Raw genomic sequence first — 61,633 nt, forward strand, 5'->3', positions numbered from 1 at the left:
TAAGCCTATCTGAGTCATCTTCATCTAATATGTTAGAGGTAGGAGAAGCCAAGACTGGGTTACCTTCTGTTTTTGCCTGATGAGTCAGTCATATGAGGAGGGACTGCTGTGCTGTTCCTCCAGTACTTGGAGTCCTAGCCAGTCTAGTGCCCTCTTTCCACATTGGGGGTCTTCCGATGGTTGTTACTTGTATGACAGTATAGTTGACCTTAGGAGGAGATGCAGGGGAAGATGAATCTATGCTGTGTGGTCTGGATCAAAGTCACCTGACTAATTTATATTTAATATAACTATTGTTATATGAGGCTCAAGTCTTCCTTTTCTTCCTTTTTTGTTTTGCTTTGTTTGTTGTTAGTGTGCTGGTCCTGGGGCTTGAACTTGGGACTTGACACTGTTCCTGAGCTTCTTTTGTTCAAGGCTAGTACTCTACCACTTGAGCCACAGCTCCGTCTTTGGCTTTTATTTTGGTAGTTTATTGAAGATACGCATTTCATAGACTTTCCTGACTAGGCTGGTTTTAAACCACAGTCCTCAGTTTTCAGCCTCCCGAGCAGCTAAGATTACAAGCATGCCACTATCACCTAGAAGACGTTCTTGTATGTATGTATGTATGTATGTATGTATGTATGTATGTATGTTTGTACATACGTACGTATATACGTATGTATGTATGCATGCGTTTTGTTTTTAATCCTTTGTTTTTTTTCTGGTATTCTTTGGGTTACTTTATTTTGGTTTGTTTTAGAATTCCATTCTGATTCATCTATTCTGTTCTTGCGTTCTCTTCATATAAAACTTTCAGTGGTTGTTAGACATATATAACATAGCATTGAAGACATTTTACCAGTTTGAATGGGAACAAGAGACTTTCCCTCCTATAATTTGAGTTCCTATATTTATTCCCATTTATAGTTTAACACTTCAGAGATCTTATATATACAGCAAGACAGAGACACAAGACAATAGTAGTTCTTTTATTTCAACCATCAAACTCTAGAAGACTAAAGAAAAAGTCAAATTTACTCATTTTTGCTTACTTTCCCTTCTTTTTTAATGTCCCCAAATTTCTTATTGTATTATTTTTATATTTCATGGACTTCCCTTAGCCTTAGAAAAGGAGTCACAATGACAGCTTTTCTTATTTTAGCTTTATCTGAGAACGTCTTGATTTCTACATCATTCCTGTAGGGCATTTTCACTGGATACAGAGATTGGCCTGTCCTTTGCCTCTTTTTTTGTCACTGTGTTGCCTTCATTTGCCTTCAAAGTAAGTCTGATTGCCCTTACAGGGCTGCAGTCGAGCAGACTACTAGATATGTAATTCTCATTGCATTTTGGAACACTTTCAGACTGTCATCTGTGTATATGAGGGTCTTGTGAAGTTGTAGAAGGTGCTGTTCCTCAAGCCACTACCCAAAGTAAGGGAGAAGGGTGGGCTGGAAGATTCCAGTGAAGATTTGAATAGGCACTGACAGCATGGGAGGGGAAACTGATAAGTAAAAAGATGGTTCTGTGGTGCTAAGAAGCCATCTCTTTGTGGTCATCTCAATCTGCATAAGAGAGGTAGTTCTTTGGTAGTTTTTGTTTTTTGGTGTGCTTCCTTCTAAACAGCCTTGAAGAGAAGGTATTGGAGGCAGCCATGAGAGAATAAGTTTAAGGAAAGCTTTTGAAGTTTTGTTCTGTGTTGCTTCCAATTGTCTTTGTAAATTACCTTTCCCATTCACTACAGCAATCAGCAGAAAGATCCAAGCCACAGTTTCCAGTACCTATGGGTCTCTCAGAGTATAACAGGGCCACAAAATTACATGTTTGCTTGGGTAGGAGGTTGATGAACATAATTAAGGACTTTGATGATCAGTTGGCATTCATTCTGCCACCCCTTCCAAATCTTCACGGCTGATTATTGCCACCTGTGGATGATGGGTACGCCCAGTGCTGCTTTGTTCAAAGATATTCAGTATGAAGGATAAGCCTTCCTTATGTACTAGTGGCAAATGTGAATGACTGACAGACCCTTTGGTACATGTGGCTGTCCTTTCCCCACTCAAAGACCTTGTGGTTGACATAGATTAAGAGAGATCAATGATAGGTAGTTACTGTAGCGAAGGCCTGTCATCTCAGTATGTGGGAGGTATGACAAGTTCAAAGTTAGCCTGGGCTCCATAATTAAGTCCCTATCTCAAAAAAATCGCCATCACATATATACACACACACACTCCCATATACACACACTATGAGATATTCTAGAATAGAACTTAATAAAAATCAATACCCCAAACTTATTATTTTAGATAAAAAATCCTTTAGAAAGAAAATAAATTGCTAACAGTCTTATTAGCAACACTGATTATGAAAGGGCAATTGAGTAATATTTTTAATAATTGAACCTATTTTTACTATTAATTTCATCTTATAATTCTATTTCATCCCTTTTTCATTTAAATGTATCAGACTAATAGAAGTGTCATGCCTGTAATCCTAGCTAGTTGGAAAGTTCAGATTGGATGGATCACTGTTTGAAGCCAGGCTGGACCAAAAATTCACGAGACTCCCTATTCCACTAATAGCTGGACATAGCACCTGTCACCTCAGCTATGGTGAGAAGTAGAAGATGAATTAAAAATACGGTTAAGTCAAATGTGATAAGTCTAGGCCAAAGCCGAACTTCACAGGCTTTTTCCTAGTTTTTTGGTAAAGGGACCTGGTTGTGCATGCTACTATGTAAAAAGTTAAGTTACAAAGGATATCTGTACATTTTCAAGTGGTGTATCCCCGAATAAATATGTCTACACTCTAAAAAATATGGTTAAGTACATACTGATGTTAAGAACAACTTGATAGAAATAAGAACTAAAATAGAAAGTAGAACTTGGAAACCAGGAACAGAAAATTTGATCTATCCTGTAGAAAAAGGGAAAGAAAAAAATGAAAGAATATTTATTGCTCTACATGTTGGAAATATCCACTTTGTGGTTTTTGTAGTCAGGATTAGCTGTCTAATTCTGGTTTTGTTCTTTGTAAAAGATGCTTAAACTGCTTGACCACCTGCGTGGTGTTTCCCTGTTGAACAAGACCACCTGTGTGTGGTGCTCTCCTTTTAAAGCTCAGCCCCAAGGAAGGTCAGGGCTGCTCTCTATCAGCCCGAAGGTGGAGAGTAGCCACTGTGCTGCTGTTAAACTGACTCCTAGCTCCGTTCACTGAGTGCTGGTGACTCTAATGCTGGGGGGTTCAGGGACCTCAAAATGGCTGGGATAGTACAGTTATGGGTACCACTGGCTGAAGTGAATGAGCATGGAGACATTCAACTAACATAGAAGCTTAGGTTCTGGTGACATGTCTGCAGTTTCAGAAACTTTGAGACTTCTTTCTCTAGCTTTTCCTACTCTTTTTGACAAACCCATTAATTTATGGGCAATGAGCAGGCTGCTTAGAAAATAGAATCGTTAATGGAAATGCCAGGGAGGATGTGGCGGGAACATTCTAATAAGAGGGGTAACAAGAATATTTCTCATTGTGTGAGCTTGCTTTTCTATGCAACAGTATTCCAAGAAGAATATGAAAAGGTTTTAAAAGAGAAGACTCAATGATGGAAGAGAATTGGAGAAAGAATTCATGATTATAGAATCTGAGGGTAGAAAGGAAAGGTGATAGTGTAGGAGGTTCGTACCTTTGAGGATCAGATTGTAAAGATGAGAAGCACAGATGGTATTGGCTTTACTGAATCATCCAAGCATTGCTTCATTGTTTTGTGAACATTTCAGAGCTATCTGAATTCATACCAAGCTAATTTGAAGTGAGTAAACAAGACCAATACTAGCACAACCAGCACTACCTCCTTTAGCTAATTTCTATGTTCAAAACAAAAAATCCCCTATATTCTCCATTCTTTCTTCCATCTCTTTACTTCCTCCTCCATGCCATTCTTCTCTCTTGTATCCCTATATCACTACTAATTACCTGTGGACTGGAAGGTGGCCTATCAGATACTTGTAACCATTGGTCAATTTATAGGACTTAAGACAAAGGTTGCCCCCTTGTGGTTGGAGACCAAAATAACCAAAATGATCTTGGGTCAAAAAAAGATTAAGACTTGAATTTAGGATCTCAGACTTATGGGTGCATAGAAACATCTAGAGATCTCTTAAAACAGAGATGGACTCTGATCTCATAGTTTCTGGTTTAGTCCATTGGGAAAAATTAGCATATCTAGCAAGTGCTGGTGGTTCATACCTGTAATCCCAGTGATTTAGGAGGCTGACATCTGAAGATTAGGGTTTAAAGCCAGCCCTGGCAGGAAAGGTTGTCCTACCTTACCTCCAATTAACCACTAAAAAGCCAGAAGTAGAGCTGTGGTTCAAGAGGTAGAGGGCTAGACTTGAGGAAAAAAAAGAGAAAGGAAAAGAAAGCTAATGGACAGTATTCAGGCCCTAAGTTCAAATCCCAGTAACCAGTACCAGAACAAACACAGGAACAAAACAAAAGAAAACAAAAAACTAGCATATCTAGGAAACTAGGAAACTAAGTGATACTGCTACAATTGCTCCAAGGATCGGAATTTGAAAGCCACTACTTTGAGGACAAAGTGACATTAATTGGGCTATGGCTAATTGGTAAAATTAGTGATTGATTCTAGATTTATTTGCATTAAATTTTTACTAGAAAATTCATGTGGTATTGCTTGGGCAACAGTCTCATTTGTTTTCTGTGTCCATAGATTGGCTGGTAAATAAACATTGGCAGAAGGAAAGACATTCATTCTCCTTGCATGGATCCAGTGTATCATGACATATTTAACAATTTTCCTATCATTGATTGTTTCTAAATTTTCACAATTATTATCTATTTTAATATTTAACTCTATTTTTTCATAAAGTGCTCTTTCCATTTACTAATTACCTCTAATAGAAAAATGGATACATTTTTCTTTTCTTTCTTTTTGGTACTTGAACTCAGAGCCTCATGATCTCATTTGGCTTTTTCAATCAAGGGTAATGCATGACCACTTGAGCCACACCTTCACTTCTGGCTTTTTGGTTAATTGGATAGGAGAGATTTGTGGACTTTCCTGCTAAGACTGGCTTTGAATTGTGATCTTTGGATCTCAGGCTTGTAGTAGCTAGGACTACAGGTATGAGCCATCAGCATCCAGGAGATGCATTTTTTTCTAGTCTAGGGCTTGAACTCTGGGTCTGGGCACTGTCCCTGAGCTCCTTTTTGCTCAAGGCAAGCACTCTACCACTTGAGTCACAGCTCCACTTCCAGCTTTTTTCCCCTGTGATTAAGGAGATACAAGTCTCATGCCTGGGCTGGCTTTGAAGGATAATCTGCAAATCTCAGCCCCCTGAGTAGCTAGGATTACAGGTATGAGCCACCAGAACCACGCTGGATACAGTTTTTTTGCCAGTCCTGGGTTTGAGCTCAGGGCCTGAGCACTGTCCTTGGACTTTCTCAAGGCTAGAGCTCTACCACTTGAGCCTCAGCACCACTTCCGGCTTTTTTCTATGTATGTGGTACCGAGGAATCGAACCCGGGTCTTCATGCATGCTAGGCAAGCACTTTAACCACTAGGCTAAATTCCCGGCCCCTGGATACAGTTTTTTTGATGCTAAAACATATCCCTTTCCATGAAAGTTTAGGTTGGTTGAAGCAAAGAAGTTATGGGAGCCAAGAACTCTATTCAACCAAAAGTACTACTATGAACAAAATTGGATTTAGGTGTCAGAGATTTAGTTAGAACAGGAGTCAAAAATGAATCAACAGATCCTTCAAATATATGTAAAATGTAGCTAGTGAAAACTGTGAAAATGTAACGAGTGCAGTTATACTCATTAGATACAATGTTGAACTATACAACATATGGACAGAGACAGAAGGGAAAAAAGGGGTGAAGGAAGGGATGACATTTTCTAAGAAGAAATGTGCTCATTACCTCACTTATGAAACAGTAACCCATCTGTACATCACCTTATGACAACACAAATATTTAATAATAACAAATGCAGTTAGTGAAAAATCAGACTTATAGCAGGCATTATGACAGCATTTAGACATTTTTGTTCCCAGATACTAATGTTACATTTGCAAAAATTGTCCAATGACATCTTAATAATAAATTTTCTATGATTAATATTTTAATGTAATTTCAAATTCATGCCTATATACTAGAATTTCAATATACTAGAATTTGGCTTTAGCTTTAGCTGGACATTGAAATTGAAACCTGCCCAGGCAGCATTTGAACAAACTGTAGATTATCTAAGCCTTGTACCATCATCTTTCTTCATGTGAGAAAACTTTTCTTTTTTGCCAGTCCTAGGCTTGAAGTCAGGCCCTGAGCACTGTCCTTGGGCTTTCTCAAGGCTAGCGCTCTACCACTTGAGCCACAGCACCACTTCTGGCTTTTTCTGTGCATGTGGTAGTGAGGAATCGAACCCTGGGCTTCATGCATGCTAAACAAGCACTCTACCACTAGGCCACGCTACCAGCCCAAGGTAGAAAACTTTTGAAATGACTTTTAGGACCTCCATCACCTGGGTTAAACTTTGTGTAACACCTTCCTTCTGAGTATGAGTGGGACTTATGGCCCATAGAAGATGGCAAAGGTGATAGATATGTAGGACTCCATCTTGCTAGCAGACTTTAGAGCTTCTTGATCTCACTCCACCCACTGCACATACACGTGCGTGCTCGTGTGCATGAGCATGATAACAAACATGCACACACACCATTGCTAACTTTGAAGAAGCAATTGACACAAACCGTAGAGTACAAAGAAAGTAACTTTGCCAACAAATAGATTAGAACTGGACCCTGTTCTAGTTGAGCCTCGAGATGAGAATCCAGCCTTGGCCAAGAACTTGATGACTAGAGTCCTTGTCCACAGAAACTGTGAGATAATAAATGTGTGTAAACCCCTCAAATTGTGGAGCAGATCTTCCCTGAAGCTATCCAATTACTCTCACTTGTATTGAGCATCATCCTTTGATATGCCACACCTTCAACCTGGAATTTTCTTCTCCCTTGTGGGCTCTTCTTTTGCTTAGCCAACCTCATCAGCTTTCAGCTGAATTTTTCTCCTGTCCTCTGGGAAGATTTCCTTCATTGACATTTTTTTCTTCCTCGGGGAGATGACAAAGTTGAAGTTGACATACTGGTTTTAAGCCATTCTCATAAGACACAGCACACACACACACACACACACACACACACACACACACACACTCCAAATAGGATTCTTTCTTTAATAGAAAGAATCATGAAATTATTAACAAAAATATGTATTTAAAGTTCATTTTGCTGAGTTTAGAATATAATAGATAGGCAACACTCATCTCAATAATTAGACTTAGAAATGTTGATTTGCAATAGAACAGAAGTGATCCACATTCAATCTTAAGGAAAAAACTCACCTCTGGAGTTGGCTGAGGATCTGTGGTGTTAATCTATGTGAGGTGCACAAGGCAGTGGCTAGCACAGAGTGAGTCCTCCATGAGTACTTGATGTCACTATAAAGCCCATGGGAATCCAGTGAGGTCCTGACAGAGCCAGTATCTTCAGCAGATGATCATTTCCATCTTCAACCACTCTGCTGTGTGCACCAGGTCAGCATTTCCTTGGACTCATAGATGTAATGTTTCAGAAAATTAGAGTTTCCATACTACTCATTTTCTAGCAGGATTGATACTCCCATGTGACTATAACAATGTAATCTGTTGTCTCTCTGCAAGACAAGTGTCCATACTCCAAAGAAAACACTCCCATTTAGAGCCATAAGAAAGGAACTACTGGCCTAGGATTTGGGCCAGGTGGTAGAGTGCCTGCCTAGCATGCATGAAGACCTGGTTCAGTTCCTCAGTACCACATACATAGAAAAAAAGCCAAAAGTAGTACTGTGGCTCAAGTGGCAAAGTGCTAGCCTTGAGAAAGCCCAAGGATAGTGCTCAGGCCCTGAGCCCAAGCCCAGGACTGGAAAAAATAATTTTAAGAAAGGCACTATTGATAGTGTCTTATTGATGATGTTTTGACTTATATTTTTCAATTTTACAGTGGTGTAAAAGCAATATGCATACAGTAAATACTTTACTCTGAATTGAGTGAGCAATATGCAATACTGTAATACATGGCTGCCCTCAGACTTGAGACTAAAGAAAACTACTGACACTACCATGTATTGTTTTGCTAAGCTAGGATTGAGTGCTAGGTTAGGTATCAAAGATGTATTTTTTACTTATAATAGTTTAAACTTATGAAGAATTTAGGCAGGTGGATCTCTAATATTTAAAGTTTATGATACATCCACTCAAATTTGGCATAACTCTTCCTAAGATTATCTAGTGGATAAAATCTCTCAAAATTTGTATCAATTACATATTTAACTATTTGGAAGATTGTTTTGCCAGTACCAGGGTTGAACTCGGGGCCTTGCACTTGCTCAGCTTGCTTGTTCAACTGGTGCTTTACCATTTGAGTCATGCCTTCAATTGGCTTTCTCTGATTATTTTGAATATGTTGAGGACATTTCTGACCAGCCAGAAACCCAGGTCCTCTGGAGCTCAGCCTCATAAGTAACTAGGATTACATGTGCAAACCACTGGTGCCTGGTTGACTACTTGGTGTTTAAACTTTTTGAAGATAAATGAATGGCTCTTACAATCAGCATTGATTCTTATTTAGTTTAGTCTTTCAAAAAGAGGTGTTTATCTTTCAATTGAAGGCTATAATGAAAACATACTATATATATATATATATATATTCTAACTTAAACCTGGTATGCATATCTACATTTGAAATGGAATGCTAAGATGCGAACTATAAGCTGGGTACCAGTGGGTCATGCCTGTAAGTCTAGCTACTCAGGAAGCTGAGATCTGAAGGTCACAGTTCTAAGCCAGCCTGGGAAGGAAATTCCATGACACTCTTATCTACAATTAACTACTCAAAAAAGAAACCCTACTGAAAGTAGAGCCATGGCTCAAATGATAAAGCACAAACCCCAGGCCCTGAGTTCAAGCCCTAGGATTGGCACACACACACACACACACACACACTCACACACACACACACACACACACACAGATAGTAATGGTAAGTCCAAATGATTTTCATTAGTCATATTTTAGTTTTTATGCTAATGAATATGACAACAGTCCAGATGTTCACATGATCTTTAATTATACATTTAAGAATACCAAAAATAATTGTTTATATATTGTAGTATGTGTTAACAGTTATGATTGCCCCACCCAATAGGACAAGTATTCATCATTACTGTCCAAATGTTGTTAAATCACTTATTTAAGAAGTAGATGGAAGTAGCTGTGATATGTAGAGTCTAGAATAGCTTCTTCGATGGTTCTTTCCTAGTATTCATGGTCTTGAATAATCTCTACAAGCCCTTGAGTGTGGATGAGACTTGTGACCTGCTTCTAACTGATCATTTTTGGCAAAGACGATGAACTATCACCTCCATGATTATATTACACTAAGATCTACTTTTGCTGGCAAATACTCTTTAGGGATTTTCCTTGCTATCCAAAATGGCAACCATGTTATTATATTGTAAGGAACTGTGGGGAGACTGCTAGGAATTATGGGCAGTATCTAAGAATTTGTGCCAATGCTACAAGTAGACAGAGGCCTTCGAGATCTGTAAGAAGTTTTCAGCTAACAGACAGCAAATAGTTAAGTCTCCTCTATTCCATAGACATACACATATGATTTCTGCTAACAACCTGAGTGACACAGGAAGCAGATTTTTCCCCAGTTGAGTCTTCAGATGAAACTGCTACCTGGTTGACACCTCAATTACAGTCTTGTGAAACTTAAGCAGAAGAGCCAGTGAAACCATGCCCAGACTCCTGAAACTATGAAATGATTTGTGTTGTTCTAAGTCACTAAGGTTTTTGTTGTTGTTGTTGTTGTTGTTGTTGTTTGTCAATCCTGGGCTTGAGCTCAGTGCCTGAGCACTGTCCTTGGACTTTCTCAGGGCTGGCGGTCTACCACCTGAACCTCAGCACCACTTCCAGCTTTTTTCTATGTATGTGGTACCAAGGAATTGAACCCGAGTCTTCATGCATGCTAGGCAAGCACTCTACCACTAGGCCAAGCTCCCAGCCCCCAAATCACTGTTTTTAGCCATTTATAATGCAGCGAAATATAAGTAATTAAATGGGCATGGAATGCCCCACACTAGAGCAGAAGTTTTAAATATCCTTTCTTGGATTTGGCTTTGAGTGCTAATAAGAGAAGAGTGTGCCCAGAAGAGTGGCAGTTCTTTCAACTCATGTCCCTGAATAAGATGATTTATGGAGCCACCTGCACTCAGCCAGGTCCTGTGAAGCTATAACAAACCTTTATCCTACATGTGAGGTGAATAGAAAGTAGTTGGTGATATAAATCATTAAAATCTGAGGGTTGGTTTTTCTTTTTTTTTTCCTGCAGAAAAAAATTGACCAAAGCCAAGGCCATAGCTGAAGCTGAAGAGAAGATTTAAACAGATAATGAAGCTGAAGGCTGAAGCTGAAGCTGATGCATCATTAGACTTGTATGAGTACATAGAACCTTAAGGTAAAAAGCCTTTGGAATCTAGTGCAATGACTTAAGCAGAAGGACTGATACAATGCTACTTGGGTACTAGCAAGATCACCCTGGCTATAGCATGAAGAAAAGAGCATAGAAAACAAAAAGTGATACAAGGAGTCTAGTTACCAGAGAAATGATATATTTCAGAAGGTAATAGCTGTGTAAACAGCAGTGAATAGATTTGAGACCTCAGTTAGGGGACAGACTTGACAGGGCTTGATGGCAGATTCTAGGAGGGAGGAATGCAAGCAAAGAGAATATACAGATCACACCAAGATTTGTAGGTTAGCTCATTGGTTGGCTAGGTATGTAATTCATTGAAATATAAAGTGAACCAGGTTTGGAAAAGGAAGACAGAATATTCAATTTTGGACATCTGTATGGATATTAGTCTTCCATCACTGTTAGAAAATTATTTAAAAAATAAATTTACAAGGAGAAAAGGAAAGAGGAAATTGTGCTCATAGTTTCAAAGGTTTCTGTCCATGGCCAGCAGCCTAAGATAGGGTAGAGCTACTTACTTCCTGACCAGGGAAGAAGGGGAGGGAGTGAGGGAGAGAGGGTCATAAGTAGGGAAGAAAGAGAAAAATGGAAGGAGGGAGGGAGGAGATAAATGGGGGAGGGCAAGGGAGGAAAGAAAGGGGAGGAGAGGGGAAGGGGGGAAGGAGAGGGAGAGAGAATGAGTAAGAGGGAGGATGAAGATTGAGGGAGACAGAGCATGAAAGGAAGGTTTACAACTACTCATTAAGACATCAGTATATAATTGTGTAGAAGCAAGTAAATCAGCATAAAATTATTTGTGGAAGTTGATACGCACAACAAAGTCTTTTGATTTTGCCAGTCCTGGGGATTGAACTCAGGGCCTGAGCACTGACCTTGGGCTTTCTCAAGGCTAGAGCTCTACCACTTGAGCCACAGCACCACTCCTGGATTTTTCTGTGTATGTGGTACCCAAGGAATCAAACCCACCTCTTTGTGCATGCTAGGCTGGCACTCTACCACTAGGCCAAACTCCTGCCCTGCCTCCCACAAAAAAGTCCTCATAAAACATTGCTACCCTATATTTATTTTTATTATTAAGATATTTATTATATTTTATGATGACAAGATAAAGCAAAATGTTTCTATTATGGTCAGTGTTCTCAGTCCATGCTGTTTCTTTTCTTTGGAATTATTCATGTTATGAATAAAGTTGAAGTTAGACCAATTTCTAAGGCTGATCTATAGTTAATCTAGCAATAAATAGTTGCTTTCATAAATTTTACACTTAATTTATCAATTAACAATCATCAATTTACATAACTCTAAGAATTATGGGTAATGCAAGCTTTATGGTTCTTTTTTTTTTTTTTGCTAGTGCTGGGCTTGAGCTCAGAGCCTGAGCACTGTCCTTGGACTTTCTCAAGACTATAGCTGGCCCCTTATGGTTCTTTTTTAAATTAAATTTTGTTTTAATGGTGATATACAAAGGGGTTAGAGTTACATAAGGTAATGAGTACATTTCTTATCGAACATTGTCACCTCCTCCCTTAATTCTCTCCCACTATTCCTCCTCCTCAACTTCCCCCCACCAAAGTTGTAAAGTTCATTTCCAACCTAATGTCTTGTGAGTATCACTGTTGCATTGGTTCATCCTTTGCCCTTGTTTCAGCATTTTGTTATTCCCATTCCCTTCCCCAAATCAAATAAACCTACATAAAAGACCCAGGGTACCAGAATCAAAAACAGTGACTACAGGGAATAAACCAAAGCGGGGAAAAGAAAGGACTTCATAGGGTACTTTGAAAACAACAACATTGGCGAGGAGTCTGGTCTAGTGGTACAGTGCTTGTGTAGCATGCACAAAGCCCTGGGTTCGATTCCTTGGTACCACATACACAGAAAAAGCTGGAAAATAGTGCTGTGGCTCAAGTGGCAGAGCGCTAACATTCAGTAAAAGTGCTCAAGGACAGTGCCTAGGCTCTGAGTTCCAGCCCCAGCACTGGCAAAATCAACAACAAGACCTATTTTTTTCCATGTCTTGGAATTCTTTACGATTCGCATCATTTTATATGTTCATATGTACATAGCTTTTGATATATTGTGATCCTCTGCTAGGAAAATCATAAACATATACTAATTATTACAAATGAGGTAAACAATGGTGCCTATGTTTCATTAGGTCACTTAACATGACTTTTTTTCCCCCAAGTCTTGCCATTTCCTTGTAAATGGGGTTGTCATTCTTTCTGAAGGAAGCATAGAATATCATTGTGTATAAATACCACATTTTCTTGATTCATTCATCTACTCTGGGGCATCTGGTTCCATATCTTAGCTATGGTAAATAATGCCGCAAGCTGCAATGAACATGGTTGTGCTGGCTACCCTGTGTTTCTGAAGTGTATAATGTAAGCTAGGAGTACTGTACGATGTGCTAGCAATATAAATTAGTCTCTGCTCAAGAATCTCACAGCTTAAAGAGATAGTATAAATGGCAGATCATGCCAGCATACCATCCACCATTGTTAATGAAAATAAAGGGTTATTTCCAAAGGAGTCAAAATCAGACTTGGCACCATAGGTTATGTTGGAATTTGCTAAACAGGGAAAGGAACCCTAGATCACAGAGAGAGGACACAGCTGGATCCCCATGTGAAGATTCTGAGTGTCATGCCAACAAGGGCTAGAAGAATTATGTGCTCCTCACTTGGAGATTACTTTAATAACAGGTATGATTAAGATTAGTCTTTTTTTGTCAAATCTGCACTTTGTTTATAAAAGGTTTTTTCATTGTCTGATTCTTGTGCCAGGCTCATTTGATATAATAAAGTGGTTACCAAGATGGAGCAGAGTGTGCAAAATTATGTTCTATGTGGATAACGTGATAGAAGGAATCAAATCCTTACTCTTTTCTGCTTCTCATTCTTTCCCCTGCTCACCTTTCTAGGAGTTACATAAAGGCTCATATTTGTAGAAAATGCTTAAAGATACAATCATGTATGAGACTTCTAAGAAATATATCTATGAGTCATTATGCTCAGTGTACATTCTGTAAAAATTAAACTGAATAATTTGAGGGTGGGGATGGCAGGAGGAATAATTGAGAAGAATGAAGGGAAGGGTAACACTAATAAACATGCAATGTACACATAAACTGACCTACAGAATTGTAAACTCTTTGTACAACTAAATACTAATTTTTATTGTAGTGTAAAGAGGGGTTACAGTTACATTCACCAGATAGTAGGTGCATTACTTCTCACACATTGATACGCCTTCTCATGTTTTTGTCCCCATTTCTCTCCCCTCACCCTAAATACTAAAATTTTTAATGTTAAAAATATAAAATGATGCCAAGTGAAATGAACTTCAAGATATGGAGGTCTGAGTGTTTGGCCTAATAGTAGAGTGCTTGCCTAGCATGCACGAAGACCCGAGTTCCATTCCTCGATACCAGATACGTAGAAAAAAGCTGGAAGTGGTGCTGAGGCTCAAGTGGTAGAGTTCCAGCCTTGAGAAAACCCAAGGACAGTGCGCAGGCCCTGAGCTCAAGCCCAGGACTAGCAAAAAAAATATATGGGGTCCGGGAGTTTGGCCTAGTGGTAGCGTGCTTGCCTAGCATGCACGAAGATCCAGGTTCGATTCCTCGGCACCACACACATAGAAAAAAGCCGGAAGTGGTGCCGAGGCTCAAGTGGTAGAGCTCTACTCTTGAGAAAACCCAAAGATAGTGCTCAGGCCCTGAGCTCAAGCCCAGTACTGGAAAAAGAAAAATAAAAATAAAGATATGGAAGCAAGAGGTTTTTCTTTGTGGCTGTTGCTTTCAATGTACTATGTGAAGTCATTTCTTCTTTCCTTTTTTCCCCTATGGTTTATCCCCTGTTATCACTGAATCTGATTTTGGTACCCTGTGTATTGTACATATATTTATTTGAATTAGGGAAGGGTGGAGAAAAGGAACAACAAAATGGCGAGACAAAGGACAAAGCGTGAACCAATGCAACAGCGGTACTCACAAGACATTATTTTGGAAATGAACTTTACAACTTGAGGGAGAGAAATTGGGGGAGGAGTGGTATTAGTGTTTAACAATAAATGAACTCACTACCTTATGTATGTAACTGTAACTCCTCTGTATATAACCCTGATAATAAAATAAAATTAAAAAATAGTACCATTGGGCTGGGACTGATAAAGTGCTTGCCTAGCATGCATGAATCCCTGGGTTTGATTCCTCAGTACCACATACACAAAAAAAGCTGCAAGTAGTGCTGTGGGCCTTGAGCAAAAGAAGCTCAGGGACAGTGCAGAGTTCAAGCCCCAGGATTGGCAAAAAAAATGTACCATGCTAGAAAAAAACCAAGAAAGTAGCCTTATGAACTTGGCTCTAACAAAGATTTCTCTCAATTAGAAGTTATCATTTTCCTTATCTACTGAGTGTGGCCTGTTGTTTTCTTTTCAACCTGAAAAGTTTAGGAGAATTCAAAGAACAAATCATTACATATCTTTGTATTTTTATTTGTTCATCTATAATTTAATGCAATTGCAAATTGGAAAGATCGTTCATTCATGACTTTTTTCCTAAATTATTTCTGCTGTGTGTGTGTGTGTGTGTGTGTGTGTGTGTGTGTGTGTGTGTGTGTAATCAGCACCTTAGGAACTAAGTTCTATTAATTATCCTTTTTTTAGATAGAAAATCAGTAACTTGAAGGAAAATGGAAATTCAGTCATGTTATTTTACTCAGCTGATAGTAGTGAGCAAGCCTAGAACATAGGGCCATAGTTAAGAAACTATTACACTTTACATGTAGAATGTTTGTCTTTTTTTTTTACAGTTCAGTCCATTATGAAAGGATTGTTTGCCAGAACTCTTTAGTCTTTGAACATGTTTAATCTGTGTGCAGAATGGCAAGATCTTTATATGATAGATGTTGGTTTTTGTCACAAAGTTTAACCATTCTAAAACATTAAAATTTGTTTTGTCAATAACAATCTATTATAATCTGTCATCCTTTCAGGTATTTTTGAAAAATCTTGTCATAATTTCTTGTAACTATTTTAAGGGAAGGTTGTGTGTGTGTGTGTGTGTGTGTGTGTGTGTGTTGGTACTGGGGCTTGAATTCAAAGGCTCCCTTAGTTTCTTCAGTCAAGTTTGGTGCTCTATCCTTGAGCCACAGCTCCACTTCTGGCTTTTTTCTGGTTAACTGGAGATAGGAGTCTTGAAGGTATTCTGTGCGGCCTGGATTTCAATATGGCCCCTCAGATCTCAGTTTCCTGAGTCACTAGGATTACAAGCATGAGCCACCGGTACCTAGCATTAAATTCTTACATTTGTTCTGCTTGAACTCAGGGCCTCATGCTCTTGCATAGTTTTTTTTCCTCTCAGAGAGGAGGCTCTGACACTTGAACCTCAGTTCCAGTTTTAGATTTTTCGGTAGTAAATTAAAGATGAATTTCATGGACTTTCCTGTCTGGGCTGGCTTCAAACCACTATCCTGACCTCTGCCTACCGAGTAGTTAGGACTACAGGTGTGAGCCACCAACACTTGGCTTACATTTCTAATTAATAACTTCAAGTGTTTCAAAATATAGTGCTGATGTAAAGACTGAATGAACATTACTGTTTAAAATATGAGCTTAGAATCTTTGAGTCTGGCTTACTTCACTTAATATGATCTTTTCTAAGTCCATTTCCTAACAAATGGGGCAATGTCATTCTTTCTGACAGCAGCATAGAATTCCATTGTGTACAAATACCACATCTTGTTGCCAGACTCAAAGGAACTCAATGGTTTCCAACATTTGTCATAATCAGTAGAAACCTTGGGCTCTCTTAGCAGAGATTCGCAATAGAGCAAAACCTTGATACAAAAGGCCATATAGTAGGACGCTAAATGAAAGGATCTCTAGGATATAGAAACATAAGCCATATAATGAATGATTGTTGTTCTTAAGGTACTATGTTATCTCTCATCTCTTTTGCTGTCCCTTGGTTATCTCATATTGTTACAGTATCTCACTTTGTTACCTGATATATCGGATATATTTGTATTTGGTTATTTGAAATTGGATAGGGAAGGGGGGAAAACAAGATGAGGGGTGGGGTTGGGGCGAGGGAAATGGGGACCAAGACATGGAAAGGGTACCAATGTATGGGAATTAATGTACCATCTATCTGGCAAATATCATGTAACCCTTCTATTAATTACAATAAAAAACAAAAAAAAAACAAAAGAAATAAAGTATATCCAGGATTAATTTATTCTTAAAAAAATAAAATAAAATATGAGCTTAGAAAAATAGTAGAAAGCAAAGAGTTATGGAAATGTCTAATACAGGGTAAGAAACTCAATAACATTCAAAGGACTACAAATCTGCAAAACCTAGATCATCCTCAAATTAGAGTCCAAGAAGTCCAGTTTCAAAGGAAATAGTTCTTCCTTGATGCTATGAATGGAGTGTTTCTTCAGAACACTGGCAGTCATATTGTCCAGGCAGTCAACAGCTGAAGAATCTTGATGATAGCACGCTTGACTAAGTCAGAACATTCTTGTTCTTTTATTTTTTTTGCCAGTCCTGGGGCTTGAACTCAGGGCCTGGACACTGTCCTTGAGTTTTCTCAAGGCTAGAGATCTACCACTTGACCTATAGCACCACTTCCAGCCTTTTCTGTGTATGTGGCATGGAGGAATTGAACCCAGACCTTTGTGCTTGCTAGGCAAGCATTCTACCACTAGGCAACACTCTCAGCCAGAAAATTCTTATCTGAAACATGTCATTTGTGAGTCCAAGGAAATGCTGACCTGGTGCACCCAGCAGGGTGGTTGAAGTTGGAAATGATCATCTGCTGAAGATGCTCATGGCTGGCTCTGTCAGGACCTCACTGGATTCCCATGGGCTTTATAGTAACAGCAAGTACTCATGGAGGACTCACTCTGTGCTAGCCACTGCCTTGTGCACCTCACATAGATTAACACCACAGATCCTCAGCCAACTCCAGAGGTGAGTATTTATGTTAAGACCATAATAGGGCTGGGAGTTTGGCCTAGTGGTAGAATGACTGCCTAGCATGTACAAAGACCCAGGTTTGATTCCTCAGTACCACATACATAGAAAAAAACCAGAAGTGCTGTGGTGACTCAAGTGGTAGAGCTCTAGCCTTGAGAAAGCCCATGGGCAGTGCTCAGTCCCTGAGTTCAATCCCCAGGACTGGCAAAATAAAAGACCATAACAGAGTACGCTCATAAAATTGTAAGGGGCAGAGCCAGTATGTGGTGGAGAAGGGGTCCATTGTCTAGGCTTGGAATTTTCTAAGATAAGGATTATGGTTTTTTTATGTGTCCAGTGGAGCTAAGGCTCAATGAACAAGTTTTTTTCCTTCTCTTCTTCCTAGTCCGGAAGCTTGAACTCAGGGCCTGGGTGCTGTTCCTGAGCCTTCTTTGTTCTTGTTATTCAAGGCTAGCCCTCTACTGTTTGATCACTCCACTTCCAACTTTTTGGTGATTAATTGGAAATAATCAACTAACCATTCTTGGCAGCCATGGATGCCTAGCAATAAACAACTCCTAAGACCATATTAAATAGAGCAGTCCATTCCCAAAGCTGAAGGTATTTGTTTCCTTTATGTCTTTTTGGTTCAACCTTACCTTAAAGAAAAAAAGTTAGCAGCTAACATCATAAAATAGCCAATTATTTTGCGTGCAGCTGGCTCATGCCTATAATCTTAGCTATCAGGAAACTAAAAACCAAAAATCGTGTTTTAAAGCCAGCACAGGCAGAAAAGTTTGTGAAACTCTTATCTCCAATTAATTATACAAACTCTTCCACAAACAAAAAAACAAAAATGAAGAACAACAACAAATAACCCAAAATAGCAGAAGTAGAGCTGTGGCAAAAAAGCTCAGAGACAGCACCCAGGGTCTTATTTCAAGCACCAGGATGGACATAAAATAAAATAAAGCAAAAATATTTAACCAAATGACAGGCATTGTTTGAATAGCGTCATGGGAACTACCCATTTGGGCTTCTGAATAACACTTTCAGTGGTGTTTCTACACATGAAGAAATTAAGGGTGAAAGAGATCACATAACTTGAAAAATTCGTAGCAAGTTGGTTCAGTCAGCATTTAAAGCCTGTTGTATTTACCTAAGGAGCTGATGTTACTACCGACTCTATCCTGTGACAAGCCTAGAACGGTCCAAGACATATTATTACCACTGTCATCGTGACAACAAGCTGACCAGTCTTTTCCCTTGTGTTCATGGGTATGTCAAGTCTGTGGGGGGGAAAAGATGATAAGCCGTTCCCCCAATTAAAATGTTGTGGTATTGTAACATTTGAGTTTGAGAAGAAACTATATGCTCACCATCTCATCAGACCAAGACATGTGAAAGGGTATCAATGTATGTGAATTAATGCACCTTCCATCTGGCAAATATCATGTAACCTTTCTATTAATTACAATAAAAATATATGAAAAAAAAGAATAAGAATGAGATTGAGCCAGACACTAGCGACTCTTGCCTGTAACCCTAGCTACTCAGAAGGCTGAGATCTGAGGATCACAAACCAGGCAGAAAATTTCTTTGTGAGATTCTTATCTCCATTTAACCACTCAAAAAACAGGAAGTGGGGCTGTGGTTCAAAATGGTAGAGGGCTACCTTTCAACTAAAGAGCTCAGGGACAGTGCTCATACCCTCAGTTCAAGCCTCACAACCGACGATATAAAAAAGATTGATGTAAACAGTAAACAGCTTTGTGTGAGTGTGTCTGCAATGAGGTTTGAACTCAGACTAGTGTAGTCTCCCTCAGCGTTTTTTGTTCAAGATTGGCATTGTACTACTTGAGCCATGCCTTCACTTTTGGCTTTTTGCTTAAAGTCTCAGAGATTTTTCTGTGCAGGCTGGTTTTGAGCCTGGATCCTTAGATCTCAAACTCCTGAGTAGCTATGATTACAGATCAGAATTACATATGCTACAGCATACGGCTTGTGTTCCTGAGCACCTTCTAAATAGAGAAATATCATGCTAGGTTGGGTACAGTGGCTCCCGTCTGTAATCCTAGCTACTAAGGAGAATGAGATCTGAGGATCAAGGTTCAAATCCAGCCCAGGCACTAAAGTCCAAGAGACTCTTATCTCCGATTAACCACTAGAAAACGAGAAGTGGGGCTATGGCTCCAGAGCAGAGCAGAAGCCTTGAGTGTAGGCCCAGACTTCAAGTCCCATGACCCACCAAAAAGAGAAAAAAATGTTTCAGTTCTATGGTAATCCAAAGCAGAAGAACCTCTGTGATCCCTACTCACAGTTTACTTGAATAGATGCAAAAGTTATTACCCTTAAAGAGACTATAAATGACCCTATTCTTACTGGGGAAAAATGAGTGGTACAGTTATCAATACTATCCCTAAGGTGTCAGAATAAAGAAATATAGATATGGCTAAGATCATGTATCTCACTATGAAGAATTGTGTATAGGTGACCCAATTCTTATTGTGATGCTTTTGAATAAAATCTTAAGGGTTTTCCATTACCTAAGTCAAAACACATGAGACAATTACTTTTGTCCTTAGCACCTTTTATTGAAGGATGACCCGTGGTGACAATCTGGCAGGCATACATCTATGTCAGCCAAGATGGGCATGGTGGAGGACACAAATTCAGAAACAATAAGATTTAGGGAAAAAAAATACCTTCACATTGGATAAATGCCTCCCCTAATGTTGTACAACACACACTCGTTCTTTATCTATACAAATGGCCCGGTCCCACCCCCCTAAAGTTCAACTAATCTTCAAATAATATAATATACTGTTACAGAAATATTGGCATCAATAACTCCCTTGGCAAAGACAGCAGGAGTTGCCAAGCTATGGATGGGTGGAATGGCTAGAATGTACCCAGATTCCTCCATCTAGGGCCTGCACTTGGCATAGCAGCACCTTTGGGGATGCTGGGATTCAGCATGTGGCTCTCGTGCTCTTGGGTGGCTTTTTTTAGCATGTGAAGTTAAATAGAAAATATAATCTGACATTGCCCTTAGAGAGGCTTTTGACTTTTTACCCTCTCTCCTTTTTTTCCTACATTTAATCTCTCCCTTCTAGCACTTTAATTTCAGTGTCTCTGTCTCATTCTCTTAGAGTATACTTCTATATCCTGGCTTAGTCTCCAGCTATTGCATCTCAAAGTGACTCAGTGATTCAGTTTGGGGAGTAGGGGATAAAAGAAGGAACATACAATAGAAATCTTGTTCTGACTCCTTTCTAGCTACCTATCCCCCTGCTTAACTATTACCCAATGAGGCCTAAATGAGGACTTCCTCTTTGAATAAATCCTTCAGCTTGCCTTCAAACTACTTTGCCCTCAGAGGCCTTAGAGGAAGGCCTGAGCCTAGAAACACAATAGGAAGACATGCGCCAGCTCAAGTAATACCCGCAGCTTGAAGAATATCATGGACTTCTTCTAGCTGGACTTCCAGTGACCTATGATCTTCAGATCTCAGCCTCCTGTGTAGCTAGGATTATAGGCATGATCCACCAATATCTTGCTAGTTTTGAAATTATACTTTAAATGCCTTGGAAACTTAGTGTTTTGTGTTGTAACTCCAACTCCTGAAACAAATTTGAGGTTGGGATAAATGTCAATAATATCAGAGTTAGGGCTGGGGCTGTAGTTCAGTGGTAGAGTGCTTGCTTGGCATGCACAAAACCCTGGGTCCCATCCCCATCAATATATACATACATACATACATAGATACATACATACATAGATACATACACACGATTCATCATCTTTTTAGTATCATAAACTTAAGGTATCATCCATTTAACCACAACTACAAATACTGAACTTATGGCCATGGTGTCCTCGTAAGAATTTTCCCTTTTTACTAGGCCCATATTCCCCCCAAATTTCCATATTATAGTCAAAAGAAATGTTAGGACAATAGCACACATTGGTATCTTCACCCATAGAAGACATTTCATTTTGTTTCTTGTTTGTCCTAGGGCTTGTTTATTTAAAATAAAAGCAACTATGTTCTATGTTCAAAGCACTCTTGCACTTTCTTCATCCTTCCTTTGGGTAAACTTGGCATGTTACCAGCCACTAGGCTTTCTAGCCTTTCTAGACTCTTCCACTTCAGGGGAGAATTGGTACACGGGTATTTTAACAGTGGCTCTAACAGCTAGGGCAGTACTAAAATCATACTCAGAACCCCACACACAGGGTTACCACACCACCTAAATGCCCTGCTGGCCTAGATCTTTCTATTGTTTTCAGACACAATGGAGAGGAAATGGAAGCTGGTGATCAGTATTCGTAGCAGCAGCAAAGTTCCTTGACAAAATCTTTGGTTTGAATAAGGTCCCATTGCAGCTACAGTGAACCTCCAAAGACCCTGAGGAGCTCAGCAGTAACAAGAAGAGATGCTGGAGTGGAGGCTGGCCATGCTGGATATAGGTGGGCTGTATAACCACCAAAAACAGGCCCTAGTTTTCCAAGAAACAAGAAACGAAACTAGCAAACAGAACAGACTTTGGTTACAATTCCCTTCCTGCCACTGCCCACCTGAGTGCTTTTCCAGGGTTGAAGCTGGCTACTAGTGTCAGGGTCTCGGCAATAGCAGCAGCATAAATTCTTTGTACAATAATCCCTGTTCACACACACACACACCTCATCTTTCCATGGTTTCAGTTACCTGTGATGAACCATGACCTAAAAACATTAAACGGAAACTTCCAGAGATAAGCAATTCATAAGCTGTAAATTGTGTTCCTTTCTGAGAAATGTGTTCCAATTTGACCTTACCTTGCTCCATCATACATAGAACATGAATCATCCCTTTGTCCAGTGTATCCATGCTGTTTGGAGTACCCTCCCTTTAGCCACCTAGTAGCCATCTCCATTGTCAAATTTAGTGTTATGGTGGTAGGTATAAGGTTTGGTTCAGGCATCCAGTGGAAGTCCTTTAAATATACCCTCTGAAGGTAAGGAGGTTCTAACAGCTGGTTCATAATTTTCTCTCAGGTTTGGTCCTGCTTATAATTCCCAGCCACTATAATTTTGGTTCCCTGACCCTGGTCACAGGCTGAGAAACCAGTTCGTTGGTAGAAGAGCACCTCCTGAGCTTGCTTCCATCTCATCCCATGGTTTGGAGAAAGTAGAGAAGTGACATTTGTCAGTTTTCAATTGCTTTGGTTTCAAAAAAGAATACTTTGGGGGACCTTTGCTCAGAAACGCCAAGCTTATAGTTACTCAGACTTTAAGAGGTTGCACAGCCAGGCATTGGTCAGGAGGCTATTAATTAGTTCAAGAGGCAAAGTCCTTTTTTAAGACACTTGTGGATATGCTGCGAAGGATTTAATGCTTTGGCACTTGCTTACCAAAACCAGAGTGGATTCAGGCTGCACTGCAGATTAACTTTCCTTCTGGGCTAACTTTACCCTCTCCTATTTCCCTCTTCTTACTTTATTCATTAGAAAAGGAAAAACATAAAAATAAATAAAATCCAAGATGCCATTTCAAATATAACAAGAAGAACCCTCCCAACTCCCATCTCCAATCAAGAAACCTATATCCACAAGTCAGGTGGAGTTGGGCTAGTCAAGGTTCCTAGTGAGGAGATACTTGTCATGCCGAGTGATATACAAGGACAGGAAGAGAAATAAGATCTTAGCCAGGACTCAGCATAACTTCTTTCTCCTCAACTAGCTGCTGGGAAAATGTAGAAGTGGAACCAATTTGTTTACACCTGGCCTCTTCACCTGGCGATGCCTCGCTTTTGCTGGTATACTGTTCCATGCAGTCCCTCTTGCAAAGCTTGGGCGAGGCCCCGAAAATGCTGCTAGGTGAATATAGGCAAGTCAGCCAGTTGCCTGTGGCTGACAGCAAGGTCATAAGCCCCGGGTGCAGAGGATGCTGCATGGTAGTTTCTGAACCTGAAAATGGCTGATTATGGAGTAGGTCGGTGGTGATGTCTTTGGTGTCCTAGTATAGAGAAAAATAAAGGCACTTGGTTGGTTTTTGTGGGCAGCAAGTACTGGCCTGCATTACTGTGGGAAAGTGTGGTTGAGTGATCACACAAGGCTGCAGCTACCTTGGGTAGAAGCTTGGCGCCTCTCCAAGGTCTCCTAGCTCTTTGGGGGGCAATGCTAGGAAAAAGGCCATGCTAGAAGTCCAAAGTAGAGGGCTGGAACAATCTAACTAAATATTACCTACTTGCTAAAATAACTGGACTAAAGGTTGAAAGCATTCCCCACTGGGATGCTATGGCAGCCGGCTAGTTGGAACTAGAAATTGCTAGGCCCCAGGAGTAGGCTCTCCCTGAGACATTTGAGCTGCTCTTCCCCTAGCTTGATCTTCTCTTCTAGCTCTCTCTGTTCAATGATGAGAGCCGATTTCATCTTGACAAAGTGCTGGTAATCTTGAAGCTGATCCTGAGGCAGGTATCGCGAGACCATGCCAAACACGAGTTTCTCCCGGCGGTCTACATGCTCCTTCAGCTCCTTGGCATCGGCCAACTGGCTTGTCAGCTGCTGCTTCTTCTCAATCAGCACCAGCTGTGAAAAGCAGAGGACTGATTAAAGGCTGTCTCAATTACCAAGTACCTGCCTAGTAAGACTCCACTGAGAGGGGCCATGAAGCAACTATCCATTCTGCTAATTGATCTCAAAGATTTCTTGCTCACAAGTCTACCTCCATGCAGCAGCCTTTTCCTGTAGGTGGGTGTGATAGCAATTGTAACACAGGTGTGCAAAATCACCTTTCTACAAATACAGCAAAGGCTGTATTTGATATGTGGCCCACTATCAAGTATGGTAGGGTAGGAAAGCTCTACGAAACCAGCCTTTTTCCCATGCATCTGATGAACAAGCATCATGGTGGCAATGTTTTCCCTCCCTCCCTCTCTCATTCCCTCCCTTCCTCCCTACCTCCTTTCCTTTCTTTTTGTGCAAGTACTGGGGCTTAAATTCGGGACCTCATGCTCTTGCTTGGTTTGTTCACTCAAGACTGGTGCTGCCACTGGAGCCACGCCTCCACTTTCAGCTCTTTGCAGGTTAATTGAAGATATAGACTTTTCTGTGTAGGCTGATTTTGAATCCTGATCTTCACATCTTAGGCTTCTGAGTAGCTAGGACTACAGGCATGAGCCATTGTGTGTGGATATGAACATATGCCTCATGGTGTGGATTCTAATATATTTGTGCAGGGAAAGGTAATGCAGTGGTGTTGTGGAATAGACCAAGAGTGAGCTAACCTGTAAAAGTAAGAGCATCCCCAGCTCAACTACTTGATGAATCCTTCCCATCTAACTCAAGACAAGGGCAAAATTATTGTTGCTTCTACTGACAGCATTGGTTCAATGAGTACATTTACCCTGTTTTAGGCTCTGTTTACAGTGATTAATACTCATAACAAGCTCTTGAGTCAGATTGTTTACCTGGTGGAGCAACGGGCACAAGAGCAAGGTTAAATAAGTTGTGCATAGCTGCACAGCTAATAAGCAGTGGAGCCAGAAAAGCAGGGTACTAAAAACCCAATGCTAGTTGGGCACCAGTGGCTCACACCTGTAATTCTAGTGACTCGGGAGGCTGAGATCCAAGTATTGAGTTTCAAAGCCAGCCCAGGGAGGAAAGTCTTTGTGATGCATATCTCCAGTTACCCACCAAAAAGCCAGAAGCAGATCTGTGGCTCAAGTGATAGAACAATAACCTTGAACAAGAAAGCTCAAGGACAGGGTCTGGACCCCGAGTCAAGCCCTAGTACCAGCACCAAAAAAAAAGAAAAAGCAGTGCTTACACTCAGTGTTAAAAGCACTTATCAGCTGCCCTTGCTACAGAGCATTTACTTCTTACTTGGCCTACAAATTAACTGAAAAGATCAAATCTGGGCTTCTTGCCTCCATTTTGCCTCTGTATTCTTTGCATTTAAGTCATGCTCTCCTGAAGCCACTTTGCATTCATCCTGGAAGTCAAGATGGCAACAAAACCCACCTGCCAGGCATTAATGACTCATTCTAACAAGGCCCCACCTGACCAATCTTGCCACGGTAAGCTGCCAGACCATCTGTAGCTGCCATCTATGATCAACTGCGACCACTAGGAAAGCACTTATAATTAGGATTGTTTAGTAATTATGTATCTAAAGCCCCTCCCACCAAATCTTCCTCCTCTTTCAACCTAAAGTAAATGTCTGCTCTGGGAAGTTGGGCTGAGACGCTACATTTGCTACATCCCCATGCTATGGGATAAACCTCCTTTCTCTCTCGTTGGAATTCTTTCATCTCTTTATTGGATATAATGCAGTGAGTGGACTTGACCTCCCAGGAGTTTGGGCCTGGGGCCTAACATATTCCATAACATTTAACTTTATGCTAATTTTGCCTCCCCCGATAACTAAACAGGAACAAGGGAGAGCTGAGAAGAATTCAATGCCATTTATCTCCATTCCCTTCAACAATGACCCCAGCTCTTACCTTTTCCTGGTTGGCTCCTGAATCAATACTGTTGAGAGCATTCTCCACTCGGGCCAGTCGTCCAGAAAGTGACAGCAACAAGTTGACTACTTTGTCCAGGTCTCCAATAAACAAGCGGTATTTTTCAAACTCATTAGATTTGCAAACAGCTTTTAAGTTGGCCTCCACCTCCTCTCCAAGGGCAGAATTCCCATTGATGTCCTCCATTAGCCCTCGTTGAGCCTCCCGCAGGACAGAGAGTTTTCGGCTAATGCTTTCAATAAGCTGTATCTAGGGGAGTGAAACAGAAGACAAAGGGATATGCATGCACACCAATGGAAACTGATCTGTGCCTCTAACCTTACTTTGGAGATCCAAGTAACAGAGACTTCACTCTGCCTTAGTTATGAAAAACAACAACAACAACAACAAAACAAAGGGATGCCTAAAATCCTAACTATTCAGAAAGCCGAGATCTGAGGATCACAGTTCAAAGCCAGTCCAGGCAGGAAAGTCAATGAGACTCTTGTATCCAATTAACCAACAAGAAGCCAGAAGTGAAGCTGTGGTTCAGATGGTAGAGCACTAGCTTTGAGCAAAATGTTCTGAAAGAGGGCCCAGGCCACTGAGTTCAAGCCCCAGGATCAGTACACACACACACACACACACACACACACACACACACACACACACACACACACACACACACACACAAATGGAACATGAGTCACAGGTAATCCCAGCATTCTAGGTAGGCACCTTCTCTTCCTGTCAAGTAGGTATCTCCATGTCACCACTAAAGTTTTTGGCATTAAATAAGTGGCATTCATGGGCTATGCAAATAGCTATCAAATGCAACTGAGAGTGTTTAATAGACTAGGAACACAAATGCTTTGCAGGCATGAAAATAAATGCAAATTATATGTTTGGAATATTATATGTAGGAAGTATGCTTTAGTGTTTGCTTTATTATTGATTTAGCTTAGATACTCTGGGACCATAGAGTTGGAGTTTTCTAGAAATGTATTCCTCTGTAGCAATTTGAGATATCCATGGTATTCAGAACTAAGAGAGTTTCCTCTGGGTTCTAGGGACTGTTGACACATTTTAAAACTATTCGAAGATGATAGAAGATCATCATGATTTTAATCTGAAACATGTTTGGATTTATCAGAAATCCCAAAGCCCATTGAGAATTGGGGGTCAGTAACCTGAATGAGAAAGCAAAATTAGGTGTCCAGAGATTTCCACCCCAAAGTAAACACCAAGATCAAAGTATGACTCATGTGGAATATCATCTATTCACCCTAGATCCTATGCTCTAGGGATGGATGGAAGGATGGAGAGAGAGAAAGAGAGAGAGAGAGAAAGAGAGAGAGAGAGAAAGAGAGAGGGAGGGAAGGAGGGGGAGAGAGAGAGAGAGAGAGAGAGAGAGAGAGAGAGAGAGAGAGAGAGAGAGAGAGAGAGAGAGAGAGAGAAAGAGAGAGAGAGAGAGAGGGAAGGAGGAGAGAGAGAGAGAGAGAGAGAGAGAGAGAGAGAGAGAGAGAGAGAGAGAGAAGCTCTGTTTCTCAGCATCTGAGTTCTACAACCTGACCCTCAGCCCTGACAAGTCACTGTCGATGGAGCTGTGGAGTTATCACAGACTCAGACAGGGATAACTTTTTCTTCCCTGGGATATTGCACTTTGGTGACCTTCCTTCTTTTTCTTTCTCAGTCACACAAATTGCCCTGACCTACCCACCATCATTTCATATCCCTCTGCCCGTCCTTCTTTGATACTCCCAATTATCTCTCCATTCTTATGATCAGACTTCTGTTAGTTTTGTCCCTTAAAAAGCCAGACTTTGAGGAAGCCAGGGGAAGCCCTGAGGTGCTCAAGTGATATGGCATCTAAGGAAGTGCATTTGAGTCAACAAATATTTCAATACTAACACAATATACTTCCAAATTTTCCCTGACATTTTGCTACTAATGGGAATTAGAGGAAGGGTTTTTGCCAATGACCCTATGGTTTCCTACAGGCCCCATCCCAGAAAAGAAATATGAACAGAGAGCAATTTGGAACTGAGTTCACATGTGCACAGAATGGTAAATTGGGCCTTGGAGGTTACCATGCCAACTCCATTTGCTTACAAAATAAAATGGGTATGTGCACAGGGATGGGCAAAGTGATTCCAGGAACTTGATTAGAAAACTAGGCTACTGGTACTTGGAGGAAGAAAGGGAGGCTTCAGCACAACAATAATACCAGCAACATTGCCATTTACTTCTTTTGTATTTGTAGGAGATAATTGACTGTCATTTTTGTAAATAAATATCTACTAGCTAATATTTTTTTTCCTTATTGTCAAGGTAGTCAATCTGTTCTTTCTGCAGAAAGTTCCATAGAGAATGAAAATCAACAGTTTTTCCATTGGCTAGAGTTCAGCAGCAGCAAAGGATGTGTCTGTGCAGTAAGCAACTTATAAGGCTTGCTAAATTCTGAGGGACAATATAGTAGAACAGAATTTCAGTCTTGACTCCAATGTTGGATCTATCATTGAAAAATCCTTCAACTGGTTAAAAAAGGGGGGAGGAAGTGGTGGATTAAGTGGTAACCTTGAGCTGAAGTGCTCAAGGACAGCGCCCAGGCCCAGAGTTCAAGCCACATGACTGACACCCCTCCAAAATATATTTGAAAGCTAGGCACTGGTGGCTCACACCTGTAATCCTAGCTACTCAGGAGGCTGAGATCTGAGGATCACAATTCAAAGCCAGCACGAGCACTAAAGTCCAAGAGACTCTTATCTCCAATTAACCAACAGAAAACCTGAAGTGACACTGTGGCTAAAGTAGTAGAGCCCTAGCCTTAAGCTGAAGAGCTCAAGGACATCGCCTACGTCCAGAGTTCAAGCCCCATGACCAACAAAAAAAAGGGGGGGAACAGAGGGAAGATTGTAATATCTGCCTTGCGGGGTTGGAAGTATATCTCAGTGGTAAATCATTTATCTGGCATGTGCCAAAGGCCCTGAGTTTGAGCCCTAGAAAATAACACATAATGACTAAAAAAAGAATAAGAAATGAGGAAAAAAATAAAGTAAGAAATAATAAGTAAATAAAGGAAAAAGGAAGGCAATAGGGCTTGGTAGTAGAACATGTGCTAGGTTTGATCTCCAGAACATCACACACACACACAACCTTGTAAGGTAGTTTTTAATGTAAGAATCAGAGAAACTACTACTCTGAATACTACTACCATTCTGATTATTGATCAGACCCAAATGATTGGAAACAAGCTATCTGATTTCTATATTAAATGTAAGACTGACAGATGTTCTAGAAGATGTAAACAAGCTGATCATCCTCCAGAGTCGGTTAGCTTAAATTGAAAATCTCTAAAACATCCCAAAACCTTACCTTTTTCTTTCAAACCTTACCTTTTTTTGAGCCAGTTCATGATCAACTTCCTCCTCTCCCAGGCTCATCTCTGCCATTTCAGGTTGGTCTTTTAACTTGTTCAGCAGCTCTGCCTTGGCCACAGAAATATTGTAATAAGCAGAGTAAGAGGTTGGGATCCCAGGGGCCCCTGGAGGAGGCGAGAAGTGCTGAAAGTCTTGTCTGAGGAAACAGAAGAATGTCCAGTTGAGCACTTCTGTTGAGAGACTGCTGACCCTTTTACTTCTTTAATTTCCCCTTCTATATAATGTGACCCTACTTTATCAAGGATTTGTAAAGGAATGAACCAGGAGGTGCTGCTGAAACACAAATAGGCCACATGAAGGCTTTCTAGAAGGCAAGAAAAGGCAAACTTTAAGAGCTCCTGGTTTCAGCAGCTAGGGGTAATTCTCTAGAGATAATTTGATCTGAACCTATTCAAACTCAGAAGATTTGGAAGTCCCCAAGATCTCTAGGCTTTTGATTATAAGTGATTTCCCTTGGTTCATGGCCACCCTGAAGAGAGGCTCAGTAGATAGTTCAGAACTGTCAAAGATCTTCTTTATTGGTCTGACTTCTATCCCAAACTATCACCTGCCCTGGTTCTATTTAATGTGCTTATTTACAAAGGTACCCTGTGTTTTCCTCTGGATCCTCTCAACTTTGTTTCTTTCCTGGAGGCCACTGTTGTTTCAAATGACTCTCCCACTGCAGACCTTCCACAGCAAAGAGACCAACCAGGATCTCAGCAGTGGTTACCATGTGGTAGGCTGAGGTAGGCACCCCTACAAGCAACTGATCATAGCCCATCACATCTCTCATGAGCATTATTTTTGCCAGTTCTGGGGCTCGAACTCAGGGCCTCAGCGCTATCCAATGGCTTTCTCAAGTCTAGAGCTCTACCATTTGAGCCACACAACCATTTCTGGCTTTTTCTATAAATGTGGTACTGAGGAATTAAACCTGGTGCTTTGTGCATTCTAGGCAAGCACTCTATCACTAGGCCAAATTCCCAGCCCTCTCATGAGTACTTATGGTACTGCCTACGGCAGGGCAGTGCTTCTATCTAAGAAGAGGCAGAATCTCTTCACTTCTGGCATCTTTGTAATGACCCCAGCCTCTTGCATGGTTGTAGAATGAAAAGGGGTAACAATGAAACCACCGACATCCAGGGATTTGACCAATGTTGCAATTGACCTTGTTGTCTTGGGCTCAATGAAGCCAGTGGGGCTGAGGTGTTGCTTCTCAGAGCTCCAGCCTGTGCAAGAGAATTTGTCTTCAGGAAAAAAGTAATTTTGGTTCCTTGTTGGCTTGGATTTGGTCTCTTCTGTTGCTGAAGCTTCAGACCTGGTAGGAGGTAGAAAGTAAAAGACAAATGCAGCAAAGTCAAGTTTCACTGATGGAGGAGTAAATAATTACAACCAGAGTTTATGAAAGGGAGCGGCACAACTCCCCCTCCCCCACACTACATTTTCTGTACTGTCACTACCCCTTTGATAACCTCTAGCTGTCTGAAATGGAAAATAGGAGAAGCTCATTAGTCATTTTTTGCAGCTATTTGCAGCTCTTAGCTAAAGGTCAGAAATAATGGTTAAATGGCTCTGCAGCTATTTACTGATTCATGCTATGCTGTCTCCTAATTCATCCCACCAAAGAAACTTGGGCATGTCAGTATTCTTCATTCTAGGTGAATTCATTTTACATGTAGGGTTTCAAGCTCAGAACACTGATAGAAGTACAAAATTAATATTCACACAATGCCTGACCAGGGCTCACAGAGTAACCTAATAAAAATACCACACAGGTGCACAAGTGCTCCCCCCCTCCACACACCATCACAAGCACATACATAGATGTATAATCAAGTACTCATCATAATCATTTCAGAAATAAGAAAAAAGGCACAATAAACTGCAGACTTCTGATTTTTACCTGGGCAACTTGATTCCACAATACTTGTTTTGTTTTTTAACCATTGTGTTATATAGTGCTGACAAAGGAAAAGCTTGACATTGTATATATGTATGTGTGTATGCACCATTACTGTGGCTTGAATTCAGGGCCTTTAGCTCTTCCTCAGTAATTTTTCCACTCAAAGCTGGTGCTCTATCAATTGAATCTCTGCTCCACTTTCAGCTTTCTTTTTTGCTAGTTAATTAAAGATCAGTCTCATGAGCTTTCCTGCCTAGAATGGTTTGATGAACCATGATCCTCGGATTTTAGACTCCTGAATGGCTAGGATTGTAGGCATGAATCACTGAAGCCTGACAACTTGACATTGTATGGTAGCAGGGAAGGAATACTCTGGAGGAACTGTGAAGATTTGCATTTAGGATATTCCTATTGACAAGAAAAGTATTTGGGGTATGTATGATCATTGAATGAGTACAGAATAAATAATGCCATCCTCCTGTGAAACTCAATCCCTCAGCAGTAATAGCCCTTGCAACAGATTCTAGTGGAGCATATGAGGCACCATGTTCCAGGGTTTCTTTTCAGAATAGGAAGGGGATTATAGGAAAAGTATGACAACATAATCAGAGTCCTTCCACAGAGCACTGAAAGAAGTTATTGGTCCAGCTTGTTTTATGGACAGTTATCAGATTTCACCAATATTTGATAATTCTACAAAATTTCTTTCTACTATATTTAACTGAATAGTACATGTATTACAGAGAGATACTTTGGCTTAACTTAATTTGGATGTCTTCGCATGTTAGATTAAAAATAGTGCTCACCTATTTTTTCTCTAGCACTAGGATTGTGATGCAAAGCCAGTCCAGGCAGGAATGACTATGGGATTCTCATCTACAATTAACCACAAGAAAGCTGGAAATTTAGTTTTTGTTCAAGTGGTCAAGTACCAGGCTTGGGCAAAAAGCTAAGCGACAATGCCCAGGCCATAAGTTCAAACCCCAGCACTGGCACTAAAAAAATGTGGCTCCCCAGAAAAGTTGGCCTCTCAGAAAAAAAATAATCTTTCAGAGATTGGGATAACTTAATGAAATAATGGCTCTGAAGATCTTGCCAGCATCTAGCACATAGTAAATGTTTAATAAATACTCATCCACTTATCCTATCTTCTGAAATGTTAGTTAAGTGAATGCTATGTGTAGGTCATCTTTACTTAATCTGGCTATAAAAATCACAGTAATATTTTAGAAAATATCTTCTAGTCACAGTAAGAATCCTTGCCAGCTATATTCACAACTTGAGGAGAATCTGTGTTGGGATGTGGTGATGGAATTTCAGTTCCTAAAAGCCAGGAGTTTTGCTTGTGGAACCACAGACTAGGAAATTGCTGAACTAGCTGCTGATAATCAACCTCCCCCCAAAAAACCCTGTCAATAAAAGATACAGTTTATCTGATTTGGGGAGGGGAAAGGGAAGCACAGAAGTGGTAGGACCAAGGGTAAAGTATTTTCAGCAGTGATACTCACTAGACACTATGTTGAAAATGAACTATACAACTTGTGGGGGAGGGGCAAGGAGAGAAAAACTGGGAGAAAATGAGGGATGTGGTAACACTGTCCAAAAATAAATTTACTCATTGCCCTGACTTACATGACCGTAAACCCTCTGTAAATCATCTTTACAATAAAAATTTAAAGATACAATAGCAAGATATGCACATGTGTGTGTGTGCATGTGTGCATGTGTGTGCTGGTCCTAGGGCTTGAACTTAAGGCCTGAGCACTGTCCTTTAGCTCTTTCACTTAAGGCTGACACTCTGCCACTTGGACCAAAGATCCACTTCTGATGATTTTGGTGATTAATTGGAGTGTGAGCCACTAGTGCCCAGCATATGGCTCTTGTTTACATATATTAATATTCAGCCACCCTGTGGAGGTGGTAGCATGCTCATTTTCTAGATAATAAAACTGAGGCTGGAAGAAGTTTAACTGAACAACCCAAGATCAAGTAGTTGACAAATAGTAGAGGTTGAATTTAGACTCATAATGCCTTCCTCTTCAAGGATCCAATATCACATTTTTTGTAGTCATGGGGCTTGAACTCTGGGCCTGGGTGCTGTCCCTGAGCTCTTTCACTCAAGGATAGCCTCTACCACTTTGAGCCAGAGCACCACTTCCTGTTCCCTGGTGGTTAACTGGAGATAAGTAACTGTAACCCTTCAGTACATCACTTAACAGTAACACTGAATTAATTTAAAAAAAAAAGAAACAGAAAAAAAATTCACAGAGCTTTCCTGCCCAGGCTGGCTTAAAAATCGTGATCCTCAGATCTCAGTCTCCTGAGTAGCTGGAATTACAGTTCCAGCAGGTATCCAACATCTTTCACAAACACTTACTGAGGGAAATCTGTGGCTGCTTGCTCTGATGCCTTCCATCGTCCACCACTGCCATAATAGCAAGGAGGCTGGGCCTGCTCAGGTTGAGATCCTATGTGGCCCCTTACTGGAGGCAGGAGATTGCTGGAATGAGGAGCATAGGACTCTGGTTCTGGGAAGCTTTGGGAACCCCGTCTTGAGTTCTCCAGGTGGCCCAGGTGCAGGGACTGTGGCTGCTCCAGTGCCTGCTCACGATTGACAGCACACAAGCCAGTGGTTTCTGAACTGAAATACTGGGGTGGCAACTCTTCCTCTTCTTCCCCCTCCTCTTCCTCTTCTTCATCTTCCTCCTCCTCCTCTTCTTGCTGCTGCTGTTGCATCTGCATCTGCTGCTGCTGTTGCTTCTGTTGCTGGGCTGCCTGGAAAAGCCTGTACTTCTCCCAGTTGGGAGGAGGAGGGCGTGGAGGAGGAAATGGTTTCTTTCTTGCTCCTAAAGGATCTGGCTGAGTCTCATCAGCTTTGGGAAAGAGCTCCCTGCGATGCTGACCCCAAGCCCGGATGCCCTGGGGCTCCAAGCTGATGTGACTTTCAGAGAAGGCCCGGTTGCGCAGTGGGCGGGGCACAGAGGTCAGATGGCTGTCCTCCTCATACACTGAAGTTTCCTCTGCTGTCTTCAAGGAGTGTTTGAAGTCTCCTAGGAGGTCAAGAGAAGAAACTGCTCTGTGGCTTGACAAATCCAGTGCTGGATTCTCAAGGCAGGGATGGAAGGGGTTTGTCCATGAAAAGCTGCCCTTAGAATGAGCCATTTCTCTGTAAAGAACAAAATGAAACAAAAACAAAGAAACCAGATGAAGGTTGAGCAAGCCAAGCTGGCCCATGATTTGCATATAACATCGTTTATGTAAAAAATCTAAAATGGCCACCAAGCATTGCAATATGAGAGCTGAGTATGGCTTAGTGGTAGGGAGAGTGTTTGCCTTCAATTCCTCAATACCACATACAGAGAAAAAGCTGGAAATGGTGCTGTAGCTCAAGTGGTAGAGTGCTATTCTTGAGAAAGCTCAAGGACAGTACCCAGGCACTAAGTTCAGGCCCCAGGACTGGAATAAAATTGCAATATGTGCAGTGTATGTAATGATCACTATAGTAATAAAACAATAACAATGACAGCTTATGTGTATATTAAGTACCATTTAAATGCTTTCAGTGTCTAAAAGTATCTAATCTTCATGAAAATCCTAGAAGGCAGTAATTTCTGCTTTTACAGCTGAGAAAACAGAATTCCACACAGGTTAAGGGGCCTTACCTGGGGGCGGGGGTGTATAAACCTAATAAGGGGTAGAGCTAGGCTTTTTTTAATTCTTTTTAAAAATATTTTTATTGTAATTAATAAAAGGGTTACATGATATTTAATATGACCTGCCTGTCTGTGAAATCTGACACGTGCACCTCAATCAGTTTATAGTACCTAGACTGAGGATAGTCTAGCTATCCTGCCTTATCTGTTGTTTTTATTTGTCTTTTTCATTATGAAAAATGTCCAATATTTGGAAGTGTGCACAAATTTCCATAATAAATAACCATGTTCCACCTTACCAACCAAACTAGGACATTTTAATACTTTTCCATCTAAGCTTCATGAATTTTTCTTTTTTGATTATCTTGAAGTAGATGCACAAAGGGGTTCAGATTCAACATTCTTGATTAATGTCTCCTTCCATCATTCTCCCCTATCTCTCCTATCCCTAGCAAGCCCCTCAAATGTTCTCATTCCCTTTTCATGTACATACATTGAATATTATGACTACATTTGCCCACTGTTCTTCTCTCCATTCATCTACCCAATCCCCTTGGCCTCACCCCCTCCCTGACACCTCAAGTTCTAGCTTCTTATTGTTCATCTCCATAAATTTTTCTTAAGAAACAACTCAGAGTATAAAAGTATCATATGCACAGTCTTCTAAAACAAAAAGATAAAAAACTATTATTTAGTAAATTTTATGGGGATAACTACAGATGAGTACTTTTTGGAGTTGCACCAAAAGTCATTCAAAATCAAGACTTAAGGATATGTATATATATATATAATTTTAATATACTACATGTTATATATAAATAGATATTCTATGCGCACTTATATAAGACAAATCTTTCAGAAAACTGAAAAGAAGATCGTGAGGCAAAAATAAGAATGTTAAAAGTAATAAAGTCTCTGGGGGTGACAGGGAAATGCAAGTCTATTTGAACATACATAAAATGTCAAATTTCTGCCTAATAAAAAGTCACCAAATTAGAAGATATCTCTCAGTTTCTGAATATAAAGGGTTAAACTTCCAAGGCCCTGGATCTGGTTCTCTGATACAGCCTGTGAACAACAAACACCATGCTAAGTCCAGCCAAGTGACAGGAAATTCCCGGGCTTTAATTATCATCAACAATCACAATGAACACAGGACTACTTCTATTTTTTTGCCAGTATGGTGCTTTAATATAGGGCCTGGGCACTGTCCATTAGCTTTTTTGCTCAAGGTTGGAGCTTTACTACTTGAAACACAGCTCCTCTTCCAGCTTTATGCTTGTTAACTAAAGGTAAGAGTCTCGTAGACTTTCCTGCCTGAGTTATCTTCAAGCTATGATCCTCAGATCTCAGTCTCCTGAGTTGCTAGCATTTCAGGCATTAGCCATCAGTGCTTGCAATATAGGTTGTTTGTTTGTTTTAAAGAAAAAACTCACCCTTGTTTTAATATGAATCAGTGGAAATTGGGAACAAGACAAATGTTTCCACTTCCTTTGGAGTGCTGAATACTGTTTGGAAAGTTCTAGATATACAACTTGCAGGAGAATATTCTGATTTATATTTTGACATTTCTGAAGAAAGGTTACTACATACTAGTAAAGGGATCTTTCCTCCAGGAAGACATAACGATCCTAAATATTTACACACCCAATCCCGGAGCTCCGAACTTCATCAAGCAAACTTTACTTACACTGAAACCATACATAGATCGAAACACAGTGATTGTCGGAGACTTTAACACACCCATCTCACCTATGGACAGATCAACAAGGCAAAAACTCAACAGAGAAACCTTAGAACTGAACAACTATATAGACCAACTAGATCTAACAGACATCTGCAGAATATTCCACCCAGCAACAACACAATATACGTTTTTCTCAGCAGCACATGGAACATTTTCCAAAACAGATCACATCTTAGGCCATAAAACAAACCTGGACAAATTCAAAAACACTGAAATTATTCCATGCACACTCTCAGACCACAAAAGCATCAAATTGGAACTGAACATACATCTCCACCAACAAAACCCCTGTAACTCATGGAGACTGAACAACACATTGTTGAATCACCAATGGGTCATCGAAGAGATCAGAACAGAAATCCAACAGTTTATGAAATTTAACAGTAAGGAGCACACAAAATACCAACTCCTTTGGGACACAGCAAAGGCAGTACTCAAGAGGAAAATTTATAGCGCTGAGTGCCTACAACAACAAGTTGAAGAAATAATTTAAAAGTTCAACAATAGGAAAATACAACAAGGCTTCAGTACAAAATTAGTATGTAGAAACTAACAAATTTCTTGTCCAAGCAATAGACAGAAAGTAAAAAAGATAAGTTGCCTAGCAATACACTTAAATAAGAAATATACAGATCCTATATGTAGAAAAATTTAAAACCCTGTTGAGGGACATAATATAAGATGTACATAAATGAAATGACATATACTTTCCTAGCAAGGATAATTCAATATTGTAAAGATGTCAACTCTACCTAAAATAATCTATAAATAATGAAAGAGAAGGGGGGAGGGAGGAGAGGAGAGCTAGAAAGGAAAGGGGGGGTTGAGGATGGACTAACTTGCCAATTCCTAAAATACATTTCACAATTACAGCAAATAAGGTAGCCTCACAAGAAGAAAGGTAAATCTGTGAGACAAGAGAGTCCACTAGCTGGGGATGGTTGTATATACCTGTAATCCTGGCATTTGGGAGGTAGCAGTAGAAGGACTGTAAGTTAGGGGTCAGCCTGGACTATATAATGAGAGTCTATCTCAGAAAACAAAAAACAAAGAATAAAATAAAACCACAAACCCAGTGGCTGCCCTCCGACACTCTATTCTCCATCCCCTGCTAGGATTACAAGTGTGTGCTACTTTGCTCAGCTTCCTGCCTAATATTGATCTTTCCCAATAGTTGTATGGGCTGAGCTGATAACATAAAGAGGAGACAGCAGAAGCTACAGTGGATAGGTAGCAAGGCTGAAACATACAGTTGTGGTAGCCTTGAGCTGAAGAGCTCAGGGACAATGCCCAGGCTGGGTTCAATTCTCATGACCCCCACAAAATAATGGTATTATCATTTGTTAGTCTACTATCATTTGTCTTTCCATGTAATCAACATCATTTCTAGGTACTTTTTACATTGTGAATCCTTATGGCATTGTGAATCCTTTGTAATATAGGTATTTTACAGAAACTAAGAAGTGAAAGTAACTTGTTTAAGGTCATGAATATTTTTTGGATAGTATTAGAGTTTGAACTCAGATATTTGCACTTGCTAGTCTGGCACACTAACACTTGAGCCACACCCCACCTTTTTATTTCTCAGATAGGAATTTGTGATGGTTTTGCCCAGGGGCTAGCCTCACAACAGGATCCTCCTACCAAAATCTCTCCTGTATCTGAGATTACCAGCATGAACTAACTCCAGCATGTTGGTAGAGATAGAAGTCTCTCTAACTTTCTGCCTGGATTGCTCTTGGACTGAGCTTCCCTATCTCTACTTTCCAAGTATCAGGGGTTATAGGCAAGAGCTGCTTTACTTGGTCAAGATCATGTATCTTTTCAGTTATGGTAACAGATTTTAAAGTTCTACTGTGATTCCGACCCGAGTCATTCTGACATTGTGATTTTTTTCTCTGCTCTGTTGCCTTTCTTGTGATAGATTAAGGATGAGAAAAAAGTTGGAAGTTTAGTTACTATCACGGAACAAGATGGCAACAGAGAATTGCCCAACAGGCTTCCACTGATATTTGTGTTTGGCTCAAAGCAAGGATATGGTCACTAAAGGTTCTAGTATCAAAGACCCAGATATCCTAAATATATATATATAACTCAACTTTTAGGACTGTGTAAAGATTCTCACACTGGGTGGAAAGCAAGGGGCTTCATGGAGGGGAAAAACCTCTGGCTTCTTCCTTTTTCCTACATAGAAGGCGCATTCATGCATGCATTTCAATTAGTGTTCATGTAACCTATTGAAGTAGGTAGGTGCCATTATGATCATTTTGCAGACGAGAAGCCAAAAGCTCAGGCAGAGCTTTATTTATTTATTTAGATTGGTATTTGATCATTCAGAGGGTCAATGCTACTGAAACAAGGACACCCAGGGTGGAGTAAAAGCTACTTGTACAATATTTTTCCAGGTGCCCATGAAGATTTTAGCTCCTCCCTGAAGAAAGGGGAAAGGGAGAATGAGAGCTAAATAAAAGGAAAAAGCATTGTTGACAAGAGCAAGCAGATTACACCTCATAAACAAAAGCAAAAACTGGCCACTGGTGGCTCATACCTGTAATTTTAGCTACTTAGGAAGCTGAGGTCCGAAGATTGTGGTTCAAAGCCAGTCCAAGTTTTTGAGAATCATATCTCTGATTGACCACTAGAAAACCTGAAATGGAGCTGTGGCTCAAGTAATAGAGTGCCAGCCCTTGAATGAAAAAGTGAAGGGACAATGCCCGGACCCTGAGTTCAAGCCCCAGAATGGGAACACACACACACACACACACACACACACACACACACACACACACACACACACACACACGCCAAAGGCAAATTTCCCACCAAGGCTTGGGCTGTTTTCTTTTCTTGTTTGCATAGGTTGTTTTTTCTTCCCCTTTTGGTAAGTCCTTTTCCTCCCCTTTGGGCATAATTGGAAATAAAGACCAATACTTGTGAAGACTTAAAAATCCCTTCTTTGCCTCTTCTTCGGCACTTTTGAAGTTTTCTTGTTTGGAAATTTTATTTTTAAATTCACCACAATAGTTTGGCATTCCATGGGATCTTAGTAGCAAGAGCTCACAGGGCTGGACTCTCTTGCTTTTCCCTTCCCTTAGCAGTCAAAAGATAAGACTGCTCCAAGAGAAACAACCACTCCCAGGTTATTGCAGAAGGAAATATTTGTGAGATCCAGGAAGTGAGACTGAAGGAGCCTTCACAAGGAGGGGGGAAATGATCCAGAGAGTTTTGCTGTCATCTGTCCATGTCCCTGGGTTCAGAGAATTTCCAGTAAGGAATGATTGGCCTAACCACAACAATGGCTTTTAACAGTACTTTCCCTGAGTCTTCTGTAGTCCCCAAGATGCTGATGTCTTTGAAGAGATCAGAGAAGTCCTTGTTCAAATGGCTGATGGGTGCTGTCCTAAGGTGACGCTTAGCTCCCTCTCTCAAAGATACTTACCTCTATTTGTGGTCAAGGTAGCTATATATCCAACTCTCTTAGTAGGAAAAAATGTTTATCTTGGTGAAAAACTGGCAATGAATTGCAAACGATTTGCAAACTAGTGCTGGTGATGGAAATGGAAAGAAATGGAAAGGTTTTTAAAGAAAATGATGGCTTTGCCCATATTATGAAATATGTATTAGTGTATGTGGGGAGGGGGCAGATAGTTGGGGGGTAGTGTGTCAGGGTGGTAGAGACCTGTATGAAGATTCACAGAGGTCTGGTAAGGTTCTTCCCCCCCAAAAATGTCAACATTATCAAGGATTTAGCTAGAGGAACTGTTGCTCATTGGAGAATCTTAGCCAACCCAATTCTAACGAGCAATGAGATGGAGCCCATCTGGTGAGTAACAGTCTGTCCTTGGTACAGGGATTTTCAAATTCCTTTGATCTCTAACTTCCCAGGTCTAAATCAAACCAATGTGGGCTGCCTCTTCTTCAGATTTTCTTTTTATTACAAATTCCTGCATCTTGGCACATACCCAAAGAACACCATGTGCATTCAAGTCCAGCTCTTTACATTGTACCAGACCCCTTCATGAATTTTTCTTTGTCTATTTCTGCTATCCGATTCAACGTGTAATTTAGGATCTGGCTGTTTGAGGGTTAATATCAGTATAGGTATCTAGGTCAGTGTCCCATCTAACATTCCGCTATCTATCCCTGTGAATGGCTATTCAATTATTATTCACTAAGATGTAATAATACACTGGTATGGACTTTTCCTGTGGTTCAAAGTAGCACAGATGAATATTTTGTTCGTTAAAAGACTATTAACATTGATTTTTACATCATATTTCAAACAAGTATTCTCTATATGCAACCACTGGCACTTTTAAATAAATTCCAATTTTTCTTTTCAATGTATTTACTTGAGGGCATACTAGATCTGAGTATCAGAGGTTTTGTAACTCTTGTCACAGAGTCCCAGACTACTCTCTAGGAAAACGGAACCTATTTGTACTATTTCCAGAAGCATGCCATTTGCCCACAGGCCTGCCAAAGAAGGCTTTCTTTTATCATCTCTACTGATCATTTCTGTTAATTGTTGGGGGTTTAATAAGAAGCTTGTGCTACTTTGAAGTTGCTTTTTTGTTTGTAATTCTTTAACTGCCAGAGAGGCTGTACTTTTCCATGGAATGAATGGTTTGTCTGCTTTGATTTCCTCATGTGTAAAGTCAATTGCCTGTTTATTTTGCCTAACCACTTACAAAGCCAAATCTCCAAACTGACCTTCAATAGCTATATTTGTCTTTTCTATTTCTTGATCAGTGATTTTGATCCTAGACACTTCCTTCATTCTGCTTCTTAGCTTTTTTTAAATTATATTTTGTTGTACACATTTCCCTCCCCAAACTTCTATATACTTGAACTCATCCATCTTGTCTCTAATGATATTCAATTTTATCTTGTATCCACAGGAGGAGCTAAAGGGATAAACCATTGGTAGATTGTCTGGATAGGAGGCACTATAGATCCAAGTAAGATATGTACTATGTACATTAATTACACTCTACTCCATTGTCTCATATGTCTCCAATTTAATTAAAGAATGGGTGGTTGGGGCCAGGAGTTTGGCCTAGTGGTAGAGTGCTTGCCTAGCATGCATGAAGACCCGGGTTCGATTCCTCAGTACCACATACACAGAAAAAACAAAACCCAGAAGTGGTGCTGAGGCTCAAGTGGTAGAGCTCTAGCCTTGAGATAGTCCAGGGACAGTGCTCAGGCTCTGAGCTCAAGCCCAGGACTGGCCCGGCCACCAAAAAAAAAAGAATGGGCGGTTGTTTTCCCAGCTCAGGGTTGCTTCCAGTATGTTCTTTATTTTTGCCAGTCCTAGGCTTGAGCTCAAGGCCTGAGCACTGTCATTGCACTTTCTCAAGGCTAGAGCTCTACCACTTGATCCTCAGCACCAGTTTTGGCTTTTTTTTTTACTGTATCTGGTACCAAGGAATCAAACCTGGGTCTTCATGAATGCTGGGCAAGCAATCTACCACTAGGCCAAACTCCAGTATGTTCTATATTCTTAAAATAGCTTTAGCCTGCTCCTGGAGTCTCCATTTTCATTTCACTGACATTTTTAATCCACTATCTTATGCTTTTGATAACTAACACATTAGGACAAGCTTTAAAATCTCAGAGGGCCAATCCTTTAATCCTAGTTATTCAAGAGGCTGAGATATGAGGATCGAGGTTTGGACCCAGTCCCTGGCAGAAAAAGGCCTTGAGACTCTTACCTCCAATTAACCTGCAAAAACGTCAGAAATACAGCTGTGGCTCAAGTGGTGGGACATCAGCCTTGAGTACAAAGTAAGAATGCAGGGCCCTAAATTCAAGTCCCAGTACTGGCACATGGACAGACAGCAGACAGACAGACAGACAGACACACACACACACACACACTCGCGCGCGTGCACGCGCACACTGAGCAAATGAGTCCACCATCATTATTTGGGGCATTCTAGTCCACTTCTTCCAAATAAATTTCACTATGAATATGATAGGTTCTATGGCATAGTATCATTTCTAATGTCACTCTTCCCAACTTGAAACAGTGTAAGACATCTATTTATTTATATCTTGGTTTCTCCCATTAGACTTTTGTAATTATCCTTGAATACGTTTTTTTTGTTTGTTTTTATTTTGTTTTGTTTTTTTTAGTTGTGTGGCTTGAAATCTGGGCCTGGGCTTTGACCCTGAGCTCTTCAGCTTAAGGCTTCCATCCTACCCCTTGAGCCACAGTGCCACTTCTGGTTTTCTAGTGGTTAACTGGAGATAAGAGTCTCAAGGTCTTTAGTGCCTAGGCTGGCTTTGAACCAAGATCCTTAGATCTCAGTCTCCTGAATAGCTAGGATTACAACTGTGAGCCACCACGCCCGGCCCTTCACAATAACTTATGGGGGAAGAAGGACCAAGGTATATGTATATGTATATGTATATGTATATGTATATGTATGTGTATGTGTATGTGTATGTGTATGTGCATGTGCATGTGCATATGCATATGATGTACATATGGTTGAAATAACAAGACCCACTAAACACTGTATCATAGGCAAAATTCATTCTTGAATGTAACTTCATTGTGTGAGACATGACTGTGGACTGTAACACTTGAGCTGCCACTAAAATTGTTACACCAAGAGATAAAATAAAGCAAGAGAAGGGATGAAACTGTTTGAAAAGAAATGTACTCATTATCTAACATATGTAAAATGAACTCCTCTGTATATCACCTTTATAATAACAATAATAATTGGGAGAAAAGATACACTAAAAATCATGATACACAAATTAAAATAAAATAATAAAGTGACAAAAAAGGAAAACAGTGGAAGGGTAGAATGGGAATGTAAAGGAGATGGTCAGGTTGTTAAAAATATGTGTATGAATGTATGGAATGGTCACCATAAAACCCTCTTGTCTTATTAATGTATGCTAATTAAAACATAAAATTAAATTTAAAATGTGCAAGTTCTTTTAAGAATCTTCCTTATTTCCAAAGGTTGTATTATTCTTGAAGATTTCCTGAAATATCTTCTTTCTTTCTAATGAAATAAGATTCAACTCTGAAGTCTTTTGCTTTTAGTCATTCAGTAAGAACTAAGAACTGAATATTCCACACCCTACTTAGGAGGTAGTAGAACTAGGGCAAAAGAGACCTTTAGGCTGAGAATTGAAAAAAATGGATAGAGTTCTGGTTTGGTCACCTAGTTGCTATATAAGCCCAGAAGGAGTGGCTCTGTCATCAGATTCCTGCTTGACTGCTCTGTGAGTCAGTTTTCTCATCTACAAAACTAGATGAATAAATAATAACTCCCTCATGGGATCATTTTAAGTAACAATGCATTTCATGTAAAATGTATATAACTTGCTGGATGGACTGGCTCACGCCGGTAATCCCAGCTACTCAGAGGGTTGAGAAATGGGGACCTAAGTTCAAAGCTAGCCTAGGCAGAAAAGTCTGTGTGACTTTTATCTCTAACCACCAAAAAGCTGAAAGTGGAGGTGTGGCTCAAGTAGTAAAGTGCCAGCCTTGAACAAAAAGGCTAAGCAAGAGCATGAGGGCCTGACTTCAAGCCTTACTACTAGTACATCAAAGCACATATAACTGTGTCTCTTACATAATAAATACTCTGTAAATGTTAGCTACTAACTGTGTTCATGTTGGTAATACTATAATGATATCTTTTCTTCATTTTAGCTTCCATATCAACAAAGGGGGAAAATAAGACTTAAGCTCACAAAGTTATGAGAATTAATAGTGGCTAAATGTCTAAAAAAACACCCCAGAACTTTTAAAGGTCTACAAAAAGTAGGAAAATGGAAAGAATCACAACAGGCAATCGTACATAGGGAAAATCAAAAGATATAATCGAGAAAATAATATATTTTAGCTTTTGAATGTATGTACTGATGCAAATCTTCCTCCTACTATATCTACTTACCATCTTCCCTTCCTGCTAATACCAAAATGAGTTTGCATTCTCTGCATGAAAACCATGTAAGAGCAGAAAGAATAACTCTGTGTGGAATTACCTGGAATTATCAATTCATTTAGGTTTCTAGGCAGAGAGAACAGCTCAAGATTATACATTTGATTTTTCCCACCTACACCCATCATTCCTGTTGTGACAGAAATGACATAATACATGTGAAAAATGCATGTGCAGTAGTAAGAAAAAGTGAGAGGAAATTCCATCAGAATCTTTCCTCACAAAAATATCAGCTCTTGTCCGGGAGTTTGGCTTAGTGGTAGAGTGTTTGCCTAGCATGCACAAAGACCCGGGTTCAATTCCTTGGTAGCACTTGCATAGAAAAAGCCAAAAGTGATGCTGAGGTTCAAGTGTTAGAGCTCTAGTCTTGAGAAAGACCAAGTGCAGTGCTCAGGCCCTGAGTTCAAGCCCCACGACTGGCAAAAAAAAAAATATCAGCTCTTCAAATTTAGATGGCTGGTGGCTCATGCTTACAATCCTAGCTACTCAGGAGGTTGAGATACAAAGATTAGGGTTCAAAGCTAGCATAGGCAGGAAAGTCCCTGAGAGTCATCTCCAATTAACCATCAAAAAATAGAGGTATAGCTGAAGTGGTATGGTGCCAACTTTAAATAAAACACCTAAGGGACATTGGGCCAGGCCTTTAGTTCAAGCCCCAGTAACACACACACACACACACACACACACACACACACACACACACACACACACACACACACACGGATTTTCTCTAGCCCTTCCTTTATTGTATAGGATCTCTGATTTTGATCTATATCTCTCTGTTCTTAACTATCATCTAGTATCTAATATTGTGACCAAACCTTCACTCAAACCAGAGATTCACACATTTAGCTTGGATCAGGATTGTCTGCAATGCTTGATAAGACACAGGCACTATGTGGGCCCATACCCCACTTTCTATTCCAGCAGATCTAAGTGGAGCCTTAGATATTTTTCCTATTTCTATCAACTTCTTGGGTAATATTAAGGTGCTGGGTCTGGAACCACATTTTGGAAATCACTAACTTAAACCCACTGGTCCCCAATTTATCTTATCTCATTTTCCCAGCCAACTTCCTTTTAGACATTTTAAATATTTAAATATCTTTTAGGTTAGGCTTCAGTGGCTCACACCTGTAATGCTAGCTACTCAGGAGGCTGAGCTCTGAGGCTTGCAGTTCAAAGCCAGTCCTGGCAGTAAAGACTTTGAGACTCTTATCTCCAATTAACCACTCAAAAACTAGAAATGGAGATATGGCTCCAAGTGGTAGAGCTGCTAGACTTGAGCTGAAGTTCTCAGGGACAGTGCCCAGGCCCTGAATTCAAACCCTGCAACAGAAAACACACACACACACACACACACACACACACACACACACACACACACACACACACACCTCTTAGATATTTTTTTTCCTTTTTTTCTGCCAGTCCTGGGCTTGAGCTCAGAGTATGAGTACTATCCTTGAGCTTTCTCAAGGCTAAAGCTCTACCACTTGGGCCACAGTACCATTTCTGGCCTTTTTTCTATGTATGTGGTACCGAGGAATTGAACCTGGGTCTTTGTGCACGTTAGGCAAGCATTCTACCACTAGGCTCAACTCTCAGCCCTATTTTTTCTTTTTAAACAGTTTTTAAAATCACATAGGAAAATATAATAATATTAAAATCAGTGAAGAGAAACTTGATTCCCTCCCTCCTACATGGCTGGTGGAAATGTAAAATGCTGCAGAAACTTTTTTTAAAGCAAAATAATTCTTCAAAAACTTAAGCATAAAGTTGTCATATGGCTAGTAATTCTACTCCTAGTACCTAATAAAGGGAACCAAAGACATATCAACACTAAAACTTGTACCCAAATGTTTTGAACAGTAATGCACATAATCAAAGTCGGAAACAAGCCAAATGTCGATGGATAGATGGATGGATGGATGGTGGCCTATCCACAGGATGGAATATTACTAGGCAATAAAGAGAAATGAAGTACTAAAATACTATTATGTTACAGAAGTCAGACACAAGAGCCGACATTTGGTATGAATTCATTTATATGAAATGTGTGGAAAAGGCAAATCTATAAGGATAGATTAGTAGTTGCTTGAGGCTGAACAGCAAGTGACTGTATCAGGCAAGTGTGCATCAGGAATCTTTCTTTGGCCAGTTCTGGGGCTTGAACTCAGAACCTGGGCACTGTCCTTGGGCTTTTTCAAGATTAGCACTCTCCCACTAAAAGCCACAATACCACTTCCAGCTTTTTCTGGGTATGTGGTACCAAGGAATCGAACCTATGGCTTCATGCTTGCTAGACAAGCATTCTAACACTAGACCATGCTGCCAGGCCCCAAGGAATCTTTTTAGGGTGACATATACGCTTCTAAAGGTGGACCATGGTAATGACTATACATCATTTTAGGTTTACTAAATGTCTTCAAATTGTACATTTAAAGTAGGCTGAGTTTATGATGTGCAAAGCTATTTTCATTTCTTCTTAATGTCTTATCCTTACAGACCATCATGCCATCAACTTTGTATGCCCACTACTTTACTAAATTTGCTTTCCTGAAGGTCACTTGTGATTGCAAACTGTTAAAGCCATTAACAGTCATCATCGTCCATAATGGCAGTCCACCAGCAGATTTCTACTTCTTCTACTTCAGCTGCTTGACCTTTCAGTATTCTTTGCTGGATCTTTTTCATTATCCTACCTCCCAGGCTTTTGTACTTCCTTCATCTCAACTAGAACATATTCCAGTTCTAACTTCTCCACCAAATCAGTACCCTTGAGAGTGTGCCCCATGTATGTATGTCAGTAATGTTTTGCAAGTCACTAAGCCTTGGTGATGTATCTCCTTTGTTCCCATGCTCTAGCCACCAAATATTCTCTACTTTCTCAAAAGGTGTCATTCATTTGTAAACAAATAATGTGAACAGATACTTCACATGAGATGCACTTCCAACAGATGGAAAAAATGTTGAAAGTTGAATGATCAAAGTAAGCAAGTTACAAGGATAATAGGTACCATTTACACCAATTGCATTAGAAAAAGAACATTATTAATGAAGAGAAAACTTGGAGAAAGTGGTATTCTGCTATAGTGTTAATGGCCAAGTAAAACACCTCCTGGGGAAAGTAGTTTGGTGAAATCCATAATGAACCTAAGAATGCTCAGAACTCCAGATAATTGTTTTTAATGAGATCATCAAAATGAGAAAAAGGCTACAGCCATGCAAAATGCTCTGCAGCATTACTTCTTAATAGCAAGAAATAGGAACCAAACTAATTACCAAACAATTTAGAAATTATTAAGCAAACGAGAGCACATTAAGCTGGTGAAATATTAGATGGCCATTAAAAATTATAACTATTGAGAAAACTTGCACAGCAGCATGAAAACTATTCACCAAGTAATGCTCTTGAGAGGAAGAATCGGGATGCACAAAAACACCTCTGCATAGTTATTATAACCGTGCCAGAAATAATCTCCATACCTATAGATAAAGCCAGCAGGGAAATGAAAATAATCAGGGTGGGAAGGTGGAAGGAATCAGGCTACTTTTTCTTCTGCTTTTTAATTTCCTGTAATATTGTTTTCATAATAGACAATTTTTTTTCTCCACAAGCATCCCATATTTATCTCTCCCTTCTGTACCTACCACTCCACCTCCCTAATCCAGGCTGCACTCTTTCATGCCTGGCTCACTCTCATGGTATGTTTCCTTTACTATATCTAGGCTACCGGTACAACCAGATTGCTTAATGGGTCACATTGATCAAGTCACTTACCTGATCAGTGATCTTTCTTAAAGAAAAATTGTTTTTTTAACCAAATATAGGAAAACAAATTAGTATGTCCACATATTATGTAATGTTTAAATCAGGTAAACATATATACCTCCTCAAATACTGATCATTTCTTTTTCTTTCTTTTGCCAGTCCTGGGACTTGAATTCAGGGCCTAGGCACTGTCCTTAAGCTTTCTCAAGGCTAGCGCTCTACCACTTGATCCACAGCACCACTTCTGGCTTTTTCTGTGTTTGTGGTACCAAGGAATTGAACCCAGGGCTGAATTCATACATGCTAGGCAAGTACTCTACCACAAGGCCACCGTTACAACCATCAATCATTTCTTTGTGGCCTAAACTTTCAAAATCCTCTTCTAGCTTTTGATAATATATAGCACGGTTCATTTATCTGTAATTGTGGAATAGCACATGGGAGGTTCTTGCTCCTATCTCCATGTAACGCAGTGTCTACTGCTGCTCAGTAATCTTTAATTACTCTCATATTTCAGTCCTGTCCCATTCTTAAGCCTAGCTTCCTGGCCCAATGCTACACTAGTCACCTTTCTTCTTTATCGTTATGAGTGCTGATGCTCCACTTCCTTGGTATCACATGGAACATTCACTGAGGGTTTTCAATGTCAGGCTTTGTTTTCAAGAGTTTACTTTGTATGCGTATATCAGTACTAGGGCATGGATTCAGGGCATGGGGCACTGTCCCTTAGCTTTTACACTCAAGGCTAGCTATCACTTGAATCATACCTATAATCTCTGAATTTTTCATCGTTATTTGGAAATAAGTATCCCTCAGACTTTTTCTGTACAGCTGGCTTTGAATTGTCATCCTCAGATCTCATCCCCTTGAGTAGCTAGGATTACAAACATGAGGCACCAGTGCCTGGCTTTAAAAGCCCTTAGGCTTTTCATGAACAGACTCTAAGTTTTCCATAAGCCATTTAGGAAGAATGGTTGCAAAGAAGCAAGTACTACCAACAACTCTGGGGATATGTCCTACAGAAGGACAGCCCTGCTCCAAATGCCCTAGGACCACTGGGAAAAATGACAGTCTTATTCCTCTTCATTTGTTTCAACACACTCTGATCCCACAAATCCTTGGGGCCTCCCTGGGCAGGGCTGCTACAGGCCTTGGAGTGACCATCACAACATCCAACCATCCTACCCACTGTGACAGATAAAGAGCCACTTCAAGATGCCGAGGGGTTAGCCTGCATACTCTCCCTCTAACCCACCCTCATAGAGGGCTGCTCTAACGAGGTCTAAAATGTTCTCACAATCCACAAAGTCTATAATGGCAGTCCGAGGTACTGGCTAGATATTATATTATTGGCATAAGTCCCTGGTGTGGATACCAGACCAGTTTCCTCAACGGAAACAAATAAAAGCAAAAACCTTAGCAATTTCTTTAGAAGCCCCAGACTCACCACAACTCCCTGAATGGTCACTTACCTTCCCGACTGGCTAGTCTTCCTGTTTCCTGTTATTGGTTTCCATTTGTCCCCAGGAAATTCCTGCAAAGCAAAATTCTGATAAGTTAGAGAGCTCTGAATAGCCAGGTGGGAGACTGTCCCTAGCCAGTACACTCAACTGGTATGATGTACTCTTCCAGGATGGCTAAGGGACTATGCACCTGGAAAGCTGCCTTTCTGTTGAGAAGATTGCTGAACTGCCGCAGGCGTGCAGACACCCAGAGAGCACTCAGGAACCTGGACACTGTAGGTTAGGAACACTGCGTTTCACTCTTGCTCCACTCCCCTCCCAAATCATGGTTAAAAAAACCAGTCTAGCATGTTTGCTGTTTGCTCTGGCTCTTGCCTGCATGGAGGGATGGAGGTCTTTTTGTTTGTTCTCCTGGATGAACCTGCTCATTCCTTCTGCCTCTTCTGATACAGAAAGCATCTTCTTGGATGCTCAGGCCTGGAGGGGGCTTTGAGGTCAGGACATCTTGTTGTAGAAAGCTTCTCCCCAGGGAGATAGAGGGAGAACGTGCATGCCAGCCTCTATCCTGCAATGGCTCTTCCTTTTCTACCCATGTCTGCTATTTGGGCCTGAGGTGGCCTCATCTTAAGCATCACTTGTACCAGGTGCCATAGTCCCCACACTACAGACTCCCCACCCTGGGAATGTTTTATTTTGCCTAAGCAGCATTTTTCCTTTCAAGGCAAGCCAAACATGTGATTTGTAAAAATGTCCCTGGCTCCTATGCTAGCTCCAAACTGAAATCAAATTTGCTTTTAAGATCCCGATGTGTGTGTGTGTGTGTGTGTGTGTGTGTGTGTGTGTGTGTGTGTGTGTACACGTGTGTGTTTGTGCACACTGGGGTTTAAACTCAGTCTCATGTTCTCCCTTAGCATTTTTCCTCAAGGCTGACACTTTACCATTTGAACCACACCTCTGGCTTTTTGCTAGTTACCTGAAGATGAGAATCTCAGAGATTTGTGTGTCCACACTGACTTTGAATGAGGCTCCTCAGATCTCAGCCTCCCTAGTAGTTAGGATTAGAGGCATGAGCCAACAGCACCCAGTCTAAGCCTCTGATTTCATATCCAGTATTCTATGATAAATTTGGAGCTTTGCTCAATGAGAACGGACAGTTTTGTCTAAACCTTGCTGATCTTCAAAGTTGTTTTTCTCCAGTACTGTTATTACTAGTTCTAGTCAAGATTTTATTGCCTTTCTCCAAGTACACTTTCCTTTGAGAGATCAGACACCTGTTGAAGAAGAATTAATGTAGGTCTTTTGTGTAAATCATATTGGCTAAGACACTTTTAGCTGTGTTATTTGAAGCCAGTTCTGTTACTTCCCATCTGGCAAATAAAGATTGCATTGTTTAGTCTTGCTGGATTACCAGATGTGAGGACTAAATGAAATGTGCAGCAAGAATGCCCAGCACAGTCCTTGGCAATATAGAAGGCTCTAGATGGGTAAGGTGCCATTGCCTATAGTTCTATTATTTGAGAGGCTGAGGCAAGATGATCACTGGAACTCATGAGCTCAAGGACCAACCTGAACAACAGAGCAAAAGCTCCTTCTCAAAAACATTTTCTATAGAAGTTTCTCAATATCAATGGCCATGGAAAAGGTAAATTCATATCCTGGTTCCAGCATTCCTAAGACCAGAACAGTCCTATGTACTGATTTTGAGGCCACCAATGCAGGTCTAACTACTTGTACTTTAGACTGCATCAAGGCCATTGTGAGATGTCCCTGACCACAGACACCATAATTCATTTAGCCACAGCAAGAGCCAGAATTTCCTGTCCATGCTCTTGTCAAGTCCTGTGGAAATGCTCAGAAAGAGCAGTGGCCAAACAAAACAAATTCCTCTAGCCCTCTCCAAAATCCAAGCCTCCCGCCCAGGACTGGGGCACTTTTTTCCATTAACCATTTAGATGTCTGTAAATGACTTTCTTTCCTTTGAACAGAAGACGCAGCAATCCCCATGGCTGGTTGCAGTTGGGGTTCATTGGGGGAACCTGCTGACCTAATGAAATGATTCTGCTATGTGACATATTGGACAGGGGCCTAGGCTTTGTGATTGGCTTGTGGAAAGATAAGGGGCACACTCAGGAGTTGCTCTCTATAGCTAATCTCACACCACCTTCACTAGCTGGGTGAATGCTGAACAGCCAGGTAGGACAGCTTCTCTTTCCCTTACTTTCCCCAGCTATATTAGAGTAGCCTGTTTGTGATCACAAATCTTTGCTACTCGAGGACTCAAGAGTCAGTAGATCTTTAAAACACCTACCATTATAGCTGATGTCCAATGGATACTCCCTACATCCGATGTTAGCCACTATGATGCTGTTCATATCCTGGCTCTGTCATTTGTGCAATGGGTAACCTGTGCGAGCCTCAGTTTTTCTCCCTTGCAAAATAGGGATCCTGTCATAATTAACTGCATACAAGGGTTACATGAATGAAACTGACAATGCATTCAAAACTGGTGAAATAAGTAGGATGTGAGTATATGCTTCCATTCTCCTAATATCACTGCATATGAGTTTATTTGCTGTCAACCTTCTGTAAGGGCAGGAGGAGCTGAATTTCAGTCTTACTTCTAACAGTCACCCACTACTTTGAGAATTACAGCTGGAACATTTGCACACATGCTGCATGTAATCCCCACATCTTGAGAGGCTGGAGATGGGAGAATTCTAATGGCAAGAGTAGAATGGGCATGTAATGACTCCGAGACAACCATCCATGTACACAAAGACCTAAAAGCTAAGCAGACCTATTTAGCTCATCTAACAAGTCCTTCCCTCACAAGCACATAGGTACAAGCATAAATAGGCAAGGCGCATCTGCATTGCTGCCAATTGCTGCTGCCTAGTAGTTGAAAGAAGTTGAAGGAAGTTTACAGTGAACACCCATATGCCCATCACTTATAGTCCACATTTATCATTTCGCTCTATCTATTTTATCATTTGTTTACCCTTCTACCCATTCACCAGTCCATCTTAAATCATTGATGCACTTCCAAGGTAAATTGCAATAATCTGCATATATTTGAAAACTGAAATGAAATTGAAAAACTTCAAAAAAGCCACACACTACCAAAGCTTATTAAAGAAGAAATAGATAACTGAAATAACCCTTTCTAGGAAAGGAGTTAAAACTTGTAGTTCAAAACATGTGTGTGCATGAAGAAAGCTCAACATCTCTGGTCATAAAAGAAATGCAAATCAAAACTACTCTAAGATTCCACCTCACTCCATTAGAATGACCATGACCAAAAAAACTAACAACAGATGCTGGAGGGGATATGGCCAGGAGGGATCACTACTACACTGTTGGTGGGAATGCAAACTCATTCAACCACTATGGAAAGCAGTACGACAGTTCCTCAAAAGACTAAACATAGAACTCCCCTATGACCCAGCAATTCCACCCCTTGGCATTTACCCAATCATCCAGAAACAAGGACATACTAAATCCACTAGCACAACGATGTTCGTTGCAGCACTATTTACCATAGCAAAGATATGGAACCAACCCAGATGTCCCTCAGTTGATGAGTGGATCAACAAGATGTGGTTTTTATACACAATGGAATTCTATGCTGCTGTCAGAAAGAACTACATTGCCCCATTTGTAAGGAAATGAAAAGACTTAGAAAAAAATCCTATTAAGTGAAGTAAGCCAGACTCAAAGGAACATAGGCCCAATAGTCTCCCTCATTTGTCATAATCAGTAGAAACCTTGGGCTCTCCTAGCAGAGATTTACAATAGAATAAAACTTAGAGACATAAGGCCAAATAGTATGACACTAAATGTAAGGACCTCCAGGATAAAGAAACAAAAGCCATACAATGAATGATTGTTGTCCTTAATGTACTATGTTATCTCTCATCTCTTTTGCTATCCTTTGGTTATCTCATATTGTTACAATATTTCACCTTGTTATCTGATATATTTTATATGTGCTTAATTGGTTATTTGAAATTGGATAGGGAAGGGGGGAAATCAAGATGAGAGGGGGGAGAGGGGGAGGGAAATGGGGACCATGTCATGAGAAAGGGTATCAATGTTTGTGAAGTTATGCACCTTCTATCTGCTGAATATAATGTAACCCTTCTATTAATTACAATAAAAAATCTAATTAAAAAATTAAAAAACGTGTGTGTGTGTGCATGTGTGTGTGTGTGTGTGTGTGTGTCCGTCCCCATGCACTCCACTTGAGATCCAGATGGCTTCAATAATGTACCAGATACTTTAAAAGAAAATACCAGTTCTATACAAACTCTTTCTGAAAATAGGAGAAATAATCCTTTCCACTCATTCTTTAAAGTCAGTGTTATCTAGATAGGAAACAGGATAAAGTTTTCATAATAAACTACAGACTAAAAGCCCTATATACCACAGATGCAAAAATCCTCAATAAAATATTAAGAAACAAATCTAGTGACATATAAAAAGGACACTATATTTTGACCAAGAGAGATTTATCCTGCAATACTTATCCTGTTGTTTATTTCAAGAAAAAACACAAATGTAATTCACCATATGAATAGACAACAAGAGACGGTGTTGTTTTTTTCCTATATGATCATTTGAATAGACATAGAAAAAACATTTGATCTGAGAACATGAAGCAAAAAGTGAATGCAAGAAAATTGAAATAACTTCCTCTATTTTATTAGAGTGCAGTAAAATGAAAGTAGGAGTCAATATTCAGAAAAACTACAGAAAGGTACACACATACAAGGACTGAATATTATACTTTGGAATGATCCGTGGGTCATTAAAAAATAAAGATTGAAATCAGAAAAATCCCTAAATGAAAATAAAAATATAGACAAAATGTAACAGAATCTTTGGAATTCAGAAAGGACAGTTCTATGTAGTAGTAACCATTGCCTACATTAAAAACCAGATCACAAAAAAGAAAAAAAAATTGAAAAAATACAAATCCATTTTTGATTTTTTAAGAAACACTCAGAAACTAAGACTAAAAACATATTTGCGCGGGGCCAGGAGTTTGGCCTAGTGGTTGAAGTGCTTGCCTAGCATGCATGAAAACCCGGGTTCGATTCCTCGGTACCACATACATAGAAAAAAGCCGGAAGTGGTGCTGAGGCTCAAGTGGTAGAGCTCTAGCCTTGAGAAAGTCCAAGGATAGTGCTCAGGCCCTGAGCTCAAGCCCAGGACTGGCAAAAAAAAAAAAAACATATTTGCGCAATGTAATGAAGGACACAACCAAAAAAAAAAGCGTATAGCTAACATCAAACTTAGTACAAAATTTGAGAACAAAGAAATAATGTGTGCTGTTTGCCACTTCTTCTGAACATTGTATTAGAGGTCCTAGATGGTGCCATTAGGCCTATATCTATCGAAGGTTAAGGCATAAAAAATGGAAAGGAAGGGATAAAATTCCTTCTAAAGGCAGATAGAGCGGAACAGGCCTATAATCCCAGGGACTTGGGAGTGGAAATAGTATGATCAAAAGTTCAAGGCCAGCCTCTGACAAAGTTAGTGAGAACGTGTCAAAAACAAAATTAAAACAAAAGCACTAGAGGGAATGGCTCAAGTGGTAGAGTACTTGCTTATAAGGCAGAAGACCATGAGTTCAATCCAAATACCTCAGAAAAAATTTCAGTTCTTGGGTTCCATGTTCGCCTATGAAAAAATGTTTATAATATTTCAAAAGGCTACTAGATCTAATTAGCAAATTAAATAACAAACTTGGATGACACAAAGCCACTATAGAAAGTTCAAATATTTTTCTTCATAATAGTAACAAAGAATTCTAAATTTATATTAATAAAGAATTACTGCAATAGTATCAGAAACTGTGAAATCATAAAGGAGAGTATAACAAAATATGTTTAAATGTACATACTGAAAACTTTAAGCTGGTACATAACTACCCTCAGTAACAACTCAGCATACATATTAAATAATGGTTGATATTTGCTTACAGTTTTTTTGCCAGTTGTGGGGCTTGAACTCAGGACCTGAGCATTGTACTTGGACTTTTCTCAAGGCTAGAGCTCTACCACTTGAGCCACAGCCCCACTTCCAGCTTTTTTCTATGTATATGGTACTGAGGCATCGAACCTGGGTCTTCGTGAATGCTAGGCAAGCACTCTACCACTAGGCCAAACTCCAGGCCCCTGCTTACAGTTTTTGAGCAAGTTTTTAAACAAACTTTACTTGCCATGAGATGCACAACCATGAATTATACATCTGTTGAGTTTTGATGAAAATACTTGTATAACTCTAGCCTTTACCAAGATATGGAATAGATATTGACATTCTTGCCCACTCATTCACTATGCCAGCACTTCCTAGCAAGCCTGGCTCTCAATTGTTTTCCCATAGAAAAGCTTCTTTTCTCATTTCCTAAGTTTCCTTTTAGTCCCTTAAATATATATGTATATATATATATATATATATATATATAGAGAGAGAGAGAGAGAGAGAGAGAGAGAGGTTTTAAACACCAAGTCATTATAGAAACATCTGGCACAGGAATTAATTATTAATTACTACAGCCTCAAAGTGTCACTATAGATGCAATGGGAAGGAAATGCAGCATCAAGCAGGCAATTTTTTTAAAAAAAGCAACACTTAGGATCCTCCCAGATGTACCTAGGGTGATGGAAGAGCTTTGTATTGGGGTTGTGGGTAGCAACAGCCAGTTTATAGACTTGGGTCTCCTGTCTGAAAGCAATCAGGCAGGTGAACTCTAAAAGCAAAAGCCCGGGGGACATTTGCAAATTTTAGAATTCCAAATAATTTTAAGTAGGAAGTAGAAGACAATGATTGCTAGTTTTTGTTTCATTTTGGAGCTGGTCCTGGGGCTTAAACTCAGGGCTTGGGCACTGTCCCTGTGCTTTTTTTGCTCAAAGCTAGTGCTCTACCACTTGAGCCATAGCTTCTCCTCTAGATACTGGATGGCTAACTGGAGACAAGAGTTTCAAAGACTTGCCAGACCAGGCTGGCTTCAAACCATGATCCTAGCATCTCAGCCTTCTATGAGCCACCAGCACTCAGAAATGAGTACTGTTTCATACAAGCACTGGGCATCAAACCCTAGATACACTATCTCATTTGCTCTGCACTACTGATACAATTTCCAGCCATGATTTTCTTCTATTTTTGATTTGAGATAATAAGAATTTTTTAGTATTAATCGTTTCATTAGGTAAACATCTATTATCTCTTTTAAAAATCATATAACTACTAATTGTAGTTCAATTAGTAGTTGCTTACCAATTTACAGTTAGGATAGGAATCCCAGTAGGATTCTTTTTCTTTTTCATTTTTCTTTCCTTTTTTTGCCAATTTTGGGTCTTGAACTCAGGGTATGGACACTGTCCTTGTGCTGTCTCAAGTATAGCATTCTGCCGTTTAAGCCACAGTATCAGTTCCATCTTTTCTGTGTATGTGGTACCAATGAATTGAACCCAGGACTTTGTGCATGCTAGGCAAGCACTCTACCACTAGGCCACACTCAAGGCCCCTCTTCTTTTCTTTTTTCTCTCTTCCCCTTTCTCCCTTCCTTTGTCCCTCCTCCCGACCCTCTCCTCTGTGTATACATATACACACATGCACTGGTACTAGGGATTAGGGCATTGTGGTATTGCTTTGTATGTTTGCTTGGTTTTTTTTTTTTATCAAGGCCAGAACTCTACTTTTTGAGCCACAACTCCCTTTCTGGTTTTTGGCTAGTTAGTTGGAAATAAAAGTCTCATGGAACGTCCTGTCTGTGCTGGCTTCAAATCATAATCCCAGACTCCTGAGTAGCTAGGATTACAGGGAAGAGTCATCAGCTCCTGGAGGGTCTTTTGTTATTGCTTTTTTGTTGTTTGCCAGTTCTGGGGCTTGAACTCATTGTCCTTGGGCTTTCTCAAGGCTAGAGCTCGACTACTTGAGCCTCAGCAGCACTTCTGGCTTTTTCTATATATGTGGTACCAAGGAATCAGAGCCAGCTGTTTGCTAGGCAAACACTACCACTAGGCCAAACTCCCAGCCCCTGTTTTTTGTTTTAAGGAAGCAAAATTACTTTTACCTAGCTCTAAAGATTCATAAGTATATTGTGCTCAGTGGATGAGTGTCATCCCCAAAGTTACTAAACCACCATTTGGTGGCATTAACTACCCAGGCCCAGTTCAAATTATGCAAATGTAATTGTTACATTTTCAAATGATTTACCTAGCTTGCTCCTCACACACAGAATAATGAAGTTCATTCCCCTTGCAAAAAACAAGTGCTCACCTGCACTGTCGGCTTCCGGGGCTTCCAAACATTGGCAGGTGGCAAGCTGCCATCCTCATGGGCATTGTGCTGAGAGTTATGATAGCAAGGTGCACACCGGATGCACTGGTGGTGGTGGCACCTGCAATTGTAGCAGTTTGGCATCATATTCCTCTTTAGCAAGGCAGGACAGAGTTCCCCAGAACAATACATGCATGGGTCATGGACAACAGCTCCCTGGACACTACGGGAGTAAGAACAGGTCCTGTGGTAATCAAAATCACCACAACACAGTGGCTTGCAACACATGGCATTTTCTAGGCTTTTGCTTGCAAAGCATTCTGAGTATGTGGGAGTTTCTGATTGGAGTGATGACATAGAATGATATGATTGATCTGTGGAATTATATGATTGGTCCATGGGATGGCGCCTCAATTCCCTGTAGCTGGAGCTCATCTGGAAGTTTTGATCTAAGGGTTTGTGTCTCTGGGTAAAAGTCTTGTTACCATGAGTAGTTAAACCTGGCAAATGAGATGTAGATAAGGATTTGCTACTCTCTTCAAAGAATTTTCTTCTGTCTGCAAAGGGCAGAAGGATAGCTTCCTCCCCAGCTTGGACAGCAGTAGTAGCCTTCAATTCTTTATTGTCACTTGGGCTGGAAGAGCCTTCCATGGTGAGTGCCACATGTGGCTGTGAGTTTTGCTCTGGAGACCACCTCCAGTGATCTCCACGAGCCCCACGGTGAACATTTGCTTTCTCGGAGTCTGAGGGAGATGAGTCTGGTGCTTTCCACCAGGTGTTCTGGCCGAAAGTGGGCTGGCCAGGCCTCTGGCTAGGGCTTATTCGTCCCTCTAAGCTTAGTCTAGACTCGTGGCTCTCAGGGGCTTGACTGAGGCATTCTGATGATCTAGCCTTAAGCATCAGGCTTCTGTTGAAGAGTTTCTCTCTAGGACTAGGAGGTTTTTTATATGAAGAGAGAAGAGATGAGTTAGAGGCAGGGAGCGGAGGACTTTCTGGAGGTTCCTCAATCTCTTCCACTGGCTCCTTAGTGTCACACACCTGTGACAAGGGGCCCTTGCTTTTCTGGAGCTGAGCCTTCCTCCTCTGAATTTCATTCCGAAGGTTGGTAGCAAACCTCTCACTCTTCCTCCGATTCTGGATTGAGCGGCCCCGGGCACCTCCACTTTTCCTACCTCCAGTTCGACCACTCTCCTTGGGCTCATTGTCCCTTTCTTCAGTTGTGCTGATGCCAACAGCTCCATTAGTGGTTGAAGAGCAGTCTCTGGTTTGTTGAGTGAGAGAGCCAGATGTACAGGGCTGTTGGTTGGCCAACTCACTACGTGTTCTGTTGGGGTTCCGGTTCTCTCTGTCTGGAGAGTGTCCATCAGTCTCTCCATGGGGAGAACTGCTTTGGCTCTGGTGTTCTGAATCCAAAGGCTTATCTTCCATTGGCTTTGTCTTTCTTTCTTTGATGAGCTGGTCATGGGCTTCTCCTGTAGAGCCACATGGACTGTCTTTCCCTTTTTGACTGCTGTGCAAAGGGGACAGTGTCCACTGATGCTCATCCCGTTCATTTGCTAGCTCTGTTCCCTTGTTGCCCCTGGGATCAAGGTGTATTTGCTGCAGGTGGACTGCCAGAAGCTGTTCAGGGGCACTGTGGCGATGCCCTGTGAGTCCTGTAAGGTGTGGAAGATGCCGCAAGGGAGAGGTGGCAGCAAATTCTGCTGACCTCTCATTGATGAGGCTGGGATCTCTGCTAGAATTTTGGTCACAGACTTTTGGAGAGGCCTCCAGCAACAGATGCTCAGAGTCTTGCTGGCTAGATTCAGGAGTCTGGCTGAGCTCACAGTTCTGATGGCCTTCACTTGTCACTTGCTCTTTCCCACTGAGGCAATGGAATTGGTTAGGCTTTCTTGGGGATAGTACTGTCTCTAAGTTTGCTTTCTCCTTTAGCAGCAAAGACTCCACAGGCTCAGAAGCCCTGCGTTGCTCTCCATTGAAGAGTTGAGCCCTGGAAGCCTGAAGGCTATCCCGCCTCACTGGAGGTTGTGGTGGACCTCTGACTACTTTGGAAGACCCTGAGTGGTGACCTTCCTGTGGGCGCGATGATATCTGGGAACCTGGGGTCAGGTGGGCCCCATTGGTGCGTTGGCTACTTCCTGAGGCCTCAGATACATTAGATCTGTCATTAGGAGCCTTGCTTGGACCTGGGCCTTGTGTGATGCAGTCTGCAGGGACTGGCTCCTCTGGCCTGATAGAAAGGGCACAGTCAGAGGCATTTGAGCTGGCTGAGAAGGAGCTATAGGCTGAATCACGCTGGTTAGGGTACATGTTCTGGTCAATGGGTAAAAGGTGGCCTTCATAAGTGGCTTGGCCTGGTTGTTCCAGGCTCTCCATGCTGCCAATGGAGCTGCTCTTCTCAGTGCTACAGTGCCGAGACAGGGGACACCACTGCACACACACGTCACTGCAAGATATAAGACATATCCATTAGTTAGCCAAGCCATTTATCCCTTTACCACCTTGGCATGTAAAAAGACAGGACAACCCAGAGCCTCATCTATCACAAATGCAAGGGCATTGAAGCAGAAAAGGAAGAAAGAGAAATAAGGGAGAGGTGGTCATTGGCTAATGACATGGCAAAATGGAGGACAAGATGACGTACGGAATAAGGACGGGAAAACAGCTCAACATTTAAAGCCAGCAAATGCTCTGGGAGCTATGCACTATTTCCTTAACATCAGCAAATCTGATCTTGCTTTTATGCTCTCCATGGATCATGTGGTTTTCTACTATGAGTGCAACAGCTACAACCACTGAGTGTCCTCATTGATGAGGGAACTTTTGTTCATGTTTTTTTGTTTGTTTTGGGGATTTAAACTCTGGACACAGGCACTGTTCCTAAGCTCTTCAGTTCAAGGCTAATACTCTACCATTTGAGTCACAGCGCTACTTTCGGTTTTCTGGGGGTGAGTTGGCTATACAATCATGTTCTTTAGTGCCCGGGCTGGCTTTGAACTGTGATTCTCAGATCTCAGCTTCCTGCGTAGCTAGGATTACAGGCATGAGCCACTGGTGTCTGGCTTGTTGAGGGGTCTTATGGGGTTGATTCCATGTTAGCCAGGCCACTTCAGAAATGAATGATCCTCAAATTTGAGTATGCATCACAGTCTTGAGGAAAACTTGCTACAACACAGACCACTGGGCCTCAGTCTAGAGTTTCAGGTCCAGGTGGATCCTGAGAATTTGTACTGCTAAAAATTTCCCAGGTGTTGCTGGGGCTGTTGACTCAGAGACCATACCTTTGAGAATCACTGTTATGGACAGAACAAAAGGAAGTGACTGTGAACAGGTGATTTTTCCCAAGTTTTTAACTAGAAGCCCAGGCTGGAAA

The 61,633-nt window shown here is 40.7% G+C and overlaps 1 protein-coding gene across 1 annotated transcript; it reads right to left on the reverse strand.

Annotated features, from left to right (window-relative positions):
• Positions 1-22,711: 22,711 nt before the first annotated feature.
• Positions 22,712-60,701, reverse strand: Shroom4 (shroom family member 4). The gene is made up of 7 exons (XM_090325693.1): positions 58,261-60,701; positions 49,984-50,045; positions 33,741-34,529; positions 30,629-30,778; positions 29,434-29,614; positions 26,039-26,308; positions 22,712-24,122 (listed from the first exon to the last, which is right to left on the reverse strand). The coding sequence occupies exons 1-7, from the start codon at positions 60,634-60,636 to the stop codon at positions 23,853-23,855; spliced, it is 4,098 nt and encodes a 1,365-aa protein (XP_090181819.1). The 5' UTR covers positions 60,637-60,701; the 3' UTR covers positions 22,712-23,852.
• Between the last annotated feature and the right edge of the window lie 932 nt (positions 60,702-61,633).

Source organism: Megascapheus bottae, chromosome X, assembly GCF_031878675.1.
Source record: "Megascapheus bottae isolate mThoBot1 chromosome X, mThoBot2.hap1, whole genome shotgun sequence".
In the NCBI taxonomy this organism is placed as follows: domain Eukaryota; kingdom Metazoa; phylum Chordata; class Mammalia; order Rodentia; family Geomyidae; genus Megascapheus; species Megascapheus bottae.

What these genes read in the sequence shown, in the direction of transcription:
- Shroom4 (XM_090325693.1), bottom strand. Translation starts at nt 60,636, where the DNA reads ATGGAGAGCCTGGAACAACCAGGCCAAGCCACTTATGAAGGCCACCTT. An exon ending in AAGACTAGCCAGTCGGGAAG is followed by an intron (nt 34,530 to 49,983) that starts GTAAGTGACCAT and finishes TGTTCTTTACAG; the next exon opens with AGAAATGGCTCATTCTAAGG. An exon ending in ATGAACTGGCTCAAAAAAAG is followed by an intron (nt 26,309 to 29,433) that starts GTAAGGTTTGAA and finishes TCACTCCCCTAG; the next exon opens with ATACAGCTTATTGAAAGCAT.